Source organism: Mustela putorius, unplaced genomic scaffold, assembly GCF_011764305.1.
Source record: "Mustela putorius furo isolate JIRA1106 unplaced genomic scaffold, ASM1176430v1.1 tig00001472_pilon_pilon_pilon, whole genome shotgun sequence".
Lineage (NCBI taxonomy): Eukaryota > Metazoa > Chordata > Mammalia > Carnivora > Mustelidae > Mustela > Mustela putorius.
Window position 1 is genome coordinate 1 of NW_025421756.1, and position 63,323 is coordinate 63,323.

Here is a 63,323-nt window from a genome sequence, read left to right on the forward strand (position 1 = left end):
ATTCCTCCCTTCTCCCTTTCCCCTTTCCTCTCTCTCCTTCCTCTTCCTCTCTCCTGGTGCCCTTTCCCAATGCCCACTTCATCCCTTTTCCTTTCTTACATGCCTGTCTTCTAGATTTTCTTCTTTCCTCCCAATTACTCTTCTCTGCCTGAACCTCCTCTTGGTCCCTCTGTCCCGCCTCTGCTCCTCCTCCCTTCCTGGCCCCTGTTCAGCTCCATCCCACTGCAGGCAGAGCTGGACTAACACGCCACCTGCTAGCTCAGCCACCCTCCAGAGAAGTCACTCTTCAGTGGCCACCTTCCTGACCCCTGGTCCTTTCTCCACTTGTTCAGCTATTGCTCTGAAGTCTGAGGAGGACAGAGCAGGGCTGCAGCAGAATCAGGCCAGAGGAGAACCAAACCATGTGTCCACACTGTCCCCAGCACTGCTGCCCAAGAGTCTCAACAGGTTAGATTAGGATTTAGGGGCTTCTTTCAGAACCGAGTGAAAAAAGCCATAGGTACAAAAGAAAGTAGGGGCCCATCAACAAAAATAATAATCACAAATGAAACTACGTTAACTTGAAGTCTCCCGTCAACGAATTCCTCCTTGAATCTGTCACTCGAAAGCCACCCAAAAGATCTCCACTCTCTGGGTCTGGGTTGCCTGGGAATGGCCGCGAGGCTTCTGAACCCCCTTCCTCTTTCATCCATCCAAAGACCGTCCTTTGAGGTGGTCTTACACTTCTCTGCGAAACTGTCATGGGCCCCGTTAGGCCTCGGTGCGGGACGACTGAGGGTGATTCAGTGACTGAGGGCCCGCTTACAGGAGCTTGTGGCTTGGATGCAGTCCTCAGGTCCCATGGTCTGGGTGAGATCTGGGTCCTTAATTGGAGAAATGGAGGAGGACAGATGAGATTTCATCCGATAATTTTGAGTTGGAAAATTCTGGAAGGGATTAGTAGCCTTTGGGGAGCATGTTGAAGCATTTTGGGGCGCATGAGAGGACACACTTTGGGTGGCAAGAGAGATGGACCTGTTAAGTGCGTAGAGCCTGCATTTCCCCCAAAACCTTGCTTATCGTCCTTATCTCTGGTACCAAAGGAAGAAGGACAGAACGTGACCTTATTTGGAAACTAGAGTCCTACCGATGCAAATCACATTACAAGATGGTCGTTGAGTGCGCCTAATCTCCTGTAACTGACCTCCTTATGGTAAAGGTAAAATCTGGACATCAAGGAAATTGCCACCACCACTGTCAGTGGTGGCAGTGCGTCGAACTTCTATACCCCGACAGTAGTGGAAAACAGACACATGCCCCGAACTGGTATCCAGAATTACATCCGTTTTTCAGGGATTCGAACTCCGTTTGAATAAAGCAACACACTCTTTTGAGGTCCTTCTCCTTCTGGGCTAACACTACACCATTGTGTTTTCCCTGGGCCTCTTTGATGATTACTAGGAGGATTATTAGGACATGCTTGTGAATCATTGTGCATTCTTGGTTGATGGTGTTCGGGCCCTCATTCCGCCCTATTCCTCTTCCGGCTGGATGTCATTGATTTTGGAAGTGTACACGACAGGGCTTACCTATTGGGGAAACTGCCTCTCACCTACGCATTCCAGTGATATGTTATACCCTACCTATCCTTCCTCTCTTTGATCCATAATCTGTTAAATATTTCGAGGGTGACCAGAGAGAGACCTGCCCACGTGTCCTTACCAGCTTTTTTAAAGTCAGTGAATTGTTAAAAAGCGGGGGTTAGGCATGGGTCAAAAGAGCTTCTTCCGGCTAACGTCACGTATGACATAGGGAAGCAGAGGGTCCAGCAGTATACCCTTCCATCTGCAAATTCCGCTAAAGATCCCAGTTACGGACCTAGTGCCCAGCCTGGGTCTGTTTTCCAACTACTGTCAGGGTTCTAGGAAGTTCAACAAAGCCACATGCCCACACCCAACATGACAGTAAAGATGGAGCGGATCTCTCTGTCCAGAGTTTCCCCTATTACATAAGGAGCGTCAAGTCTACAGGAGATTAGAGGCCCAAGACTATTACCGACCTCATTGTAAGGTGGATGCATCTGTAAGGACTCTAGTTTCCTAAATCAAGGAAAATCCGAAATTCTGGTGTACACCAGAGATAAGGACAGAAGCAAGGTTTCTGGGGGTAATACTGCAATGGTCGGCACTTAACAGTCCACTCTCTTGCCCCCCAAATTTTTGTGTCCTTCTTCATGGCGGCACAAAATGCCTTCACCCAATGCCCCCCAAATGCACTAATCAATTCCAGAATCTAACTCAAATCTGAAATCATCATCGTGTCCTCCTCCACTCAAAAACCCAGATCTCACCCAGACCATGGTGGGACCTGAGGACTGCATCCAGAAGCCACAATCTCCTGGTAAAGCTGCCCAGGGGTTCAGTTTCCAAAAAATCCCATAGGCCCTGACAATCACCCTCATTAGTCCCAGCAGCAGAGGGCCTACAGTTCCCAGAGACAGTTTCTCATATGGAAGTTGTGAAGACCACCTCAGAGGACGTTCTTTGGGAGTGAATGAAGAGGGAAGGGGGTCAGAGCCTCCTGCCATTCCCAAGGGCACCCAGAAACCCAGAGAGTGTGGGGCCTTGGGTGCTTCTCTAGTGGACCGATTCAAGGCAATTCTTCGAATTTGGGACTTCAGAGTTTAACTTAGTTTTCATTTGTGATTATTATTTTTGTGTGGGGGCCATAGCTTTTCTTTGAACCTATGGCTGTTTTTCACTCCACGGCCCGGAAAAGCCACCCTAATCCTAATGAAAGAAGCCCCTATTCTCGCAATCGCTAATCCTAAACCCTGTTTGAGGACTCTTCGGAGCAGCAGTGCTGGGGGACGTGTGGACACACATGGTTTGGTTTCTCCTCTGGCCTGATTCTGCTGCAGCCCTGCTCTGTCCTCCTCAGACTTCAGAGCAATAGCTGAACAAGTGGAGAAAGACCAGGGGTCAGGAAGGTGGCCACTGAAGAGTGACTTCTCTGGAGGGTGGCTGAGCTAGCAGGTGAGCGTGTTAGTCCAGCTCTGCCTGCAGTCGGGATGGAGCTGAACAGGGGCCAGGGATGTCATGGAAGGGGAGGAGGAGCAGAGAGCGGGGACAGAGGGACCCAAAGAGAGGTTCAGACGAAGGGAAGTATTGGGAGGAAAGAGAAGAAAATCTAGAAGACAGGCATGTAAGAAAGGAAAAGGGATGAAGTGGGCATTGGGAAAGGGCACCACCACGATGGAAGGAGAGAGGGGAAAGGGAAAAGGAAAGGGAGGAAGGAAGAGAGGAAAGGGAAAGGGAGAAGGGAGGAATCAGCATGCCAGGGCTCCCCTGCATCTGAAGACGAGGTGGCTAGTCAAACAGGGTGCTCACTCTGGTCCCAGTTTCTGCTCCCAGTGCTACTGGGCTTTGCAAGGAAGGCAAGGCTGTCCCCCTGGGGACCCACTGGAGGCCCACTGGAGCCCACAGGAGGGTGGGAGAGGTAAGATGCCACCAGGTCCTGTCCTGAGCTGCTCCCAGCCACCAGCCTCACCACATGGTGCAAGAGGGACCACCAGAACAAAAGGAAGGACACAGGCCCGCATGTCTGCCGGTGGCCCTGGGCACTTAGCTCATCACAGTGAACCACACCGCCTCCTCCACCCAGGCTTCCAAGCCTCCTTCTTCGTTCCTGGCTTTCATGTCTGTACGAACATGAGTCCAGATCTAATTCATCTCCGACAGACAATTCTGACTCACCCTGTGTCAGATTTTTATTAGTGGCTGTGATAGAGTAAGACAGCAATGCTCCAACAAACGGACTATTTCCTCCCACGTGACCTCAACAGTCTTATACATTTTCTTAGCGAAGAAAAATCTTGTCTCCTTCCATTAAGCCATAACGTGGTCTAATAGTATACATGTGCCTTCGTTAGATGCGAAGCGATACAGAGGTCCTTTTTTTTTTTTAATTTTACAAGGTAAAGTCAGGGAACACATCTAACTTGACGAATACATCTCTAAAATGTCAATCCAGGCAAAGCTTTTTCTGCCTACAGTTTGAAGCCTACGTTGGTGACATTTTTTAAAACGCTTTCAGTCCCTCAGTGAGGCTCTTAGAAGCTAGCCAGGGCTTACTACCTGCCAGCCAGGCACTGTGTCAGGTGTTGGAGCTAAACGGACGGAGAGCTTGGAGGGCTGGCTGGGGAGGGACATCCGTGGACACAACCACAGCTAGAAAACGGAGACCATTGCTAGAAAAGAGAGAGCAGGCTGCATGGAGAGTGTGTACCATGGGGCTTGTGAGCTCACGGAATAAGTGGGAGTACCTGGAGTGGGGAGACGGGGGAGAGGAAGAGGGTCTTCCCATCAATGGGAATCACCTGTGCTTGGAGGCAGGCGCCCATGAGGGGTCTCCACAGGAAGAGGGAGGCAGCGTGGTTGAAGGGCAGAGAGACAGGGCAGAACAGTTGGAGGGTAGGAAGAGAGGGATGGGGGAGGATTATGGATGCCTTTGGAGGACTGAGAATTTGTTAGAAGATCAGTGCAGATTTCTATGGAGACAAATGCCAGGAACTGATAGGTCTTTGAAAGGTCACTCTGGCTGCCTGTTTTGGCAAAGGGGTTGGTAAAAGGCACGTGCAGGTGTGAACACACTAGGTGGGAGGTGAGTGCAGGAAATCAGGGTGATGGGGAGCATGGGAACTTGGTCCGGGGTATTATAAGGGAAAATAGCCTTTAACGAGTTCCACAAATTGGCACCAGCTGTGGCTTCATTACAGCGCTGGAAGGGGTAGGTGGGTGTGTCCTGGAGGTTATAGAAATTACATGAGAAAGGGAAGTCATTTTTAGATCTTTTTTCCAACTAGAGGAACTCTCACCTCATTGATAGAATTCCAGAGTGGGAACGGATGGACATTGAGGACATCTTTGAAATGTCTGAATATGTTCTTCGACATCTTTGCGAGTGACGAGGAGACCTTGACCTTAGGAGCCCTCGGCCCTCTTTGTAGCCAAAAAGATTTTCACCTACAGATTTTTGGGTTCTCCCTTTTTTAAGAGACCAAGGAGACAGTTCCGTGTCCCAAAGGACACCTCCTACCATTTTACCCTCTCATCATACCTCACGTGCTGGGATCTCCATGACCCTCTGTTCCAGGTTGTGAGTATCCACTTTGGCCGGGCTGGTCTTGCCAGAGAAAAAAACACACCACAGGAAATCTAGAGCCTGTAGTGCTATTAATAACATCATCTAAGAGTGTATTTGCTGCCCTTCATGGCCTCTTCCCACCATGACTCACTGAAGCTTTTTACACGTTGATCCATTAAGCTATAGTTCCCAAAGCCCATCTTCTCTAGTGCCATTAATTTCTGGGGGGACCAGGCAAACCTTAAACTTGTCGTCCCCCTTAATTGGATCCCTGTGCGCCCCACAATCTATTTGAAATGCCCTTCACCGTGATCCTTGAATGAGATCTGAGACCACTGCTCGGTACCATAACACTTCTTGGCACCTTGTCTGTTAGGTTCTTGGAAGAGGGAGGTGGCTATGGAAAAGGTGAGTGGGGATGGGAGTGGGAGGATTTCTCCCTTCACTTCCCTTTTGTTTTTTCAAATAATGGGTTTTTGAGGGGGAGGGAAAGGTTAACCAGACAATTATTTTCCATCTCCATCTCTCCATCGATAAAATGTTTACCACTCCCCACTGGAAGAAGTTAGATCTTTCTTTTGAAATCTCCAGGAAAATCTCCCAAACCCAGCCCACCACCATGTGGATTCAGCCATCTTCTGATTCACCTCCAGATTGTCTCCTCCTAACTGCTCAAGCCACAGGTTAAGGGCAAAATGCTCAATGCCCAAGCAATTAAGTGGGGGGGGGGGGGGGAACACGTTTTATCTAAGCAATTGCATGCAGCTCTGTATCTGCGTACAGGGGGTCTCTCTACCAAGCCTTTCCAACCTCAGCAAAACAAGAAAAAGCCCCAGCGATCTGGGGTATATATCTGTTCATCATTCCTGTGTTCAAACACTCATGGCGGATCCCCACCAAGACAGTGGGAGAGCAAGGCCGGGAGAGAAATCCTGGAAGCTGAAGTGTGAGGAGGATTTCAATTCAAGTCAGAGATGAAAGAAACGTCTGGACTCGGTCCTCAGGTACACGCAGTATTCTGAACTGAGGCTAGAACCAGAGACCATTCTAATGAAAGGCCTCTACAGGTGGGCTCTCACAGGTGGGCTCCCACTCGGTTTCCTGTATATTCGTTCATGAAATAGCTCTGCGGGTGCAACATGCAGAACAAAACCATTTAATAAAAGTGAAAATGAGGAGAGGAAAGGGACTCCAGAAGGCATGTGAATAGGAGAGAGAGAAGAGCCAGGGCGGAAAAACCGAGAATCCCTCTCTGCGCTCCTTGGCTGCCAGGGAGGTCTGAGGGACTAGTTTTCCACCTGGGATCCCAAGTCCAGAACAAAAAGCGGCAGGGCCACCGCGCAGGCCGAGGGAAGGGGGGGTCCTCAGACAGGCGCGCGTGGGGGTGACCCAACGATGGGGCGGCTAGAGCGCGCCCGCTGGCGGGGGGGGGGCACCTGGGCTTGGCGCCGTCCCCGGCCTGACCCGTGGGGACCCGGTGCGGCGCGGCCGTCCGGGGTGGTCCCGGTGCGCCCGGGTGCGGTCGCGGGGAGGCTGGGCCCCGACACGCCCTGCGCGAGCTCTCGGCCCCGCGCTTCCCGCTCCAGGTGAGGGCGTGGCGCGGGTGTCACTTTACTGCGCGCAGAGGGTCGTCCGGAGAAGGCCATGGGGGGCGGGGAGGGCAGCCGGCCGCTGGAGCGGGACGGCGCGGCCTCGGGGGCTGGGCTGGAGCGCGGGAGCGCACAGGCTGCGAGTTGGGGGGGGGGGGTCCTGCAGTCCCGGACGGGGCCGCAGAAGAAACAAACAGCACCGCCAGCGCTCGCCGCCCCCCCTCCTCCGGCAGCCCCTCCACCTCCTCCCCAGACTCTCCGACGCGACCTCAGTAGCTCACTTCCGCGTGTGGGCAATAGCAAAGCCCTTTCTCTGCGCCGCCCTGCCCCCCTCCCTCCTGAGGAGCGGGCCCCGGCCGGGGCGCGGGGCGAAAGCCGGGGGGGGGGGGGGGGGGGGGGCGGGGGGGGGGCTTGCGAGCGTCGCCAGCGCCGGCGCTGGGCGGCCTTCTCCTAGCCTGGCTCCCGCCAGCGGGTAGCCCGCGACGCGGGGGCTGGCTAGGACAAGATCATCATGCTCCTAAACCCCAGCTGCACTCTCGGGTCAGTCTTGCTTGGAGTTCCGATGTATTTGAGGGCCCTAAAGCCAGGAACGGTGGGTGCTAAGTCCCCAGCGAACAGGCGGCCCAGCAAAACATGCCGGTTCTGCGAATTGCCTGCCTGCTACGGCGATGTCGGTGTTTGAGCATGGTTCGGCAGGAGGTCGCGATTCATCATCCAAGGGGCAGGGGTCTGCGCATGGCAATGATTGCACCGTGCGGAGGAATACTTGCCGCCCTGGAGTATTGCAACCTGATATTTTTTTGGGTAATTGGGGTGGGGTTTTGTTGTTTGTTTTTTGGTCATTGGTTATGACATGACCGCAAGGGTAGAGTGCCTCCACAAAGGGAGTGAAAGAGGACGCCTGCTGTATACGCATACGGCCATTCTAGAAAAAATAGCTTGGGGTTCTTCATCTGAAAATGCGTCATTGGGCCTTGCACTACGGGTTTAACCGGTTTATAGAAAATGTGGGATCATGCACGCAAGTTACTAAGGTTAGGCATAGTTTGAAATCGTTTACCAGAGATTAAATATTTAAAATAGTTATAATTTTAACTAAAGTCTAACTATCATCAATCAATACTAAGTCGGGGGGGAACTACTACAACGAAGGTCAAACAGGCAATTTAAATGTCAAATAGCAACATATCTTTACTTCAGGGGGTTTTAAATAATCCGTGATCGGGTCGCTGTCTTGGCACATATGACAAACGAAATGCAAGATAAGATAGGGAGTGGTTTTTGTTAAAAGATCAGATAATAATAGCTTTTATTACTATAACGGTTATCACACAGACAAATATTATCCTAAAGGGAGTCGCGACCTCATAGCTAAAAAAACTATAAAACCCAGCTTTGAAAAATGCAGAATGCAGAAAGCAGCAAACGTTTACAGTACCCTCTTGGTGACCAGAGAGCGTGCTTTGTGCCCCTGCATCATCTCTTAAATTCTCGTGGTTGCTGATTGAGGCCCATGGCGCTCAGATAAAGTTAGTGTCTTATTCTCTGGAATAGGCCAATTGAAGAAATACCAGGGGGGGCCAGAGACGAAGCTGTCTCTGCTGGGTGTCTGGAAGAAAGTAAACCTTTTAGATGAAGCTTTCTGGGGGAATTTGTTAGTGGGAGGATACACTATACTCTTCGGTGGCTGTCTCTCTAGATAGGAAGGGAAGGAAATTTTTTTTTAAAAGATTTTGATTATTTATTTGAACAGACAGCAGATCACAAGTAGGCAGAGAGCAGGCAAAGAGAAAGAGGTGGAGGGCAGCTCCCCACTGAGCAGAGAGCCAGACCATGGGGCTCAATCCCAGGACCCTAGGATCATAACCTGAGCTGAACCACAGAGGCTTTACTCAAGCAGAATGAGCCACTCGGGTGCCCCAGTTGCAAGTGGAGAATTTTTGTTTAAGATTATTTCTCTCTTTGAATCTATTTTGAAGGTTTGGTTTGTGGTTCTTTCTGACTTCGTCATGAAGGATAGAATTATTTCTGAGGTTGGTTGTCAGGAACCCGCATAATCAATCGAGCTATTACTTGTTTAGACAAAAATAAATAAATAAATAAATAAATAAATAGAAAGCTCAAGTGTTGGTACAATAACAGGCTATTTATGCTTTCAAAACCCCGAACTATAATTCATGTCATGTCGTTGGTCATTCTTTAATATCAGATCTCAAACAAGGAGAGAGGGTGGATTAAGAAATGCACGATTTCATGGGGGGTATAATTTTTTTTACAAGGAAGATTGACTTATACCAACCTACCTTTGTCATTCCCTTTTAATTCAATTTTCCCTGTACCTCCTTTATCTATGAATTAGTAACGGTTAACCCATCATTATGTGTATTGTTTGGCACGTGCTTTGTGAAACCATAAAGTGTACGGCTAAATCAATGGGAGTGGCTTTTCGTTTTTGTGGCAGTTTAACGAAAAAAACTAATTTTTTGTAATTTACTTTTTTCATATTATTTTCAGCATAACAGTGATTCATTCGGTTTTTGCACCACACCCAGTGGCGTCCCATTGACAAGCAGGTGCCAGCTCGGGAGGGGGAGGGCTAATACCCACCACCTGGTAACCCAACCTCCACAAACCCCGCGCCCCTTCAAAAACCCTGCACATTGTTTTTCAGAGTCCATAGTTCCCTCATTGGTTCACCTCCCCTTCCAATTTCCCCAACCTCCCTTCTCCTCTCTAACTCCCATGATCCACGAAAAAACTAATTTAAAAACATTCATCCACCAGAGTACCCAAAAGGGCTCCCATTGATAATTTCTATCTGTCCGTTAACATTATGTCATTCTGCTTTCGCTCTATTGCTGTCCAAACAATGTTTTAAAACATTCTTTAAAAATGGGCCCTTTTTAACAAGATTTTTAGCAAAAGATTTTATTTATTCATTTGTCAGAAAGATTTAGCACAAGCAGCGGGGGAGAGGCAGGCAAGAGTGGGAAGCAGGCTCCTGGTAATGCAAGAAGCCTGATGGGGGCACATTGATCCCAGGACTGCGTGGATTATGACCTGAGCTGGAGGTAGACAATTAACCAACTGAGCCATCCATGTGTCCCTGAAATGGGCATTTTTGACATTTCCTGATTAGCACCTAACACACTCATGAATCTCAGACTCATGATATATGGGGCTAGTGGAACTTGACAATCATGGAGTTCAAGCATGCTGGAATTTGACTCATGGGACTCTGTCACTGTGAATTTGGGTGTGGCTTACTAAACTTGCTACATATAAACCCAAGCATGTTAAGAATTTCGCAGGATTGTGACAGTTCAGTGGTATAATGTATGACATAAAAATACCTAAACCAGTGTCTCTCACAAAGTATCTGGTACAAATAGAACCTTAGCTCCCTTCCTCCTTCCTTCCTTCTGTCCTTGGAATTCCGTCCTTGGGGAGAAGTTCCTACTGCCCTTTGTTACAAGAAAATGAACGATATTTACTACACTGGTTGGCTGCATAGCATGGATCAATACATTGAGTAGAGATATAGTATTACACATACTTCTTGAACTGCACCATTGACCCCCCCCAAGCACCAAATAAAATGTCATGCTCTGGGTATTAAACCAAAGGGAGAGGTCCCCAACTTTCAGGAGTTATGGACAGGAGAGAGATGCAAATACGGTGTGTCCAGTGGTAGAAACCAGCGGTTAACTAATGTTTACACCAGGAAGAGAATGTGTGTGGAAGAAAGGCACTGATGATGTATAAAGCCCATTTGGCCGTGGACTGGTGCTGTGATGGTGACTGGACTACCCTCAGGCTGACAATTTGCCATGAATGCTTCCAGGCAAAAATTGAGATGATATTTATTAGTGACAATATGGCTATAAGAGGTTAAGGGAAGAAATAAAACCAAAAACCAAAAACCAAAACACACACTACACACAAAACTGTTGGTCTTTGTGTCTTTTCACAAATAATGACAGTTATCAAGAAATTTTATCTTTTTAAATGGGGGAAAACAGCAAACTGAAAATGTTTTATTTCATTTGATTCATCACAGAATATGGTGTTTTTTTGTTCATTTCACACCATATTTTGTTAAGTTTTTATTTAAATTAATGCAATCTGAGATAAAATGTTAATATTCCTGAGGGTATGGACATCGTATACAAATGAACCCACCTAAGTGGGCTTCTGGATAGGGTCTGATCTATTTATAAAATTAGCTGGAGCTAAGTGGTTTGTTCCAGAACAAGACAACACCTCCTCCGCTGCATTTGCTTGCTGCAGCCTAAGTTCACTTGTCTCCTTAAATTTTGTCCACAGTGTGTTAAAGCAGTCATAGGGGACCTGGGTGGTTTTTGCTGTCTGCCTTCTCAACAATGCCCCAGTTTTTCTCCTGGAGAATCAACGTTCCCGCTTTCAGTCCCATGCAGTAGGTGGCGGCCAACTTCACCCTGGCTCCTGACTCTAGCAGTTGGCATGTTCACCCACTAATGGCCTTTGAGAACATCACTGAGTGAGCCGTGAGTTTAGTCGATGCACGAGACCTTTGCTGGGTCGGTGAGGAGGTGGGTCTCTGAATAACTAGCCCGAGATCCACTTGTGTGTGGTGGAAACAAATGAGCAGAGTGATGTGTTGGCCAGGGTGCCCATCCTAAAGAGCCCTGAATGCCAGACAAAAGCATTTGAGACTATTTTTTTCAGGCAAGAGGAAGCTAGTTTTGAAAAGCAGCACATGAAAATTGGTGTGTTTTTGGAGGAGGATTAGTCGGGCAGCTGTGTGTGTGTAGGACAGGGTGGAGGGAGGAGAGAACGCAATCCCTGAGTGCATTTAATCTTTATGATGCACTGTAATTTATTATGAAGTTTGAATTTGCATCCTCATCATCCAAACGTGAGGGAAACTCCTGTCCAAAACTGTAAATGTTTTTTTTGGTTGCCTTTTTTTTTTTAAGAGATTGTATTTATGTATATGCCACAGAGAGAGATCACGAGCAGGCAGAGAGGCAGGCAGAAAAAGAGAGAGAGAGAAGCAGGCTCCCGGCTGAGCAGAGAGACTGATTGCAGAAAGGGCTCAAATCCCAGGACCCTGAGATCATGACCTGAGCCAAAGGCAGAGGCTTAAACCCACTGAGCCACCCCATGCCCCTGGTTGCCTTTTTAAGCATTCCTTGTCTCACATGAAGTGATTACAAATTTGCAGATGGGCATTAAAATGATGTATTCCAAAATGTTAACAGAGGAATTAAAAAACTTATTAAGTAAAATATTATCATTTTTGTTGATTTGAAGCCTATTTGACAAGGGGACAATAGCATTCTGGTGCATATATGTAAACATGAATAATTATTTTTTAAAAAAATCTTTATTTATTTTTTTTGACAGAGATCACAAGTAGGCAGAGACAGGCAGAAAGAGGGGAGGGGGAAGCAGGTTCCCCACTGAGCAGATAACCTGATGTGGGGGCTTGATCCCAGAACCCTGGGATCATGACCTGAGTCGAAGGCAGAGACCCACTGAGCCACCCAGGTGCCCCTGGACTTGCTATATTAAAACCTGAACCCCAACTATCTAAAGTCAGCCCAGAGGATTTTGATTTTTTGTTCTTCTTCTGCTGTTAGAAGAGAATAGAGAAGAAAACCCGGTGTTTCAGTGACAAAGCAAAAGCTTATATGGTAAGCACCCCACAGTTTAGTTTCCTGTGTTGTGTACCCCCAGAATGTGGAACACAGGCTCAGGTTGCTGACTTGGATATCTACAACAGGTCATCCATCATTAAATAAGTTTATTTTAACAACCTGTCCTTTAGAATTTATTCTGAGCTTAGACAATAAGGTAGGCTTAGATCCAAGTGAGTCAACTGAGAAACTATTAGAACATAAGTGAGTTCATTTTGGAGGAGAGAGAAAGCTCAACAAATGGAACCCCAACAGCTTTCTTATAGACCAGCAATAACCAAGGGGGGAGGAGAAACAATCCCATTTATAGTAGCCAATAAAGGGGCTCCTGGGTGGCTCAAGTGGGTTAGGCCTCTGTCTTCAGCTCAGGTCATGGTCCTCAGGGTCATGGTCTCCGGGCCCTGGGATGAGCCCTGCATCAGGCTCTCTGCTCAGCGGGGAGCCTGCTTCTCCCTCTCCCTCTTTCTCTGCCTATTTGTGATTTCTCTCTCCATTAAATAAATAAGATTTATTAAAAAAAATTATACAGTAGCAAATAAAGCTATAAATTTACTGGAGATAAATTCAATAACATTGTTTAAAAATTGCAAGAACTGAGATGCCTGGGTGGTGCAGTTTGGTAAGCGCCTGACTCTTGGTTTTTGGCACCAGTCGTGATCTTGGGGGCGTGAGATTGACCCCCACAAAGGGCTCTGTGCTCAGCATGGAGTCTGCTTGGGACTCCCTTTCTCCCTCTGCCTCTGCCTTTAAAATAATAAGTAAATCTTAAAAAAAAAAAATTGCATGAACTACAGAGCTTTCCTGAAAGCCATAAAAAGGAAATCTGACTAAAGAGAAAGCTATACCAGGTTAATGGGCAAGAAGCATCAATACTGGGGCCCCCGGGGTGGCTCAGTATATTAAGCATCTGCCTTTGGCTCAGGTCATGATCCCAGTGCCCTGAGATCTAGCCCGGGAGCAGGCACCTGGCTCAGTCTGCTTCTCCCTCTCCCTCTTACCCCCCCAACCCCCAGCTCATGCTCTCTCTCTCTCAAACAAATAAATAAAAATCTTAAAAAAAGAGGCTTCAATATTATAAAGACCACTCATGATTCCCTAATGAATCTATCGAGTTAATAAAACACAATCAAGCTAATAAGATTTTCTTAGAACATGAAACTGCTTGCAAATGTATATGAGAGGGTGAATAAAAAAATTTTGAGGAAGAATAACAAAAAAGGGGGGATTTGCCCTACAAGATACCAAGATATTATAAAGCAACAGTAAATAAAACAGTTGGTGTAAAAAAAAAGATTAATGGGAGCAGAAAAAAATTTCAAGCACAGACTTGTATCTTTTGGGAATTTGCTGTATGACAGATATTTAAATGGTGAGGGGCACCTGGGTGGTTCAGCTGGTTAAGGGACCAACTCTTGGTTTCCTCAGGTCATGACCTCATGGATCTGTTGTGGTAAGCCCCACCTCAGGCTCTTTGCTCAGCAAGGATTCTGCCTGGGTTTCTCTCTTTTTCTGCTCCTTGTCCCACTCACATGCATGCAGGTGCACGCTCTCTCTCTCTCTCTCAAATAAATAAATCTTTTTTTTTTAAAAAAAGTGGTGAGAAGATGGATAGTCCAAAAATAGTATTGGAATATTTTGGATTGAGATGAACAATGCAATTTTATATCCCTACCCTCACCTTATACACAAAAGTAAGTTTCAAACAGATTAAATATCTAACTGTAAAGCATTTAATTTTAAAATTACTAAGAAAGACTAAAATTACTAAGAAGGAGAGAATGTCTTAATAACCTCAGGAGCAGGTACAGCTTTCTTTTTTTAAAAAAATATTTATTTATTTATTTATTTATTTATTTATTTGAGAGAGAGAGAAATAAGGGTGGGTGGGGAGAGGGAGAGAGAGTCTAACCAGACTCTGTACAGAAAGGATCTTTGTTGTTGAGCCCAACGTTGGGGCTGGATCTCTTGATCCTGAGACAAAACCAAGAGTCAGTTGCTTAACTGACTGAGCCACCCTGGTGCCCCAGAAAGGCTTTCTTAAGGCCAAAAAAATAAGCAGACATAAAGTCCAACTGAATATAAATTCAAATTCTGCACCAGAAAACAATTAAAAATTATAAAATAGGGGATGTTTCTAGGAAAAAGTTTCTATGGCTGGGGTTGAAGAGGTTGCTGCCTGTTTTCTCTTCAAGGATTTTGATGGATTCCTGTCTCACACTGAGGTCTTTCATCCATTAACTGAGGGGTTTCTGGGGAGCTGGGAGGGGAGAGACAGGGGTGGCTGGGTTATGGATACTGGGTAGGGTATGTGCTGTGGTGAGTGATGTGAATCATATAAGACTAAGGATTCACAGACCTGTACCCCTGAAACAAATAATACGTTACATGTTAATGAAAAAGAAAACAAAAACAAAAACAAAACATTTAAAAAAAATTTATACAATAAGGGCAAACTTAGAGAAATTAACTATGTAATATTCTATTTTATAACTAAGTAAAATATAAAATAAAATTTAAATATAAAATATATTTCTTTTCAAAAAATTTTTTAAAAGATTTTATTTATTTATTTGACACAGAGAGAGAGAGAGAGAGTTCGCAAGCAGGCAGACAGGCAAGCAGAGAGAGAGGGGGGGAGCAGCCTCCCTGCTGAGCAGAGAGCCCAATGCGGGGCTGGATCCCAGGAACCTGAGATCATGACCTGGGCCAAAGGCAGAGGCTTAACCCACTGAACCACCCAGGTTCCCCTAAAATATTTATATTTCTAATTATAAAATAGAATAGTATATAATATATATTTATGTATATAAAATAAAAGGCGAGGATCAAAAGTTTTCAGCATTCATTTAAACAAATTAAAGTATGTTAAAAAATAATATAAGGTTAGATAAAAACTAAGTAGAAAATTCCTAGGAGAAACCAATTGACCAATAAAAATATGATAAGGTGCTCAACCTTGTAAAAATAAGAGAAATACTGGGGCACCTGAGTGGCTCAGTGGATTAAAACCTCTGCCTTTGGCTCAGGTCATGTTCCCAGGGTCCTGGAATTGAGCCCCACATCGGGCTCTCTGCTCAGCGGGGAGCCTGGTTCCCTTCCTCTCTCTGCCTGCCTCTCTGCCTACTTGTGATCTCTGTCAAATAAATAAATAAAATCTTTAAAAACAAACAAACAAACAAACAAATATAAATAAATAAAATCTTTTTAAAAAGTAAGAGAAATACAAATTAAAGTATTAGTGAGCTAGCAGACTGGCAAAACGTTAAAAGCTTGCCAATATCAAATATGGGCAAAATTGCAAAGAAACAGGTCTTCTTACAGTGTGGGAATGTAAAGTGATAATGGTCACATTGGAGAACATTGGCCTAAAATTGCTAAATTTGCTAAAATTGACCTAAGATATCCATTACATGTGATACAAGGAGGAGCGCATAAGAATGTTGTTTGCAGCATTGTTTGTAACAGCAAGTATTAGAAACAACGTACATGGTAACCAATAGGAGGATGAATAAATATATAATATAATCATGCAAGATAGTATTTTACAGAAGTTATCAAAAATAAGCTAAAAATTTTATAAATGAAAAAAACAAGTTGTACAGTGATATGAGGGGTAGACACAAGCCAATCTATATTCTCTATAACTACATGTACGATTTTTTTAAAAAATGGATGTATGTCAACTTTGCCTTATGACCAAGGTAGAGTAACAGGAAGCAGATTTACCCTTTTACCTGAAATAAGAACAAAAACCCCAAGTAAAATATATGAAACAAGTTTTTTTAAGGCACTACACAACAGAAAAAAAAAATGTCAATGATTTCTAAGAGCCAGGATATAAGCAAGATGATTCTTATAATTGTCCCAGCTTACTGTCTTAAGGGAATTTCCCAGTTGCAGTGCAGAGAATGGGAATGCAGACAAATCCCTATGACACCCTAATGTGAAGAGATGAAGCTAGAAGTCACAGGACAGAATGCTACAGAGACTTCACAGAAGGTTCCTCAGAGATCCATGGAATGTCCCTCTTGACTACTCAGCATAACATTTACTGATGGAGGCATTCATGTTGGAAATGACCCAGAGTTGGAGAAAGGATGATTAGAGGACGATGTCAGACAGTTAGAGGGGACAATGAGTGGTGCTCACTCAGAGCCATGAATAGTGCTTAGTCCTACCAACAGGACTAGAAAAACCTTCTATTTCATAGGAATTTGGCAGAGAATTCACACAAGAGTCTTTGCCTCAGTAGTAGAGAAGAATTAGGAGAATAATTATCCCTGGACTGATGGAGTGCTGCCCCATTTCCACCCAACAAATCTTAAAAGCAAGACCCAAAAGGATCAAACTCTTTTCAAGTAACTTAGCTGCATCCTGAAAAACTCAATAAAGACAAATATAAAATATAGAAATACAAAAATATCCAATACCCAACAAGGGACATGCACAGACTATGACATAAACATGAACGTAATAATTGATTTTGTTTATCCATTTTACACAATTAACTGGTGGTTAGCATATTTAAAATAGATATGAGACTTTTCCTATCTGAGATTATATACCAACCATTCCTTTGTGTCACACTGTTTTGATCTCTTTTAAAAGGCAAATAGTTCCATGCTATTGTCAATTATTTTTATCCAATCAGGTTTTCTTTGGGGGGACTGGGGAGCATTAGGAAGAGAGGAAATAATGAAGAGGAACAAGGAAGTGCACCGAGAGGGAAGGCAGAGGGCACCAAAGGCAAACACAAGTACAGAGTACCTGTGCATGAGCCATCTCAAACCAACATCTGTTCCAGCAGTTTCAGGGGAAGAAACGTGTACTTTTTTTTTTTTTAATTGAAAAGCCAATTTTATTTCTATGATAGACAAAACATTATACATAACAGGATAATATAAGGCAAAAGCTGCCTTTTGAGAGTTTTGGTGACATTTATGTGTCTGAAACGTGTACTTTTCTATCACTAAGTTACAGTTGACACAATTAGCATGGAGAAAAATTTAATTCAGTTGAAACAGAAGGGGAAACTTAAGTTGCACATTGTAGAATATAATTTCTCATAGATTAACAGAATTTAATTGACCTTCCTTTTGTGATTATTAAGAACTCGCATTTTAGAAATGCATATCACCAGCATTTCCATACAAACTTTCTCAGTTTCAGGACTCCTTACTTCTTCTTCCTCTTCTTCTTTTTTTTTTTTTTTAAAGATTTTATTTATTTATTTGACAGACAGAACACAACTAGGCAGAGAGACAAGCAGAAGAGAGAGAGAGAAACAGGCTCACCGCTGAGCAGAGAGTCTGACTTGCAGCTCAATCCCAGGACCCTGGGATCATGGCCTGATCCGAAGGCAGCGGCTTAACTGACTGAGCCGCCCAGGAGCCCCAAGGACTCCTTACTATTCAGTTGAGAGAATGGGGTGTCATTTAACTTGTTTCAACAGGCAACTCCTTATGATACTCAGACATTTTCCACTTCAATCAGTGCAAAGACTTGGAAGTGTTGAAAGAGGACTACTAATCCTCATGTGTCTCTCCCCCCCAACCTCCTTTCCCAACCAAAAGATCCAATCAGTCATGAATATTATAGTCATTTTCTTAATCGATTTTGGGATTAGGGGTTTATAGATGTGACCTTGGATATAAAAAGAAAATAATCCAAAGAAGAATAATTTCAAGTGCATGAAGATAATCATTTCAGCTGAAGTATAACTAAGAAATAAAGGAAGAGTAGATGCACCTTCGTGTTCAATAATAGAGTGGCTGAATTATGATACCTTAATGATGATCACAAAAGTATACTGATACAACAATAAAATCATTATTTTGCTTTCAAATACTTAAAGCTTTATAATGGCCAGCATGGAGGCTAAAAGTCATCCCCACTCCTCCCTGACAACAAGTAAAAAGCTCAACAAACCGGAAAGTCAACAGCCCTCCTTAGATCCATCAGGGAAGTGGGGTCACAGGGCAAAGCACTGCCTTCAAACATTGGAGAAATCAACAGGCCCGTATAGAAGATTACAATCTACCAGAACAGAAAGCCACACACAGAAACCTTCACTAGAATTCGTAGGAAGGCAGGAAAACCTGGACTGTAATTGTTCAGTTGCTGAAGGCTCAGTGTGGATTTCTGAGAAATAAAAACTCCAGGGGGTGGGGGATGGGGAACCACACATTTTTTAGGAATTTTACCTCATGAGTTTGACCAGGTTCTCACAGTGACTATCAGTAGCAAGAAGTGAATTGGAATCATTTTGAAATACTCAGAGCATTCTGTTATTAAAAAAAACACTTCCCTCTCAGAGGAACTATTCTACCAGAGTCTAAACTACTGGTGTTTTATCACAGCCTAACCAACCCAGAGGAAGGAAATGTCCAACCTCAGCTGGCTCTCACTTTCCACATGGGGGAAAAGAAAGACCCAAGTCCAACCTACTCTAGCAATTTTGTCTCATCTCGGGGCAAAAGTGGACTGAGAAGCATTTGTGAGGTTCACAGTCCAGAGACACAGACTCACCAGAAGACTGAAACCAAATAATAGGACTACAGAATGCTTCCTCACCCCCAACACTCACCATCACATTACTAAAGGCTGGCGTATGAGAGGCCTATGTGCCACAGTTCCTTTTACCTGGTACATCATGTCTGGCTATCAAGAAAAAGTTACAAGGCATACTAAAAAGGCAACACAATTTGAAGAAACAGCAATGGCAAGGTTGTTGGAATTATCAACCAGAGAACTGAAAACTCTGATCAATATGGTATGGGCTCTAATGGATACAGTAGACATCAGGCAAGAGTGGATTGACAACTTAAGTAGGAAGAAGTAAATTCTCAAAAGAAAAATTTTTTAAATGCTAGGGGAAAAAAAAAATCACTGTAGCAGAAATAAAGAATGCCTCTGATGGGCTCATCAGCATATGGGATATGGATGAGGAGAAAAATTCAGAGCTTCAGGATAAGACAGTAGAAAATTCCAAAATGGAAGAAAAAAGGTAAAGAAGATAGAAAAAAAGAAACTAGAACAAAATATTCTGGAAGTGAGATGTAGCTACAAAATTTTTTTAACATACATGTAATGGGAATATCAGAAGAAGAGGGAAAGAAAAAAAAGAAATATTTGAAGTGATAATGATTGAGAATTTTCCTAAATTAGTATCAGAGACCAAACCACAGATCCAGGACTCTCAGAGAACACCAAGCAGGATAAATGACAAAAACCAAAACCAAGCAAGACAAACAAAAAAAACTATACTAAAGCATAATATATTCAAACTTCAGAAAAGCAATGATAAAGGAACAATAAGCCAGAGAATAAAAAAACACCTTACTATAGAGGAATAAAGGTAAGAATTACATCCAACTTCTGCTCAAGAACCAGGCAAACGAGAAGACAGTGAAGTGAAATATTTAGTGTTGAGAGGGGAAAAAAATGCCAACCTAGAATTCTGCACCCTGAAAACTTAACCTCCGAAAGTGAAAGAAAAGTAAATATTTTCTCAATTTAACAAAAATTGAGGGAATTAATTGCCAGTGGACCTGCCTTACAAGAAATGTTAAAAGAAGTTCTTTAGAAGGAAAAAATAGAGGTCAAAAACTCAGACCTCCATAAAGAAAGGAAGACCATCAGGGAAGCAATACATCAAGGTAAAATAAAAGCTTTTATTTTTCTTACTTTTAGTTGATCTAATAATAATTTGTTCAAAATAATAATAGCAACAATGTACTTAATTATGTGTGTTTATATACATATATATGTATAGTATGCTTATTGTATAAGTGAAATGAGCAATGATACCAGGGATATACGGGCAGAATTAGGATTACTTATGTTATTATAAGGTACTTGCACTACTTGCACTATTTGAAAATGGCTTGTATTATTATATTGCACAAGTCTAGGACAGCCACTAAAAAAGTTTTTTTTTTTTTTTTTTTAAAGTAATATAACTGATATGCTACAAAAGAAAATAAAATGGAATCCCATAAAATGCTCAATTGAAACTACAAAAGGTAAAAATAAAAAAAAAAAAGAATAACACTAAAAAAGGTGGGGCACCTGGGTGGCTCAGTTGGTTAAGCATCTGCCTTTGGCTCAGGTCATGATCCCAGGGTCCTGGGATCAAGACCCACATCAGGCTCCTTGCTGAGCAGGGAACCTGCTTCTCCCTCTGCCTGCTCTGCTTGCTGCTGCTCCCCCTGCTTGTGCTCTCTCTCTGACAAATAAATAAATAAAATATTTTTTTTAAAAAACTACAAAAGGGAGAGGAAGATAAAAACAGGAACAAAGAACAAAGGCACTAAATGGAAAATAGTAACAACTATGGTAGGTATCAATCCAAAAATATCAATAATCACTTTAAATGTTAATTGTCTAAATATACCAACTAAAAGAGATTATTAGAGTGGATCAAAATACAAGATCTAACTATATTTTATCTATAAGAAACTTATTTTAGGGGTGCCTAGGTAGCTCAGTCGGTTAAGTATCTGCCTTCAGTTCAGGTCATGATCTTGGGGTAATGGAAATTGAGACCTGCATCAGGCTCCCTGCTCAGTGGGTGGTCTGCTTTTCCTTCTCCCTCAGCTCCTCCCCCCATTCATCTCTCTCTCAAATAAAATAGAAATCTTAAAAAAAAGACACTTATTTTAAATATAAAGACACTTATAGAAATTAAAAGTAAAGGGATGGAGAGATAATATACCATGTTAACACTAATATTGGGCTCTCTGCTTGGCAGGATAGCTTCCTCCTTAATTTCTGACAGAGCAGATCTCTCTGTCAAAGGAAGCAAAGAAAGTTTTTAGAGATAAAGAGGGGCATTACATAATCAGAGATAAAAGGGGCATTACATAATAATAAAGCAGTTTTTCCAAGAAGACTTAACAACTCTTAAAATATATGTGTCTAACAACAGATGTCAAAATGCCTGAGGCAAAAACTACTAGAACTACAGGGAGAAATAGATGAATTCATTATTACAGCTGAAGAATTCAACACCCTCTTCAGAAATCGGAGGATCTGGGTGCCTGGATGGTTCAGTTGGTTAAGTAACTGCCTTTGGCTCAGGGCATGATCCTGGAGTCCCAGGATAGAGTCCAAGGATCGAGTCCCATATGGGGCTCCCTGCTCAGTAGGGAGTCTGCTTCTCCCTCTGACATCTCCATTCTCCTTCTTTCTCTCAAATAAATAAATATAAATAAAATCAGAAAAAAAAAAAAAAAAAGAAATGGGCAGAGCCAGTGGAAAACCAGTAAGGACATAGTTGAACACCATTAGTCAAGTGGACCTAGTCAACATTTATCAACTATCTCATTCAAAGACAACAGAATACACATTCTGGATAAAGAACATATACAAAAAAATCCCCCATAATTAACATTACACTTAATGGTGAGAAACTATAAGTTGTCCTGCTAGATTAGGAACAAGACAAGAGTGTCCCTTCTCAATACCATATTGGAGGTCTTAGGTAATGCAATAAGACAATAAAAGGAAATAAAAATTATACTGATTGGGAAGGATGAAATAAAACTGTCTTTGTTTGTAAATGACATGATCATTTATGTAGGGAACAAAACTGTCAAAAAATTCCTGGAAACAATAAGCAATTATTGCAAAGTTCCAGTATACAATGTTAATATACAAAAGTCAATCACTCTCCTGTATACTAGCAATGAAAAAATGGAATTTGAAATTTAAAACACAATACCATTTACATTAGCACCCCTAAAATGAAATGTTTAGTTATAAATCTAACAAAATATTTATAACATCTATATGAGGAAAATTATAAAACCCAAAGGTAATATGTCAGAACAGCTAAATAAATGAAGAGATATTCCATGTTTATGGATAGGAAGACTCAATATTGTCACAATGTCAGTTATTCTCACCTTGATCTATAGACTCAACAAAATCCCAATAAAAGTTCCAAAAAGTCATTTTGTGGATATCAACAAACTGATTCTATATTTCATGTAGACATGTCAAAGACTCAGAAAAACCAACACAATACTGAAGAAGAGCAAAGTCTTACTGATAAAAATCAACTTCAGGACTTACTACAAAGCTACAGCAATCAAGACAGTATGATTGGCAAAAAATAGACAAGTAGATCAATGAAACAGAATAAACAGCCCATAAATATACCTACATAAATATAGTCATATAGTCAACTGATCTTTGACAAAGAAGCAAAAATATTCTTTTCAACAAATGGTGCTGGAACAACTGGATAACCACATATATTTAAAAAGAAAAATCTAGGGGCACCTTGGTGGCTTGGTGGGTTAAGCCTCTGCCTTCAGCTCAGGTCATGATCTCAAGGTCCTGGGATCGAGCATCAGGCTCTCTGCTCGGCAGGGAGTCTGCCTCCCCCTCTCTCTCTGTCTGCCTCCGCCTACTTGTGATCTCTCTCTCTCTCTGTCAAATAAATAAATAGAATCTTAAAAAAAGTAATCTAGACAGAGCCCTTACACCCTTCAAAATTAACTCAAAATGGATCATAGTCCTAAATATAAATCCAATTATAAAACAGATGACAACATTGGGAGAAAACCTAAATGACCTTGGATATGACAAAGATTTTTTTTTGTTTCTTTTAGATATACACCAAAGGCACACTCCATGAAAGAAAAATATCAATAAGCTGGGCTTCGTTAAAACTGAAGGCTTCTGCTTCACAAAAGAGATTGTCAAGAAGGTAAAAAAGATAAGCCACACACTGGGAGAAAAAAAATTTGCAAAAGACATACCTGATAGTGGACTGTTATTAAAAAATATATACGAGATTGGGGAGGAGTCAAGATGGTGGAGAAGTAGCAGGCTGAGACTACTTCAGCTGGCAGGAGATGAGCTAGATAGCTTATCTAAAGATTGTAAACACCTACAAATCCAATGAGAGATCCAAGAGAAGAAGAACAGCAATTCTAGAAAAACAGAAAATCAACCACTTTCTGAAAGGTAGGACTGGCAGAGAAGTGAATCCAAAGCGACGGGAAGATTGACCACGGGGGGAGGGGGCCAGCTCCCGGCAAGCGCGGGTGGAGCAACGGAGCACAAAATCAGGACTTTTAAAAGTCTGTTCCGCTGGGGGGACATCGCTCCAGAGGCTAAAACCGGGGTGAAGCCCACGCGGGGTCAGCATGGCCTCAGGTCCCGCAGGGTCACAGAAGGATCGGGGGGAGTCTGAGTGTCACAGAGCTTGCAGGTATTAGAACAGGGGGAAGCCGGCTACAGAGACAGAGCCGAGGAGTGAGCTCTCAGCTCGGTGTTACCTTGAACCGGTCGCAGGCTGGGTGAGCTCGGAGTGCAGCCGGAGGCCAGGGAAACAGGAGTAATTGGGGCGCTGTTCTCTGAGGGTGCACTGAGGAGTGGGGCCCCGGGCTCTCAGCTCCTCCAGGCAGGGGACCAAGAGGCCGCCATTTTCATTCCTGACCTCTGGAACTGTACGGAAAGCGCTCAGGGAACAAAAGCTCCCGAAAGCAAACCCAAGCGGATTACTCAGAAGGCCGGTGCCTGGCAAGGTGGTGCAATTCCGCCTGGGGCAAAGACACTTGCAAATCACTACAACAGGCCCCCCTCCCCCAGAATATCAACAAGAAATCCAGCCACGACCAAGTTCACCTACCAAGGAGTGCAGTTTCAATACCAAGGAGAGCAGCGGAATTCCAGAAGAGGAGAAAGCAAAGCACGAAATTCTTGGCTTTCTGCCATGATTCTTTAGTCTTGAAGTTAATTTAATTTTTTTATTCTTTTTTTTCAATTTTTTTTTTCCCCTCTGCTAATTTTTTTAAATCTTTTACCCTTTTCTTTTTTAACGTTTTTTTAACTAGTTTATCTAATATATATATATATATTATATTTTTCTTTTTTATAATTTTTCTTCATTCGTTTTTCTTTTTTTAATTGTTTTTTCTTTTCTTTTCTGAACCTCTTTTTTACCCACTTTCTCCCCGCTCATGATTTGGCATCTCTTCTGATTTGGTTAAAGTATATTTTCCTGGGGTTGTTGCCACCCTTTTATTATTTTACTTGCTTCTTCATAAACGCCCTTTTTTTTTAATATTTTTATTTATTTATTTGAGAGAGAGTGAGAGAGCATGAGCGAGGAGAAGGTCAGAGAGGGAGAAGAAGACTCCCCGTGGAGCTGGGGAGCCCGATGTGGGACTCGATCGATCCTGGGACTCTGGGATCATGACCTGAGCCGAAGGAAGTTGCCCCAACCAACTGAGTCACCCAGGCGTCCCTCCTTCATATACTACTTATCTAGACAAAATGACAAGGTGGAAAAATTCACCACAAAAAAAAAGAACAAAGAGGCAGTACCAAAGGCTAGGGACCTAATCAATACAGACATTGGTAATATGTCAGATCTAGAGTTCAGAATGACGATTCTCAAGGTTCTAGCCGGGCTTGAAAAAAGGCATGGAAGATATTAAGGAAACCCTCTCGGGAGATATAAAAGCCCTTTCTGGAGAAATAAAAGAACTAAAATCTAACCAAGTTGAAATCAAAAAAAAGCTATTAATGAGGTGCAATCAAAAATGGAGGCTCTCACTGCTAGGATAAATGAGGCAGAAGAAAGAAAGATTATTAGCGATATAGAGGACCAAATGACAGAGAATAAAGAAGCTGAGCAAAAGAGGGACAAACAGCTACTGGACCACAAGGGGAGAATTCGAGAGATAAGTGACACCGTAAGACGAAACAACATTAGAATAATTAGGATTCCAGAAGTAGAAGAAAGAGAGAGGAGAGCAGAAGGTATATTGGAGAGAATTATTGGAGAGAATTTCCCCAATATGGCAAATGGAACAAGCATCAAAATCCAGGAGGTGCAGAGAACCCACCTCAAAATCAATAAGAATAGGCCCACAACCCATCACCTAATAGTAAAATTTACAAGTCATAGTGACAAAGAGGACAAAAATCCTGAAAGCAGCCCAGGAAAAGTAGTCTGTTACATACAATGGTAAAAATATTAGATTGGCAGCAGACTTACCGACAGAGACCTGGCAGGCCAGAAAGAGCTGGCATGATATATTCAGAGCACTAAACGAGTAAAACATGCAGCCAAGAATGCTATATCCAGCTAGGCTATCATTGAAAATAGAAGGAGAGATTAAAAGCTTCCAGGACAAACAAAAACTGAAAGAATTTGAAAACACCAAACCAGCTCTACAGGTAATATTGAAAGGGGTCCCCTAAGCAAAGAGAAAGCCTAAAAGTAGTAGCTCAGAAAGGAACAGAGACAATATACAGGAACAGTCACCTTACAGGCAATACAATAGCACTAAATTCATATCTCTCAATAGTTACCCTGAATGTTAATGGGCTAAATGCCCCAGTAAAAAGACACAGGGTATCAGAATGGATTAAAAAAAAAAAAAAAAAAAAAAAACAAAACTCATCTATATGTTGCCTACAGGAAACTCATTTTAAACCCAAAGACACCTCCAGATTTAAAGTGAGGGGGTGGAAAAGAATTTAGCCTGCTAATGGACATCAGAAGAAAGCAGGAGTGGCAATCCTTATATCAGATCAATTAGATTTTAATCCAAAGACTATAATAAGATATGAGGAAGGACACTATATCATACTCAAAGGATCTGTCCAACAAGAAGATCTAACAATTTTAAATATCTATGCCCCTAATGTGGGAGCAGCCAACTATATAAACCAATTAAAAACAAAATCAAGAAAAACACATCAACAATAATACAATAATAGTAGGGGACTTTAACACTCCCCTCACTGAAATGGGACAGATCATCCCAAGCAAAAGATCAACAAGGAAATAAAGGCCTTAAGCGACACACTGGACCAGATGGACATCACAGATATATTCAGAACATTGCATCCCAAAGCAACAATACACATTCTTCTCTAGTACACATGGAACATTGTCCAGAATAGATCACATCCTTGGTCCTAAATCAGGCCTCAACCGGTATCTAAAGATTGGGATCATTCCCTGCATATTTTCAGACCAGACTGCTCTGAAGCTAGAACTCGATCACAAGAGGAAATTTGGAAAGAACCCAAATACATGGAGACTAAACAGCATCTTTCTAAAGAATGAATCAGTCAACCAGGAAATTAAAGAAGAATTGAAAAACATTAATGGAAACAAATGATAATGAAAACACAACGGTTCAAAATCTGTGGGACATAACAAAGGCAGTCCTGAGAGGAAAATATATAGCAGTTCAAGCCTTTCTCATGAAACAATAAAGGTCTCAGGTACACAACCTAACCCCACACCTAAAGGAGCTGGAGATAGAACAAGAAATAAACCCTAATCCCAGCAGGAGAAGAGAAATCATAAAGATCAAGGCAGAAATCAATGAAATAAAAACCAAAAAAAAAAAAAAACCAATAGAACAAATCAACAAAACTAGAAGCTGATTCTTTGAAAGAATTAATAAGATTGACAAACCCCTGGCCAGACTTATCAAAAAGAAAAGAGAAAGGACCCAAATAAATAAAATCATGAATGAAAGAGCAGAGATCACAACTAACACCAAGGAAATACAGACAAGTATAAGAACATATTATGAGAAACTCTACACCAACAAATTTGACAATCTGGGAGAAATGGATGCATTCCTAGAGACATGTAAACTACCACAGCTGAACCAGGAAGAATTAGAATGCCTGAACAGACCCATAAACAGTAAGGAGATTGAAAGAGTCATCAAAAATCTCCATACAAACAAAAGCCCAGGGCCAGACAGCTTCCTGGGGGAATTCTACCAAACATTTAAAGAAATAATTCCTATTCTCCTAAAACTGTTCCCAAACAATAGAAATGGAAGGAAAACTTCCAAACTCATTTTATGTGGCCAGCATCACCTTGATCCCAAAGCCAGACAAGGATCCCATCAAAAAAGAGAACTACAGACCAATATCCTTGATGAACACAGATGCAAAAATTCTCACCAAAATACTAGCGAATAGGATTCAACAGTACATTAAAAGGATTATTCACCACGACCAAGTGGGATTTATTCCAGGGCTGCAAGATTGGTACAACATCTGCAAATCAATCAATGTCATACAACACATTAATAAAAGAAAGAACAAGAACCATATGATACTCTCAATAGATGCTGAAAAAGCATTTGGCAAAGTACAGCATCCCTTCCTGCTCAAAACTCTTCAAAGTGCTGGGATAGAAGGCACATATCATCAATATATCATCAATATCATCAAAGCCATTCATGAAAAACCCACTGCAAATATCATTCTCAATGGAAAAAAACTGAAAGCTTTTCTTCAGGAAAAGGAACACGGCAGGGATGTCCGTTATCACCTCTGCTATTCAACATAGTACTAGAAGTCCTAGCCTCAGCAATCAGACAACAAAAGGAAATTAAAGGCATCCAAATCGGCAAAGAAGAAGTCAAACTATCACTCTTTGTGGATGATATGATACTATATGTAAAAAAACCAAAAGACTCCACTCCAAAACTGCTAGAACTTGTACAGGAATTTAGTCAAGTATCAGGTTATAAAATCAATGCACAGAAATCAGTTGCATTTCTCTACACCAACAACAAGACAGAAGAAAGAGAAATTAAGGAATCAATCCCATTTACAATTGCACCCAAAACTATAAGATACCTAGGAATAAACCTAACCAAAAAGGCTAAGAATCTATACTCGGAAAACTATAACGTACTCATGAAGAAATTTAGGAAGACACAAAGAAATGGGAAAATGTTCCATGCTCCTGGATGGGAAGAATAAATATTGTGAAAATGTCTATGCTACCTAAAGCAATCTACACATTTAATGCAACTCCTACCAAAATACCATCCATTTTCTTCAAAGAAGTGGAACAAATAATCCTAAAATTTATACGGAACCAGAAAAGACATCGAATAGCCAAAGGAATATTGAAAAAGAAAGCCAAAGTAGGTGGCATCACAATTCCAGACTTCAAGCTCTATTACAAAGCTGTCATCATCAAGACAGCATGGTATTGGCACAAAAACAAACACATAGATCAATGGAACTGAATAGAGAGCCCAGAAATAGATCCTCAACTCTATGGTCAACTAATCTTCCACAGCCTCTTCAATAAATGGTGCTGGGAAAATTGGACAGCCACATGCAGAAAAATGAAATTGGACCATTTCCTTACACCACACACAAAAATAGACTCAAAATGCATGAAGGACCGCAATGTGAGAAAGGAATCCATCAAAATCCTTGAGGAGAACACAAGCAGCAACCTCTTCGACCTCAACCGCAGCAACATCTTCCTAGGAACAATGCCAAAGGAAAGGGAAGCAAGGGCAAAAATGAACTTTTGGGATTTCATCAAGATCAAAAGCTTTTGCACAGCAAAGGAAACAGTTAACAAAACCAAAAGACAACTGACAGAATGGGAGAAGATATTTGCAAATGACATATCAGATAAAGGGCTAGTGTCCAAAATTTATAAAGAACTTAGCAAAAACTCAACACCCAAAGAACAAATAATCCAATCAAGAAATGGGCAGAAGACTATGAACAGACATTTCTGCAAAGAAGACATCCAGATGGCCAACAGACACATGAAAAAGTGCTCCACATCACTCAGCATCAGGGAAATACAGATCAAAACCACAATGAGATATCACCTCACACCATTCAGAATTGCTAAAATGAACAAGTCAGGAAATGACAGATGCTGGCGAGGATGTGGAGAAAGGGGAACCCTCCTACACTGTTGGTGGGAATGCAAGCTGGTGCAAGCACTCTGGAAAACAGTATGGAGATTCCTCAAAATGTTGAAAATAGAACTGGCCTATGACCCAGGAATTGCACTACTGGGTATTTACCCCCAAAGATACAAACGTAGTGATCCGAAGGAGCACATGCACCCGAATGTTTATAGCAGCAATGTCTACAATAGCCAAACTATGGAAAGAACCTAGATGTCCATGAACAGATGAATGGATAAAGAAGATGTGGTATATATACAGAATGGAATACTATCATTTGCAGCCATCAAAAGAAATGAAATCTTGCCATTTTTTGCGACAACGTGGATGGAAGTAGAGGGTATCATGCTTAGCAAAATAAGTCAAGCGGAGAAAGACAACTATCATATGATCTCCCTGATATGAGGAAGTGGAGATGCAACATGGGGATTAAGGGGGTAGGAGAAGAATAAATGAAACGAGATGGGATTGGGAGGGAGACAAACCATAAGTGACTCTTAATCTCACAAAACAAACTGAGGGTTGCGGGGGGGGTGGAGGAGGGTTGGGAGAAGGTGGGTGGAGTTATGGACTTTGGGAAGGGTGTGTGCTATGGTGAGTGCTGTGAAGTGTGTAAACCTGGCGATTCATAGACCTTTACCCCTGGGGATAAAATATATATCTTTATAAAATAATAATAATATATATATATATATGATACTAAAACTCAAACATAAGAAAAAAATGAACGACATGATTGAAAAATTGGGAAGGGGGGGGGGAAGGACTGGAACAGACACCTCACTGAAGAAGATATAGAGATGGCAATAATGATATGAAAAGATGCTGAGATGATCCACAGCATGTATAATTAAGGAAGTGTAAATTAAAAGAAAGATGAGGGGAGGGGCGCCTGGGTGGTTCAGTGGGTTTAAGCTGCTGCCTTTGGCTCAGGTCATGATCTCAGGGTCCTTGGTTCGAATTCCATGTCGGGCTCTCTGCTCAGCAGGAGCCTGTTTCCCTTTCTCCCTCTCTCTGCCTGCCCCTCCGTCTTCTTGTGATCTCTCTCTGTCAAATAAATAAATAAAATAATTTTTATAAATAAATAAATAAAGCAATGATATATCACTACACATCTATTAGAATGGCTAAAATCCAAAATAGTGACAACATAAAATGCTTTTGACGATATGAAACAAGAGAAACTCTCATTCATTCTGGTGAGAGCACCAAAATGGTGCTACCACTTTGGAAGACAGTTGGGCAGTTTCTTACAAAACTAAACATATTCTTACCATATGATCCAGTAATCGTGCTCCTTGGTACTCAACCAAAAGAGCTGAAAACTTTGTGTACACAAAAACCTGCATATAAACCTGTGTTTATAACAGCTTTACCCATAAGTGCCAAGAGTTGGAAGTAACCAAGATGTCCTTCAGGAGGAGAATGGATAGATAAACTGTGGTCCATTGAGACAATGGGATATGATTCAGCGATAAAGAGAAAGGGCTATCAAGCAATGAAAAGACATGGAACAAACTTAAAATTCATCATAATAAGTGAAAGAAGTCGGGGCGCCTGGGTGGCTCAGTGGGTTAAGTCACTGCCTTTGACTCAGATCGTGATCTCAGGGTCCTGGGATCGAGCCCCGCATCGGGCTCTCTGCTCAGCGGGGAGCCTGCTTCCTCCTCTCTCTCTGCCTGCCTCTCTGCCTGCTTGTCATCTCTCTCTGTCAAATAAATAAATAAAATTTCTAAAAAAAAATTAAAAAAAATAAGTGAGAGAAGTCAATTTGAAAAAGCTTCATGTTGCAAGGTTCCAACTATATGACCTTCTAAAAAAAAGGCAGAACTATGCAAATAGATATAAAGGTCAGCGTTTTGTAGCATTTAGGAGACGAGGAGGATGAATAGGCAGAGCACAGAGGATTTTTAGAACATTTTGAAAATGTTCTGTATGATATGTATGATATTTTAGATATATATCACTACACAGTTGTCAAAATGCATAAGGTACTATACCAAGAGTGAACTCTATGAGAAAAGTTTTTTTTTTTTAAGATTTTATTTATTTATTTGACAGGCATCAAAGCAGGCAGAGAGGCAGGCGGGGAAAGCAGGGGTTGGGGGAAAGCAGGCTCCCTGCCAAGCAGAGAGTCTGGTCTGGGGCTCGATCCCAGGACCGTGAGATTATGACCTGAGCCGAAGGCAGAAGCCTTAACCCACTGAGCCACCCTGGTGCCCCACCAAGAGTGAACTCTAATGTAAACTGTGGACTTTGGGGTGATAGTGATGTGTCAGTGTAGGGTCAGTGAGGGTGACAAATTATCACCGTGCTACAGGATGTTGATAATGGGGAAGGCTGTGTGTATGTGGGGAAAGGGAATTTTACTTTGATCCCCAAACTACTCTAAAAAATGCAGTCTTTTTTTTAAAAAAACTTTATAATGCAATACAATACAAAACAAGATTGCATATCAAGACGGAAATAATGTTTAAAGGGAACGAAGAACTTCAGTAATGTGTACCTAAGGATTTTGATTGCACATTTGTAGGAAGTTCACATTGTCATTAGCAATTGTTTATCTGTGAAGTAGAAGTAACATAAATAGTGATGAAAACTCAAAAACGCAACATTAAAAATGCCATCTATGGGCTCTTAAAAAATGGAACAAAATTTGCTTGGCTTTTTAAGCGTTGTGGCGAATGAAGGGACAGAATTTAAATTCAGCTTTATGATTTTTAAAAGATTGGATAATATGTTTCTACAAAGAAGGCTCCTCTGAGTAACATAGAAATGAACATGGTAGCAGAAAGTGGAAAATAGGCTACATCTCTTGTGAGCTCACGTTCTCTGAAGCCCTGTCACTTAGTGGAGACAGTAACTATTCGATGAATAGCAAATAGTAGTCTTTCAGATTCCCGAGATTTTCACTAAGGATCGTGAATGGGTCTTTTTTTTTAAATATGTAAAGAATGTCTATAGTGCAAGTACCTGCAAATAACTGAGATTGTGGAGAGAATATTTTAATCAGCAGAGAAGGTCAAAATGACAAAGTTCCAGGATCAGAGTAAACATATGGGATTAAAAAATAAATAAATAAATAAAAGATTTTTTTTTAAAAGGACTTTTTTTTTTTTTAAAGGACTTTAAACAAAAGTCCTTTTTAAGAGACAGTTGGCTGTTTAAACCAAAAGTACAACTCACTGAGAGAATCACCACATTATTTATTTGGGTAGAAAGGACCTGGGGGCCCATTCTGCAGAGGAAAAAATAGAATCACTAACAGGCCTCATTCCTTGCACAGCCAGTGGCTAGAATCCCTGCCTCATGATACCCTGTGCTAGAATGCCGCTAGAACCATCTAGAACTATGTTAGTCTTTCTATGAAGCCACCAAGTGTGTTTGACCAGTTAAGAGCACAGTAACAATAAGTCATGTTAAGTTATAATGATTATCGATATCTTTAAAAGCCTTGTAAAGTTCCTTTTTGAGTAACCCTCACCCCACCCTTAGAGAAATTTATCTGTGGTTCACCTCTTTGAAATACCTCATTGTTGTTACACATTTGCCGTAGCCAAAAAAAAAAAAAAAAAAAAAAAAGAAAGAAAAAAAAAAAGCTTTTTATTAACAAAGTGTTCAGAAGAGGGCGCCACTGAAAATAATGAGAGTTTTCGCAGCCGGGACAATTTTGTTGCAGAAACAGCTGATAGCAATCAGGTCAGACAGAGCAAAGGGCTGGAGGGATTTTTAAAATTACAAAAACCAAACCAAATTAAACCAAAACAAAAATCAAAACCAATGGCCAAGATTTCAAGTTTGCTACTAAAGGTATGACATTCTCCTAAGACATGCGAGTGACTTGATCAATATATTTATATATTTATATTTGAAGAAGGAACTATTTGATGCACCAAATCCACGTTGATTAAAAATTACCAGGGCTCCTGGGTGGTCAGTGGTTTAGGCCTCTGCCTTCATCTCAGGTCATGATTTCAGGGTCCTGGGATGGAGCCCCACATCGGGCTCTCTGCTCAGCAGGGAGCCTGCTTCCCCCCTCTCTCTCTGCCTGCCTCTCTTCCTACTGGTGATCTGTCTGTCAAATGGGTAAATAAGATCTTTTTAAAAAAATTACTAGGTGTGAAATACATCGAGAGTCTGGGAAGGAAAATGATTTCACCTGATCTGACTAGGAAGTGGTTGAAGCCTGAATTAAGTGATATAAAAAGAGTAAAGACCTGGGAAATATATGGGGAAAAATCCCTAGAAAAACAGAAATAATAACTGGCTGCTATTTATTGATCCAGATCCTGCGGTAGGCAAAGAAGAGCTGGTTTTAGCCAGAGGATGATCTCCATTTGTCTTCATGATCCGGCATTTCCTGCAAGCCAGGCATGGGGCTCTGCACTAGAGCTGCAAATGCTAGGGGGACCTCACTGTCCCTTTTCTCTTCTCAGGGGGACAACGGGCATGTCCATGGTGCAGTGTGACAGGCTTTACCACATGGAGATAAAAGACTGCCAAGGGTAGGTTGGAGCTGGGAAAAGCCACTTAGGAACAGATTTTCAGGGGAGGTGATACACAAGGGCAAAGCAGAAGAATGAGGATGAGTGTGTCAAGTTTCAAAGTGCCAGGAGGCAGCACAGTGCATTTGGGAAACTACAGCAAGTTCATGACAACCGACAACTGATCTGGCAGCATCACCTGGGGATGGAGGCTGAGCCCCGGGGGTTAACATTGGGGGGTGAGATGGTTTGTATACTATGCCGAGGAGGTGAGGTACTACACTGTGAGGGCACAGGGAGCTACCGGAGGATTTAAAATATCAGAATCATAACCATAATAGAGTATTTAATTGCATCCTAGCTTTCATCAAGGGTAAGATGCACTATAGTTTATGTTCGACTAAGAAAGAGAAATGCTGTCAGTTAAACTAGGATATGTCATCAAGTGCAAGGTGAGTGCCACCTTAAGAGATATTAAAATTGGGGGGGGGGCAAATCTTAGAACAAGTAAATTGTGGTACTAGAATAATTAAGGAAGGTTGAACACTTGGATCAACAAAAAAAGTGATTATTGCTTACCATGTGCCCCAAACTATATTAAGTCTTAGAACAAGAGACGTTCTCATCTTGATGCCCCGTAGCTGTTAGACCCAAGGTACAGAGGGCAGTAGCCAACTACCAGCAGGCCCCAAGTGCCATGTGCAGACTCTAAGAGCAACTGCCTTTGAGAGAGGAAACGGTTGAGAGTGGCCTTTCTTTTTTTTTTTCTTTTTTTTAATTTTTAATTTTTTATAAACATATATTTTTATAAGAGTGGCCTTTCTGAGGTAAAGAATTACTAGCTGGGAAAGTAGGAAAATTGACACAGAATCGGAATTGATGCCACTACATGACAGAGTTGGTGAAACTTCCCTTCTCAGAGATCTTGAGGCTCCTCAGAAATGTATTTTTCATTTTTGGACAGAACATTCAGGATAAATATGATCTGTTCGAGTTCCTGGTTCTCTAATCAGGAATGTTTCTTAGGCTTCACGGGCACCAAGAAAAGGGTTTTGATAGTCCAGGGTAAATCCTGACAAAAGCAAAGCACAGTATCTATGGACAAACTAACCACTCAGAAGAGAACAACAGATAAAAAGGCCAGGCCGACCTGACCCTGCAGGATAGGTAAGGTTGGTCCGGCAACAGGGGTAGATGGGAAGTGCCCATCTCCTGCTAGAAGAGCTAGAGAAGACCCCTCCCGAGAGAGACCACCAGGAGAGGAGAGCAGTAGGTGCTGATGATGAAGTCCCAGAACCCAAGTCAGGTTCGGTGGGGTGAGGTTCGGAGCCGACGGCTAAGAAAGAATTCTTAAGACGTCTCTGGTGCAAAAAGGTTGTTTATTAAAGTAACGGGGACAGGACCCGTGGGCAGGCGTAGATGCAGCTGCCCCTGGTTGTGAGGGATGGCAGGTTATGTACCCTGCGGTTGAGGGGAAGGTGAGGGGAAGGAAGAGGGCCTACAAGGTGCCAGGATTGGTCCCAGGCCTACCTGAGGCCTTGCCCTTGCGGCTTGATCAATGTTGTCTTGAGACCAGCCATTAAGATTAAGATAGTTGGGAGAATTTTTGTGTTGGGATGTCACAATCCTGCTATCAATCGTCTTTGTTAGTGAGATTTAGGACATTTGTAAGCCAAGGGAGACTCCTGTCTAGCAGGATTGTGAGCTCTGTAAGTTAACTATTTGCTTATTGTTCATGGAAGTCAGGGCTGCCTGAGGGATGCTACACATAGGACTGAGGGGGAGCGGATGGAGAGTGGGGTGAGGGGGGTGGTTGCAAGGCGCCAGCTTTTTGCTTTGTCTTCAGCCAACCTCATGCTCCCTCATCACTGAGAGGCACTAAGGACTTTGCCTGTAGGACCTGGGCCTGAAGCTGGCACCAGGGAATTGCAAGGGAGTTGAGCAACCTTTAGCTCTTGAGAACTGGGCTGGAGGGAAAATTCCTTCAAGGAGAAGATATCCAAAACTTGTGTAGGGGCTGCAAGAAAAGCAGCTGGGACAGTGGTGAAACCTGGCATCTTACCGTAAGGAGTTCCCTGTTTGAAGCTTGACAGACCAGTGAGGAACCATGCCAGGCATTACACCTCCAGAATGACCTTGTTATTGTCCCCCATCAAAGGCAGTGAATCTTCTTTAGGAATGAGGAACCATGATGAATTTTTGGACTCATTAGCTCACACTCAGTGGGAGACAGCTTTTTTTTTGTTTTTTTTTTTTTTTCCTTAACAATATGTGTTTTAGTAATACAAAAGTAACCTGAACTTGTAGTGAAAGATTATTGATGTGAAGGACAGGATTCTAAAAAGAAAATAACATCTTAGTATATTTAATTTAAAACCATATGGACCATCGATTTTTAAGGGAAAGAGTTGATGAAGTTCTAGAACCTAGGTGAGGTTCAGTGGGCTGAGGTCCGGAGCCGATGACCAAGAAAGAATTCTTGAGACATATTTGCTGCAAAACGGTGGTTTATTGAGGCACGGGGACAGGACCTGTGAGCAGGAAGAGCTGCTGCCCCGGGGTTGTCAGAGATGGCAGGTTAAGTACACAGTGGTTGGGGGAGGGGTAAAGGAAAGGGAGGTTTCAACGGAGTTTTCATATGCTAAAGTGGAGTTGTCTTTTACCAAGCCATTAACATCACGATAGCTGGGAGATGCCTGTCTTGCAGGACTGTGATCTCTGCAAGTTAACTCTCTGTTTCTCGTTTATGGCGGTCAGGGGTGCCTGAGGAATGTTACACATATTACCGAGGGGAGCGGGGGTGGAGAGGGGGTGCAAGGTGCCAGCTTTTGCTTTGTCCTCAGTCAGCCTCCTGCTCCCTCATCAAGTTCCAAACCTTAGAGGGTGTTCGTGGGAGTGAGGGAGTGCGAGAGAGCGGGAGGGCCGGAAGGGCAGCGGGCCTAGGGGAAGGCGCCCAGCCTGCTCCTGCTCTTGTTTTGGAGATTCACGTGGTCCTGCCTAATTGGCCGCCATAGAGCCTGAGTTCCCAGGGAGGGCAGAAGCGTCCTTCACAGCTGTGGTTCCCGGGTTCTTCCAGCTGCCAGCCCCACCTTCCGCAGGAGGCTGGAGGCCCTGGGGGGACCACAACTCCCACAAGGCCCCACACTCCAACGGAGCCTGGCTGATAAAGGGGCGGGGTCTGCGTGGAGGGGTGGGACCATGATGCAGGGGCCTTGGGGCTCAGCGTCCCCAGGCGGCTTTCTGGAGCTTACGAGCTTTCTTATCGCTGGATTGGCATCTGGCAGCTGGACTCATTGGAGTCCTGGGGCGTCGCCTCGGACCGGCTCTCGATGGGTAGAGTGTAACGAAGTGTTAGCTTAGGAGGCGCAGTGCTAGGGACTGGGTAGCGCTGAAGCTGCTGGTTGTCCTGGGATTCCTGAGGAGGCTGTCTGAAAAAGTCACAGGTGCTGGTAGGGGAATCCTGGGGGAAAACTGGGGCCCAAACCAGCACTTTGAGCCTCTGAGCCAGAAGCCAACAATAACTGGGAAAAAGTCCAACTGTGCTGAGGTGCTTTACTTTTGGCTGAGAAGATAAGCAGGAAAGATAACAAAAATGGGATGTCTGTAGACCTCTACTGGAACTTTTAGGTCTGTCTTCTGTAATTCCTTACCTGTCACTCAGAGCTTTTTTCTTTTTCTTCCTTGGGTTGCCTTCTTAGAGAATTCCTTAGCTTGATATTCCATCTCTCTGGTTTGGTTTTAAGCAGTGCTCATTCTGCTATTCAACCCATCTCTTTGAAAGGTTTCTTTTTACTGCTGTTGCTATTTGTATTTCCAAGATACCGGCTAATTATTTTTATAACAGCCTGCTCTCATTTCATGATAAGATATTCTGGCTTATCCATATGATTAATTTAATTACATTGATGTTAATGTCTAACACTATTTTCCCCCCTTAGGTGCATATTCTCTCTTGAAAGAAAGGATAAAACATATTAAAGCTGTTTTTTTTTTTCCCGTGGCTTTGATTTTTCTGAAACGTTTGTGATTGTTGGTTTATGTCTCACTCATTTTTATGTACCTCGAGAGTCACTGCTTTGTACTCTCTTTGCAGGAGGGAGGTGCATGAAGAGGATGAACTGCAGGGTATTTTTTTTTCTTTTTAATGAAAATGGGTAGAATCAGGGTTTGTAACCTACTGGTCACCTGGGTACCCCACCCCATTCCTCCAGAGCCTCGTGATCATCGGGATTTTGCTTGTTTCTTTTACCCAAGCTCCCATACTGTCCAAGCTGGAAGCAAGCATCCCATTTTCTACTTCCTGGAAGTAGAAGCTTCCTGAAGCTTCGGTTCTAGTCTCTCAGCCAGTTCCCCTTTCATTTTCTTTCTTTTTCATTTTCTTTCTTTCCTTTTCATTCTGGGCTCCTCCCTCCAGGTTTGCACTGCCTTTCCTTATGTACAATGGGGATAGTAGGAAAGAGTGACTGAGGAGCCCTTCCAGTTTTTTAAAAAGATTTTATTTATTTATTTGACAGAGAGAGCACAAGTAGGCAGAGCTTCAGGCAAAGGGAGAGGTACAAGCAGGCTCTCTGCTGAGCAGAGAGACTGAAGATGGACTCGATCCCAGGATCCTGGGATCCTGACCTGAGCCGAAGGCAGCCACTCAACCGACTGAACAACCCAGTCACCCCCAAATATTTTTTAGTATCTTCTTTTCAGTACTTCAAGGGGAACCAAACATCTTCACCAGGACTCTCAAAGATGAATGAAAAACCAGTAATAATTTGCTACAAAAATGACAAACATCTGTTTTTTGTACTGCATCTAAACAACTAAATTTTAAAAATTAACATTATGGTAAACATAAGAATTTGCTGGATGTAATCCTTTGAAAGCTGGTGCTTGTATACTTTTATATCTCGGTCAGGCAAGGCACTATAGAATCATGGTGACCATCCATATTCTATACAAAAACTCTCAGTTCTATTAAGAACATGAAACAAGTGGTGCCTGAGTGGCTCAGTTGTTAAGTATCTGTCTTAGGCTCAGGTTATAATCCCATGGTCCTGGGATTGAGACCCACATCGGGCTCCCTGTTTGGTGGGAAGCCTGCTTCTCCCTCTCCCACTCTTTCTGCTTCTGTTCCCTCTCTTGCAGTGTCTCTATGTTAAATATATAAATAAAAATCTTTTTTAAAAAGGACATGAAAAGAAATTCTCCAGGGAGAGGGAAGAGAATAAAGTTCAAAATTAGAATAAGTTCAAATTTAAATTTGTACATCAGAAGCTCTTTCTAACTGCCTCTCTTACACATAATTCTACTAAAATAGCAAACCCAGTAGAGGACAAAATTGTTTGTTTCAAAATACATAGCCTTGGACTTTTGTGATGTCGATAGAAAATTACCCAGTTGCCTCCATTAATTGGTTAGAATTTTGAGAGGAAGCTTGTGTATAGAAATGGGGATTTCTAGCACCGAGGGGCCAACAAACTGGAGGACGCTAACACTGCCTGCAATCTAGCAGCAACTCTCTGAGGTCACACGCTGATTTTGGATGGTCGCCTTTTCCCTCGGGGAGGGTACGACTGTGTTCGACTGTTCAAAGTGAATGTGTGGGGGGAGGGACAAGATGGCGGTCGGGGGAGTAGGAGGAGGCGCCTTTTCAGCCTGTACCCCAAAGTGAGCTGATTACCTACCAAAGAACTCCGATCACCCATGAAATCAGCCTGAGATCAGAATTATACACGTCTGGATCTCTATAGGGGCAGAAGACACCAGTGGGCAGGTAAAGCGAAATGGGAACGGTGGTGGACTGATACCGGAAGATAATCAAAAGGGGGAGGGAGCCACCAGAGGCGACCGGTTGGAAAGTAATACCCCAATACAAGCGAGAGTGCCCTGTGTCTGGGGACCAGCGTTTAACATGGAGACTGGTTGAAAGCACTCCAAAAGAGCAAAGGATCGCGGGGGGAAATTGTGGGAATCGGGGCGGCTAGGGACAGGGGCTTAAGTCCCCCCCGGTCCCAGGACAGCCTCCCTGGCGCTGAGGCAGAGAGAGTGCGGCAGAGAAACCAGCTCTTGGTCCCTAAGCCACCAGCGCGCCCGAGAATGCGTGGGGTTCTAGTTCCTGTGAGGGGATGGGGAGCCACGCCGGTGGGCAGAACTCGCGAGCCCTACCACAAAGCTTGAGATACGCGCCCATGTCCCTCATGCTCCCCTGAGTTACAAAGGCCCGGCCGGCGCTCTTTGACCCGCGCCATTGTTTCAAAGCCTAAGCCGAGAGAGCCCCAAACTCTCCCGACAGAGGTGCGAAAAAGCCCAGCCTGGTGCTTACGGACCAGCACCCCATTCTCAGTGCCCGCCCGATATGCGCGCCCCCTCTGAAAGAGGTGCGCGCAAGCCAGGCACTCCCAGCCCGGGCCAGCGGCAAAATCTCAGTGTGGGATCACTGCTTGGAACCTCTCTGGCGATTGGGAGCTCCCAGACAGCTGCCACTGCCTTGGCTTTGGGTACAAGCAAAAGACCCTGCGCCCCCAGGGGTCTGCAACTTGGAACCTGTTCTGCCAGTGGCCAAGGGGGAACTTATTTAGGCTCTGCACCCAGACTGATGCTTCTCTCTGAGAGGGAGATCAGGGTGTGGTTTGTTTTCCTCTAAAACTACAAAAACCATCAAAGGCGGTCAAGGTGAGAGGGAAAAAAAAGTGAACAAGCATTAAAACCGCCAGAGAACAAAAGCCTGAAAAAAACCAGTTTCCTCAGAGCCCACCCCCTTGAGGGGGGTGGGAGGACTTAACTCAGGAAACATCATTGACTGACAACCCACGTGGCAGGCCCCTCCCCCAGAAAACAAACCAAGAAAGAAAAAATAAGAGGGAAAAAAAAAAAGGACTACAAGAGAACAACCACTACTTCATGGGAAAACTTGTATTGTTCACTTGTTCCCACTATTCCGGTTCATTTTTTTTTTTAACACATAGGTAATTTTTTTAACCTATTTACCATCACAGCGAGTTGTACAGTACATCAAATTCCATAATACCTTTCTAACCTGAATTTTTTGATACATACACCTATGTTTTTCTTTTGCATTTTTATTTTTTGAATTCCTTTTTTTAAATTTAGTTTAGTTTATTCCTTTTTATTTTTATCCTCTAATATTCATATAGAGTTAAACTTCAAAGTAATCCCCTTTCCCCAATCAATACTACCCCTATAGGTAAACCAATTTTTAATCCCCTTTATCTTAGGAAAGTTGAGTCCTTTAACAAAGATATCAAGATACATCCAGGAAGAATCAAAACAACCTTCCTCACACACACTGAGAATTTATGAGAACTCTCCCATCTTCTTCCACCAGTGTTTCTGTGTTTTTTGTGTTTGTCCTGATAGCACATAAATTTTACACTTGTGGTTCTTTTTGACGAGGTTCTTTCTTTATTTGCATATATATATATATATATATATATATATATATATATATATATATTTCTCTTGTCATATACTTGTATCGGTCTTTTTATCTCTTTTTGTTTGTCTACTTCATAAATCTTACCTTGGGGCCCATCTGGGCTGAAACTTCTTTTTTCATCTTCCCTTTCTTTTTCCTCTCTCTCTCTCTCTTTTTTTTTCTTCTTTTCTTTTTTTTTTTCTTTTGTCTCTCGTTTGGGTGGGAATCCTGATTGCTCAAAGTGAATGTGTATATTTGAAGAGAGGACCTCAAGACCTCTGGAAGTCTGCATGCCTCATTCACTGGGCAGGGGACTTCCTGCTTCAGGTATTTGCACAATAGACTCCAGTTAAAGTCCACCTTCAGCTACGAGTCAAAGCCATGATTGTTAAGAACACAGAATAGGGTCCTACGTATCATACACGATGTGACCAATAGGCATCAATGGTCACTCAAGGGTTCTGGTACATTGTTATCCTCCAGTAGATTATAGAGGTAAAAAACATCTGAAAGAAGGATGAATACCCAACTTTTGTAGCAACATGGATGGGACTGGAAGAGATTATGCTGAGTGAAATAATTCAAGCAGAGAGAGTCAATGATCATAGGGTTTCCCTTATTTGTGGAGCATAACAAATAGCATGGAGGACAAGGGGAGATGGAGAGGAGAAGGGAGTTGAGGGAAATTGGAAGGGGAGGTGAAACATGAGACTATGGACTCTGAAAAACAATCTAAGGATTTAGAAGGGGTGGGGGGGAGGTAGGGGGGACGAGGTGGTGGGTATTGGGGAGGGCATGTATTGCATGGAGCACTGGGTGTGATGCAAAAACAATGGATACTGTTACACTGAAAAGAAATAAAAAATAAAAAAAAAATTTAAAAAAATCTGAAAGTTTCCCAGGAAGCAGTGGGTTTTGTTTTGTTTTGTTTTGTTTTGTTTTTTAGAAAGAGGAGGAGGATGGGTCACTAGACTTTAAGAGGTCATGAATAAAGCAGGAGAGATAGGAACTGAATCATAAACTTTTGTCATTAGCTTGGCAGGAGTTGAGGTATAGGGTCCCAAGTCTGCATGGAGGTGGGTAGGTCACAGGGAGATAGTGAGGTTAGTACTTTGAAGGGGAGCTGGCATGTGGGCTTGGGTATCAAGAAATCACCAATGTAATTAAGTGGGATAACCATGTTTGTAGTGTGTGTGTGTGTGTGTGTGTGTGTGAATTCTTCATAGCTGGGGATACTGAGTTAGATGGTTATTGATCCCCTATCCAATTCCAACATTCCTAGTATTCATGACTTCTCTGGCTCAAATATTAGCAATGGCTATGGAGAGAAGGGTTAGACCCAAAAGCATGGAGCACAGTGTATAGAAAGTTTCTCCCAAGCCTGAAAGAAGGCTTTATCAGTATATTTTTGTCTACTCAGGCAGCTATACCAAACACAGGCTGGGGGGCTTAAATGACAGAAATATATTTTCTCACAGATCTGGAGGCCAGAAGTTCCAGATCAAGGTGCCAGCAAGGTTGGTCTCCAGTGAGCCTTTTCTTGTTGGTGTATAGATCACTGTCTTTTCAACTGTGCCCTCAGGTGACCTCTTCTCTGTGGGCCCCTAGATGGGAGGTAGGTGGAGTGCTTTCATGTGTTTCCCCCTTATGAGGACACCAGTCCTAGCAGATTAGGACTCCCGTGACCTCAGCCCAAGCCTTCAGTACCTCCTTCTAGGTAGGCCCTATCTCCAGATGCAGTCACACTGGAGATTAGGAATTCTATATATGACTTTTGTGGGGACACAATTCAGTCCATAACAATTAGTACAGGAGAAAAACCATGGAGAGAATTCTAGAGGAGTCACACGGTGATGTTTTAAGGTAAGTGGGTATAAAAGAGCACCTCTGAAGTCCAATAGGTCATTAGAGCTAGAGGCCGACAGGAAAGTCCCGTACGTGCCACAGTTTTGAGTTTGATGCAAGCGCAACTCTGAAGGGAAGATATTTGGGAGGCCTTAGCCAACCACTACTTCTAGCCAGGGGTGATTCTGGAGGGAATATCTCTCAGAGTGCTGCCTAGAATCAAGACTTTGGGGTTGGAAAAGTGCCACTCCCAAAGCTGGAGAAGGATGGGGCTGTAAGTTACTTGAAGAGTACTGTTCTGGGAGATAGGAGATCTGGGGTGTCCTCTTTGTTCTGCTGCTGACCAGATGTGAAAATGCAGGTTAACTCCCTAACCATCTCAGTTCTACCATGTGCTGCTGTCATGTGTCCCAAGCCCCAGAGTTAGTTTTATCCATAACCAGAAGCCGGTCTTTTAGTTCCCAATCTCTTAATCGGGCTGATCGTCATAATATATAGCGGACACGTGACAGCCACAGGGGAGAAGTAAGGGTTGTCTTCCCCTCAGGGAGAGTGGAAAGGCTCTAGGAGAGGGCATACCAGTAGGCCAAAGGCAGCCAGTGCCGGGGAGTGGAGCCACGGGGAAGAGTGTGCTGATGACAGCCTTGTGGAGGGAGGGCATAAAGAGCCACCACCATGACACTTGAGTTATATAGATCGAGCTTGGGGACAGAGAAGGGATCAGGGCACGGTAGAGCAGCAGCTGGCAAAGTGATTCCGTTGAGCTTAAGCTCATAGTGCCTTAGCGAATTAGAATGGGAAATACCTTGCTATTGTCTGTGACTCTGTGATTGTGTGAGTATGAGTAACAGAGGGGGACAAGAGAGAGAGGGAGAGAGAATACATTAAATTTTAAAGAAGGACAATAAGGGATGCCTGGGTAGCTTACTCAGTTAAGCATCTACCTTTGGTTCAGGTCTTGATCCCAGGGTCCTGGGATTGAATCCCATACCAGGCTCTATTGGGGGGCCTGCCTTCCCTCTGCCTGCTGCTCCCCTTGCTTGTGATCTCTCTCTTCCTCTGTAACAAATAATACTAAAAAATAAACAAGGGCGATAAGTTATGTTTACTTTTGTTTCTGATGCCAGACATAGGTTCAGAGGATTGAAGAGGGAGATCCAAGGAGCTAGCCTCTCAAGAGGAGTGAATACCTAGTCACTGGTAAGACCCCTGGTCCTGCAATACAATATGGCTCCTGTGATCTGGGTCCTGTTAAACGCCTCTCGCCATCCTTAACCCGATAGTTTGATTCTTCATTGCGTTCAGTGTGGGGAACTGGGAGAAGCTATGACACTTGGCGCTTTGTGGGGGAATTTTAGTAGTATAAATAGCAATAGTCATCAGTTCTGGAGCACTTCCATGAATCTGCTGCAGGCACTGTGCTGTGACCTGGGTTTAGAGCAGTGAGATAAACATAGAAATAGATGTGGGCTCTGTTTCCAAGAAGCTGAAACCCACTATTCTCCTTGTCCCCTTCCCATTCTGTCTTCTTCAGCCCTTGTGCAATCCCACCAAGCAGGAAGCTTGCTTCTCCCCCTCCTTCTGCTGCTCCCCCTGCTTGTGCTCTCATTCTCTCTCTCTATGTGTCAAGTAAATAAATCAAATGTTTTAAAAAATTATTTAAAAAGGAAAAACAACCATTTTGGTAGAGTGATTTTCTGAATGCAGTTATGGGCAGTGCTGGGTACTGAAGAAGATGCTCTGCTGACCAGAGGAGTGGAGAAATTACAGAACAAATTCCACAGGTCATTGAATATATCACTTTCATCACCCCACCCATAGCACTCATTAATCTCTATCCCAGCCAATCTGTTGGTTATAAAAATGAGCTTTCTCCAAACTGACAGGCAGTTCTCATTTTAGCAATGTAAATCATTCTGATCTTTATCACTAATGTGATCTAATCCTGTCTAGTAAAGAAAGCTTGAGAGTTCTATAGCTCTGTAAACATTTACAAAAAACAATGGACTCAACTCTAATTACTTTTTAACTAACTTGACTTGCCAAGGGAAGGAGAAAGTAAATATTAGAAATCCTACCACTAAGCTCAAGTTGCAAGTTATACCTGCCAAGATGTGGTTCAAAATATAAGTAGCCAGTCTCCTTAGAAGCCTTTTACCTTCTTATATCTGTTATGTTGGGTAAATGAGTAGTTACTAGAACAGTGATCGCAATTCAGCTTACCCTCAGAAGTATAAATAGATTACATGTTTATCCCGGTAACTGGACACTGATATAGAATTATTCACTGGCTGATTCCTAGATCAGAAACCACAAAAAAATTTTTCTTTTTTTACGGAAGTATGGCTGTTACAATAGTCTCTCACCTGTACCACATAGTGATTGACTTAACTACTCTATACGTTACAGCTCTAGATGTAACATTTTAATAAAACAATATCCTTGATGGTATCATGGAAATGTAAATGCATTGTGCACTCTTCTTAATGTGTATAATTACCTAAACATCATAGTAAGTGAAGGCCATTGTCAAGCTTCTGTCAGGAGAGTCCTTAACTAGAGGGATTTCCCATTGCTCTCAGGATGATAAGCTCTGAGTTACAGGTTCCATTAGTTGGCCACACACATTTGGAGCCTTGTGGACTTTCTGACAGCTGAGCAGCATATCTCTGTTTCAAGCATTGTGATCCCTGTTCTTACTGCAACAGTGACAGTTGTCACTTTTCCTGTGACCCCTGTCTTTAGGAAAGTGTCTGACTCAGAAATTCGAATCAGTACCCCCCAAAGGGATTTTCAGGAGAACCACCTCAAAGATGATCACCTGAGATACTGTCAAGAAAAAAAAAACTGAAATTCTAAGCAACATTCATAATAAGTCTTTTCATGTTGATAAGGAAAGATTTTCCCCTAAATACCAGATAGGCTCCATGAAAGTGAGATCTTTACCTGTTTTGTTCACCGTGTCACCAGTCCCTAGAAGAGAGCCTAAGACATCACTCAAGATTAGGTTGCTTTGAATGAATCAAATGAATTAATGAACTGTGGCCTTTGATAGTGAGGTAGGTTATGGTCCTTAGACAAGAGATGGGATTTGTGTTGGGATTTCAAGAATGAGAGGGGCCTAAGAGAAAATGGAGAAGCTAAATGTGAAAGTATGCAATTTACTGACTGGAGTAGATCTGAATACATTTCAAACATAATCAAACTATGGCTGTGGGTCTATATGGGTTTTCATAATTTTCCCTTGAAAATGTGAGGCATACAGATGTCATCTCCAGTGAATTCTCCTTGTCCATATACAGAATCACCAAAAAAAAAAAAAAAAAAAAGGCATTCTGACTGTCCTCAACCCATCCACTCCAGGATTGTAACTCTTTCTCTCTTTCTTCCCCATGTTCTTTCTGACATCATGGACTTTCAAGTTGACCTCTCCCATCTTGGGTCCCACTCTCATTAGCTGTAGAAGTCATGCGATGTTTGCGATGTGAGGGTGGCAATACTCTCTGACCTTTGGTTACAATATGTCTTTGAAAGCCAGTGTTTATTCTGCTTTTACAGCATTTCTCCATTTGAACTGGCCACCTTTTAAGTGGTCATTAGCCACATGTGGCTACTAGCCATGGGACTTGGACAGCAGAGGTGTGGAAAGTCCGCACATTCTTCCACTCAAAGGATATTGTGAGTTATGCTACATCTTTTTTTTTAAGTGTCTTTTTTAGGTATTTAAATTCAATTAACCATTAGATAGTACATCATTGGTTTCAGAGAATTTAGTAACTCATCAGTTGTGGATAACGCTTGGTGCTCATCACATCACGTGTCCTCTTTAATGCCTATCACCCAGTTACTCCATGTCTCCCACTCCCCTCCCCCCCAGCAACCCTCAGTTTGTTTCCTATAGTTAAAGGTGCCTCATGGTTTGTCTACCTTTCTGATGACTCCCATTCAGTTTTCCCTCTCTTCCCTCTGATCTTCTGTACTACATCTTAATCTCAACAGTAAAGTCAAGCAGTGGTAGTAATTCAGTCATGGAGTCATGCATATTCTAAATCTGATGAGATGGATTCCTATACTGCCTTTGTCTCTGCTAGAGCGCTTACATTTGTTATATTATTGCTGCTATGTTCATGTTTCTCGTTCACTGAATGTCTGATAAAAGAATTAGTAAAATGTATGACTGCAGAAAATACAATGGTCATGGATGATGAAGATTTTCTCCTTGACCAGACTTGAGTCAAGTTCCTCTGAGTCCTCTTTCTGTGAGCCTTGATCTCAGGCTCCACCCACTTAGCCCAGTTTTAGCAAGAAACCTGCTTAGTCAGTTTTTCAGCAATCTCCTATCCTACTCTTGATATCTGATCAAATTCCTTATCTCTCACCCCTGGTTTCTTACCACTCTTTTTTTTTTTTAAGATTTATTTATTTTGACAGAGAGAGAGCCTGAGCTGGGGGAGTAGCAGAGGGAGAGAGTGAACCAGACTCCCCACTGAGCAGCAAGCCCAATGCCAGGCTTGATCCTGGGATCAGATCATGACCTAAGCCAAAGCCAGAGAGTTAACCAACTGAGCCACCCAGGTGCTTCAGTATCTATAACGCTTAATATCTGATCAAATCCCTTATTCCCAGGGCACCTGGTCGGTGCAGTTGGTTGAACGTTTGACTCTTGGTTGTGCTCTGGTCATGATCTCTCAGTCCTGAGATTAAGCCTCACCTCAGGCTCTATGCTCAGTAAAGATTAAAATTAAAATTTTAATTAAAATTAAAATTTTAAAATTTTAATTTAAAATTACAATTAAATTAAATTAAAATTAATTTAATTTAATTTAAATTTAATTAAAATTAAAATTCTCTTTCCCTCTCCCTCTACCCCTATCCCTGCTCCCTCTCTCTAAAATTTATTAATAAGTCTTTTAAAAAATTCCTTATCCCCTACTCTCAATAGTTTATGACCCTAGCCTTCCTTCTACAATATTACTGTCCAGATGGTTTAGCCAGAATCCCTTCACCCTTACCCTTGATGTTCCATCTTAATTTTACATTCAGTCACCCCCACCATGCTCTTTAGCTATAAATCTCCATTTGTCTGAGCTGAGCCAGATTTCTCTCCCATACTATAAAATAAAATCCCATCATAGTAGCATCCCTTGAATAAAATCTTCCTTACTGTCTTTAATGGGTGTCACAAATTTTTTTTTCTTTAACAGTCAGGAGGGTGCTAATGGAGTACCATGAAAAAAGGCCTAACTTCCTATAATGGACATTTCCTGGGTTTTATCTGACAAATACTCTTTTTTCTCTTCTAAGAAATTTTCCAGTTCTCAGTATAACTGCCCACTGGCCCAGGGGTGGACAAGTGAGTCAGATGAGACCAAAATGAAAATTCTGTTGAGACACTGGACCTTGAGGATTCAAGCCAAGGACGAAAAAGTGTTGGTACTCCATTATTCTGATGGTCCATTAACTCTTGCTTTTTTGGTTCCTGTGTCTATCACAGCCCCTGCCTTTTTGAAGATAATGACCACTCATCTGAGTACACAGTTTGCAGAATCCCTTTGCAGTGGCCCATGCGGGCCAAGGTAGTAGAGCATAATAGATCTCTGTAAGTTTTTGAAAAATGTCTTTGTCCCTGTTGCCCATGGCCATTAAAAACAAAAGGTCGGGGGTAGGCGAATATTGGAAAAGGTGAAGTTATGGCTACTCACTGATTTTGTGATTGGTAGAGAGAAAGAAACACCTACATACAGGGCCAGTGGGTGAGTGGAGGAAACATCTTTGGCTCTAGGAGGAATGGGGGAAGGAGAAATATTAATAATCTTTGTCTTTGGAACTGCCCCTGAAGACTTCCCCACACAGGAAAATGACCTATTGTGACTCTCCTAAACTTCGGCAAGCCCCTTAAATTTAACTGACATCTAGATCTGATACTCCCTGCTGGATAACTCTGATCATTATTTGGTTGTTACTTATTTTATTTTAAAATTATTTTTAAAGAAAATTTTAATCTAAATACAATTAATTAACATATAATACTAGTTTCAGACATACAGGTTAGTGATTCATCAGTCTTTTATAACACCCAGTGCTCACTGTATCACATGCCTTCCTTAATGTCCATCACCCAGTTACCCCATCCACCAATCCCCCTCCCCTCCAAGAACCCTCAGTTTGTTTCCTGTGATTAAGAGTCTCTTCTGAGGGGTACCTGGCTGGCTTAGTGGGTTAAGGCCTCTGCCTTCAACTCAGGTTATGACCTCAGGGTCCTGGGATCGAGCCCCGCATCAGGCTCTCTGCTCTCTGGGGAGTCTGAGTCCTCCTCTCTCTCTCTTCCTGCCTCTCTGCCTACTTGTGATCTCTGTTTGTCAAATAAGTAACTAAAAATCTTTTTTTTTAAGTCTCTTCTGGTTTGTCTCCCTCTTTGACTTCATCTTGTTTTATTTTTTTCCTTTCCTCCCCTATGATTCTGTTTTATTTCTTAAACTCCACATATGATTGAGATCATATGATAATTGTCTTTCTCTGACTGACTTATTTCTCTTGGCATAATACCCTCTACTTTCATCCCTGTTGTTGAAAATAATTGCCATTTATTTTAACTCGACAGAGAAGGCCACTAGAAACAGCAGGCTCCTGTCCCTCCATGCAGAACATCTGTCAACAACTATGGACATCTTTTGCTCCCCCATTCCTATGAATGTTGCTCAGTTGTTACATGACATGGACAAATGCTGCTGGCTGGTGGCATGGACACACTGGACAAGCTTGGCCTTTGGTAAAACAAAGACTGGATTCAATTACTCAAACTGAAACAGGAATGCTTGGATGAACAAGCCTGCCAGGAAGTCCCACTGGAGGTACTCAACCTGTGCCCCTTCCCTCTTTGGACCAAGAACCTGAACTTGAGAGATGAATGGCTTATCCAAGGTTATGGCAAGGTTACACAGAGCTGAAACTAGACACAGGTGTACATGCTTATTGATCAAGGCTGGCTGTGAAATGGAATTGCCTCAAATCTTGATTCTTTTTGCCACTTCTTATTCTCTGACCCTGTTTTTCCATAGTTTAGGATGTAGGAATAATAAAAATATCAGCTAATGGGGTATCCTGACTTTTTGATGTTTTAGTTCTTGTCAGACATTTACCATAATGCTTAGCACATGGATATGTGTGTGCACACACATGCACATGCTTGACACTCAAAAGATTGTTCCCTGATATTAACTTTATCAGTGCACTTTGCATCCACCACCAATTGGCTGTTTTGTCACAAACTGATTAAAGCAGAACTGTCAAGTGAGGAACTTCAAAGCCAAAGCATTAAGTGCTTTGAAAAACCAACACCTGGGAGGGTTTGTCTCGGAATCTGTGATTAGAAGGCTGCAAAAAGAGACTTTGGGGACACAGTTCACCCCTTCATGAAGCAGCCATTCAGAACTTTCTCAGAAGGGCTAATGCCTAATCTTCCAAAGACCAGATACAGTACTTCTGTATCTCTGACTACAGTTTTTAGTTTAAAATCTAATTTATCTGATATGAGAATCACTACCCCAGCCTTCTTTTGAGGCCCATTGGCATTAATGATGCTTCTCCATCCCTTTACTTTTGTCTCGAAGTATCCGTAGGTTGAAAATGTGTCTCACTCAGACAATATATGGATGGGTCTTGTCATTTTATCCAATCTGCAACCCTGCGCCATTTTATGGATGCATTTAGGCCATTCACATTAAGAGTAATTATTGAGAGATACGTTTTTATTGACATTGTGTTGCCGGTGAAATCTTTGTTTCTATAGGTTTTCTCTATATATTTCTGTTCAATGATGTTCTTGGTTTTTTTCTCTTTTATAGAACACCTTTTAATATTTCGTGCAGTGCTGGCTTGGTGGTAACATATTCTTTTAAACCTTGCCTATCTAGGAAGCTTTTTATCTCTCCATCCATTTTGAATGTCAGTCTTGCTGGATAAAGTATTCTTGGCTGCATGTTCTTCTCATTTAGTTCCCTGAATACATCTTGCCAGCCTTTCTGGCTTGCCAGGTTTCTGTGGACAGGTCTGACGTTATTCCTTTTTTTAAAATTTTTTTTAAGATTTTATTTATTTATTTGACAGAGAGATCACAAATAGGCAGAGAGGCAGGCAGAGAGAGAGGTGGAAGCAGGCTCTCTGCCGAGCAGAGAACCTGATGCGGGGCTCGATCTCAGGACCCTGAGATCATTACCTGAGCCGAAGGCAGAGGCTTAACCCACTGAGCCACCCAGGAGCCCCAGGTCTGACGTTATTCTGATGGGCTTTCTTCTGTTCATAAGGAATCTTTTCTGCCTAGCTGCTTTCAAGAGCTCCTGTCTAATATTATGATTCATCAGTTTCACAATCAGGTGTCTTGAAGTCTTAGTAGATTCTATGAACTTGGGGGAAGAATCTTCTGCCTCTAGTACATGAACGCTGGTTCAATTCACCAGATAGAGAAATTTTCATGGAGAATTTGTTCAACTATATCTTCTATCCTTCTTTCTTTCTCCTTCCTCTCAGGGATTCCAATAATTCCTACATTTAAACGTTTCATGATGTCATTTATTTCCCTAATTCTGTTTTCATGGCTTCTAAGCTGTTTGTTCCAGGATTCCTCCTGATCCTTTTTCTCTATCTGTTTGTCCTCCAGATTACTAATTCCATCTTCTGCCTCAGTTACCTTAGCTTTTAGAGAATTTAGATTAGATTGGAACTCATTGAGAACATTGTGAACATCATCCCTGGTGGCTTTCACTTCTGCCCTAATCAATTCCATTTTGTTTTCAATGGCTTTCTCCAAGCTAGCTATTGTCTGGATAATGGTTAGCCTGAATTCCCTTTCCAACATACTGTTTATGTCCATATCCAATAGCTCTGATGGAGAGGGCCCAGTCTCTGAATTTTTCTTCTGTTGGGCATTCCTCCTCCTAGTCATTTTGGTGAGAGATGGCTGAATGGATGTGTAGCTGAATGTATCAACTGTGGTGCAGGCAAGGTGCACTCTAGAATGCTTCTGAGCAATTGAGCGTCCCCACCAAAAAGAAAGAAAAAAGAAAGAGAGAGAGAGAGAGAGAGAGAGAGAAAGAAAGAAAAATAAAAGAAAGAAAAAATAAAAGAAAAATAAAAGAGAAGGCCCAGCCTGAATGTAAACCAAATGTAAGGTTTATAAAGTATACAAACAAAAACAGACAAACAAAAAGACTGACAAAAGTAGAAGGGAAGAAAAAATAAATAAATAAAAATAACCCAGTGAAAATGAAGCCCAAGTATAAGATTTATATACTGTCAGAACAAAAAGAAATATACAGAAACACTGACAGAATAAAAAGATGGGAGGGTTGTCATACATTCTCAGTGTGGTTCAGGAAGGTTATTTTGATTCTTCCTGGATGTATCTTGGTATCTTTGTTAAAGGACGCAACTTTCCTGAGATAAGGGGGGATTAAAACTGGTTTACTTATCGGGTGGCACTGATTTGGGAAAAGGGGTTTCCTTGAAGCTTATCTCTATATGATTACTTAAAAAGTAAAATTACATTAAAAAATAAAAATATAGAAAAGCAAAGGAAAAACACAGGTATATGTATCAAAAAAGTTTAGGTTAAAATGTTATTATGGAATTCGATGTACTGAACATCTCATTGTGATGGTAAATAGTTTAAAAAGTAATATACATAAAAAAGAAAAGAACGAGAATAGTCAGAATGAATTAAAAATAAAAGTTGTATCTATGAAGTAGTGGTGGTTGTCCTCTTGTTTTTGTTTGTTTGTTTTAGCTGGCTTTCTGGGGGAGGGGCCTTCCACGTGCTTTTTCAGGGAGTCTTGCTCACGTTGAGTCCTCCTACCCCCATCAAGGGGTTGGTCTCTGAGGAAACTGGTTTTTCAGGCGTTTTTCCTCTGGAGGTTTTTTTGTTTGTTTTTTCTTCCCTTGGTGGCTTTTGGCGGTTCTTTGGAGGTTTAGAGGAAAGCAAACAGTACCCAGACCTCCATCTCAGAGAGAAGCCTCAGTCTGTTCCCCTCTGTGTGCTCCATGGGCTTAAGTGCCTGTCCCTAATGGCCCAATTCCACCAATTTCCCCCTAAGATCTTTTGCTCTTTTTGAGTGTTTTCAAGCAGACTCCAAGTTAATGCTGGTCCCCAACCACAGGGCACTCTTGTACTGGGGTATTACTTTTCAATGGGTCACTTCTGGTGGCTCTCTCCCCCTTTTGTTTATCTTCTGATATCAGTTTGATGTCCCACTCCACTTTACCTGCCCACTGGCATCTTCTGCCCTGATAGGGATCCAGAAGTGTATAATTCTAATCTCAGGCTGATTTCATGGGTAATCAGTTCTTTGGTAGGTAATCAGCTCACTTTATGGGACCCATTGAAACAGTGCTTCCTATTTGTCCATCTTATCTCCTCCCCACTCTCCATTCATTCTTAATGTCTCTCTTGCCAGATAAAGGATTCTTGGCTGCATAGTGTTCTTATTTAGTATCCTAAATATGTCTTGCCAGAGGTTTCTATCTTCCCAGGTGTGTGTGGATTGGTGTGACATTATTCTGATGTTCCTCCATCTTTATGGAAGGAATCTCTTCCCCCTAACTGCCCTTAAAATGGTTTCCTTGGTTCTAAAATTTTCAAGTTTTATTATTACATGCCTGGGCATTGGTCAGTTCCCCTTGATTTTGGAAGGGGTCCTGTCTTCCTCTAGGAACTCAGTGCTTATTTCATTCCTTAGATTAGGGAAATTCTTGGCTACAACTTGCTCAAATATATCTTCTAGTCCTCTCTCTCTCTACAGCCCCTCAGAGATGCTAACAATTCTGACACTGGAATGTTTCATGGCATCATTTATTTCTCTAATTCTGTTTTCATGGATTTTAAGCTTTTGTTGCAGGTCACCTCCTGCTACCTATTTTCTATCAGTTTGTCTTCAAGATCGCTAATTTGTTATTCTCACTCATTTGCCCTATCTGGTAGAGTATCTAGATTAGATTGAATAGCACGATAGCAGTTTTAAATTCTGCCAGATTAGCCGTCACTTCTGCCCTTAATGTGTATTTGTTTCCATTAGAAGTTTTCTCCAGCCTGACTGTTGTCTTCATAAATGTTACCCTGAAGTCTGTTTCTGATATTTTGCTTATATCCATATCCATTAGATCTGCAGGAGATGCTATTGTCTCTGGGTTTTTTTTTTTTTTGGGGGGGGTGTTCCTCCTCCTAGACATTCTATGGAGTTGTGGTTGAGGAGATGTACAGCCAAAGGCATCTACCACAATACCTCCAAAGTGCACCCTGGGAAGGTTTGTAACAATCTAATGTCACCACCAAAAAACAAACAAAATAAAAAACAAAAACAAAACGCACAAAAACCAACAAAAATGAAACCTAAGCAAACAAACAAAGACTGACAAAAAAAAAAAAAAAGAAAAACAAACCCAAGATAAAAGACTGACAAAAAACAAAAACAAACCCAAAATAAAAGTGGGGGGGGTGATGGGAAGTTGGCTATAATATCTCAATATTGGTGAGGAATTGTATTTCAGTTCTTCCTGGGTGTATTTTGTTCTCTTTTCTGGAGAACTCTACTTCCAAAGATACATAGAAATTAAAACCATATATATATATATATATATATATATATATATATGTATACACATATATAATAAATTAAATTAATCAAATTAAATAATTAAAATAAATTAGATATGTTAATTTAATAAATTTTAATTTACACACACATATATATAAAGGTAATATTGAATAGAGGAAAGAGGACTACACTGAAGCTTCTATCTTTATATATAAGAAGGAAAAAAGTGTATGTATAAATAAAAAAGTATATGTACAAAAAGTGTATGTATGAATAATTTATTAAATTATAATAAATTTTAACTTACACACACACACATATATATAAAGATAGTATTGAATAGGGGAAAGAAGGAATACATTGAAGCTTATATCTCTATATATAAAAAAGAAAAAGAAAAAGCTATATGTATGAATAAGTTCAAGTTAAGTTATTGTGGAATATGTTGTACTAAACATCTAGTTGAAATGATAAGTTGGTTAAAAAAAAAGACAAGAAGCATGAGAAAGAATTAAAAAAGAGAGAGAGAAAAGTTGTATCTAAGAAATATACAGACCATGAGGCAACACCAGGAGGTTAATATACTGTTTTCCCCTGGTATTGAGGTTTCGCAATTTTATGGGGACCCTGTTGTTCTTTTGTTCTTTTAGTTTGTCTTCTGAGGGAGATGCCTGCTGCATTGTTTTTCAGGTAATTCTGTCTCAATGCAGTTGTCCTACCCCCATCCAGGGCCCAGGCTCCAAATGGCTTTTCACACCTTTTTGCAGGGGCAGAGCCAACTAAACTGTCCATACCATGACCCCCTCAGAGAGAAGCTATAGTCTGCTCCCCTCTGAATCCTCCAGAGCACACAGATGCCCTCTCCATAAGGACCACTGAAAACCACAGCCTCCCACAGATGGTGTGTGCCCCCAGCAATTGTCTCAATGCTCAACCCAGGCCCCTGTTTTTCTCTGTATCACCGTGCCACCTAAACTGTAAGCAATCTTGGTCCAGGCAAGCCTGGGCCCTGGCAGCTGCTGTTCCCAGGAACATAGACTCCAGTCCCCACTGGGTCCTCTCAGGTGTGGGCAAGTGGTGGCTGTGGTCAATCCCAAGACCATGACCTTAGGTCCATGCCTATGGCCTCCCAGTCCCAGCATTTTCCCCTTATGCCCCTTTGTAATGTTTGCATGCTCTTATCAGTCCCTTCCCATCTCACAGATACCAGTCTCCAAGCTATCTCTGGTCTCCAAGCACAGGGAGTTTTTCACTGGAGTATTACTTTCCAGTGGCTAACTTCTGTTGGCTCTCTCCCACTTCTGTTTATCCTCTGATATCTATCTGGAAAATCCAAAATATGTCCTTTGTACCTCTAAATTGATTATCCCCTGCCCCCATAGAGATCCAGACATGTATAATCTTACATCTCGGGCTGATTTCATGAGTGTTCAGAATGGCTTGGTAGATTTCTAGCTAAATTCAGGGGACTTCTCCACCATCTTGGTGGCACAGAAAAACTAGGTTTTAAAGCAAAGACTGTAACTAGGGATGAGGAAAGGTACTACCTAATAATAAAGGGGTCTATCCAACAAGATCTAACAGTTTTAAATCTTTATGTCTGCAACTTGGGAACAACCAAATGTATAAGTCAATTAATAATAAGCACAAAGAAACTCATCGATAGTAATACAATAATGGTAGGGGACATTAACACCATACTCACAGCAATGAACAGATCCTCTAAGCAGGAAATCAACAAGGAAAGAAGGGCTTTGAATGACAAACTGGACTAAATGGACTTGACAGATATATTCAGAATATTTCATCCTAAAGCAACAGAATACACATTCTTTTCAAGTACACATGGAACATTATCCAGAATAGTTTAAATACTGGGTCACAAATCAGACCTCAAGTGCTACAAAAAGACTAAAATCATTCCATACATATTTTGAGACACAATGTTGTGAAACTTGTGGTCAAGCAGAAGAGTAATTTTGGAGATTGGAGATTGAGGAACATCCTACTAGAGAAAGGGATAACAAGGAAATTAAAGAAGAAATTAAAAAAAACAAATGAAAATGAAAACACAACGTCCAAAACATTTAGGATATAGCAAAAGTGGTCATAAGAGGGAAGTATGTAACAATACAGACCTAACTCAGGAAGCAGTAAAAAAAAAGTCTCAAATACAAAGTCTAATCTAACGCTTAAAGGAGCTAGGAAAAGAAGAGCAAATGAAGCCTAATCTCAGCAGAAGAAGGGAAAAAATAAAGATTAGATCAGAAATAAATTATATAGAAACAAAAAAAAGTAGAATAGATCAATGAAACTAGGTGCTTGTTCTTTGAAAGAAATACTAAAATTGATAAATCCCTAGCCAGACTTATTAAACAGAAAAGAGAAAGGAACAAATAAATCAAATCACAAATTAGAGAGCAGAGATCACAACCAATACCAAAGGAATACAATTAGAACATTATGAAAAATTACATGTCAACAAATTGGGCAATCTGGACAAAACTTATAAATTCCTAGACACATATAACTGCCAAAACTGAAACAGTGAGAAATAGAAATTTGAACAGACCCATAACCAACAAAGAAATTGAATCAGTAATAATAATAAAAAAATCTCCCAACAAACAAGAGTCCAGCACCAGATGGCTTCCCAGGGGAATGCTATCAAACATTTAAAGAAGAATTAATATCTGCTCTTCTCAAACTATTCCAACAAGAAAGAAAGAAAGAAAGAGTAAAAGAAATAGAAGGAAATATTCCAAACTCATTCAATGAAGCCAGAATTACCTTGATTCCAAAACCAAAGAATCCACTAAAAAGGAGAATTACAGGAGGAGGGGCAAGATGGCAGAGACATAGGAGACCCTGTTTCAACCAGTCACCTAAATGGAGCTAAATATCTACCAGAGCACTCTTAACACCCAGGAAATCATCCTGAGATGTAAGATTATATACTTCTGGATCTCTATGGGGGCAGAAGACATCAGTGGAGAAGTAAAGCAGAGTGGGAATATTCGGACTGGTATTGGGGGATAAATAGAAGGGGAAGGGAGCCACCAGAAGTGACCCATTGGAAACAGACACATAGACCAGTGGAACAGAGTAGAGATCCCAGATATGGACCCTCAACTCTATGGTCAAATAATCTTTGACAAAACAGAAAAAAAAAATACAGTGGATAAAAGACAGTCTCTTCAATAAATGGTGCTGGGAACACTGGACAGCTATATGTAGAAGAATGAAACTTGACCATTCTCTTACACTGTACACAAAGATAAACTCAATATGGATAAAAGACCTCAACGTGAGACAGGAATCCATCAGAATCCTAGAGAAGAACATAGGCAGTAATCTCTTCCATATCAGCCACAGCAACTTCTTTTGTGATATGTCTCCAAAGACAAAGGAAACAAAAGTGAAAATGAACTTTTGGGACTTCATCAAAATCAAAAGCTTCTACACATCCAAGGAAACAGTCAAGAAAACAAAGAGGCAACCCATGGAATGGGATAAGATATTTGCAAATGACAGTACAGACAAAAGGTTGATATCCAGGTTCTATAATGAACTCCTCAAACTCAACACACGCAAAACAGACAATCATATCAAAAGATGGGCAGAAGATATGGCCAGGCACTTCTCCAATAAAGACATACAAATGGCTATCAGTCACAGGAAAAAATGTTCATCATCACTAGCCATTAGGGAGATTCAAATTAAAACTACATTGAGATATCACCTTTCACCAGTTAGAATGGCCAAAATTAGCAAGACAGGAAACAACATGTGTTGGAGAGGATGTGGAAAAAGGGGAACCCTCTTACACTGTTGGTGGGAATGCAAGTTGGTGTAGCCTCTTTGGAGAACAGTGTGGAGATTCCTCAAGAAATTAAAAATAGAACTTCCCTATGACCCTGCCATGGCACTCCTGGGTATTTACCCCAAAGATACAGATGTAGTGAAAAGAAGGGCCATCTGTACCCCAATGTTTATAGCAGCAATGGCCACGGTCGCCAAACTGTGGAAAGAACCAAGATGCCCTAAAATGGACGAATGGATAAGGAAGATGTGGTCCATATACACTATGGAGTAGTATGCCTCCATCAGAAAGGATGAATACCCAACTTTTGTAGCAACATGGACGGGACTGGAAGAGATTATGCTGAGTGAAAAAGTCAAGCAGAGAGAGTCAGTTATCATATAGTCTCACTTATTTGTGGAGCATAACAAATAGCATGGAGGACATGGAGAGTTAGAGAGAAGAGAGTTGGGGGAAATTGGAAGGGGAGGTGAACCATGAGAGACTATGGACTCTGAAAAACAATCTGAGGGTTTTGAAGGGGCGGGGGATGGGAGGTTGGGGTACCAGGTGGTGGGTATTATAGAGGGCAAAGATTGCATGGAGCATTGGGTGTGTTGCAAAAATAATGAATACTGTTATGCTGAAAATAAAAAAATAAATTAAAAAAAAAAAGTAATACACCAATGTGAAAGTGCCCTGTGATTGGGGACCAGCATTAACTTACAGTCTGGTTTAAAAGCACTCAAAAAGAGTAAAAGATCTTAAGGGGCAACTGGTGTAATTGGGAGGTCATGGGCATGGGCATAAGCCCACAGACCCAGGACAGCCACTGACAGTGACTGCCCAACAAAAGAGAGTACAGTGGAGCCTCTGTGGACCCTGAGCTCACAGCATTTTATTGGTTACATCACCACTTGGTTGGGCGCACTCCTGCCCTGCAATGAGAGTCTGATGTGGGCACCAGCTGATATTCTTTAGGAACCTGGCCTTCTGTCACCAGTGAGGGTCTGGTCACTCCCAGCCTATGCCTGGGAGAACCCTGCACAATCTCAGGTTGGGTTAACCTTCAACAACCTTTGTGACAGCATGCTCTGAGCACACCCTGCATAGGCCTGGACCCCAGACAGCAATCCCAGAAAAGTTAGCCACTGGGAGTGGGCTCCCTGGACAAATATCACTCATAGTTTTAGTGGTATGGGGGTGCAGAGACAAATGGGGGCATCAGGTGACCACTGAGAGAGTGGCTAGGGGTGCACACCACCAGTGGGAGGTTGTGCTGTTTACCAGAGTTTGCAGAGGGAGAGTCTGTGTGTTCTGGATCACCCAGAGGGGAGCAGACTGAGGCTTCTCTCTGATATGGACGTCTGGGTGCAGTTTGCTTTAAACTAAACCTCTGAAAAGCCACAAAAAAGCTGCCAAAGAACAATAAACCTCCAGAGAACAAAAGCCTGAAAAACCGGTTTCCACAGAGCCCAGCAACTTGATGGGGGCAGGACAACTCAACCCTGTAAGATTGATTGAAAAACAATAAGGAAGGACCCTCCCCCAGAAGGCAAACCAAAAGAACAAGAGGACAACCACCACGGGGTACCCATAAAACTGTAAAACCCCAACATCAGAGGAAAACAATGTATTAAGCTCACTGTATTGCCTTAAAACCTGTATATTTCATAGATACAAGTTTAAAAAAAATTTGTTCTCATGATTCTTATTCTTTTAATTTTTAAAAAATTTTAAACATACTTACAATTACAACTAGAGGTTTAATACAACATATTCCATAATAAATTTTAACTTGAACTTTTTACATACATAAACCTGTGTTTTCCTTTTTCTTTTCTTTTTTCTCCTTTTTAAATATACATATAGACATAAGCTTCATGGTAATCCTTTTTTCCTATTCAGTATTACCCCTATATATAAACCACTTTTAGTTTCCCTGTCTCTCTGGAAAGTTGATTCCTGTAACAAAGATATCAAGATACACCCAGGAAGAACCAAAATAACCTTCCTCACCTAAATTGAGTATTTATAACCATCCTCCTATCTTTTTCTCTGTCAGTGTTTCTGTGTATATGTTTTTGTTCTGGTATTATATAAATCTTATTCTTGGAGGTAATTTTGGCTGGGTTCTTGTTTTTTTTCTCTTGTCACTTACTTTTGTTGGACTTTTGGTTTGTCCTTTTTTTTACCTTATAATCTCATTTTGGGGCTCATTTTGGCTGGGTTTTCTTGCTTTCTCTGTCTCTCTCTCTTTTCTTTTCTTTTTTTTTTTTTTTTTTTTTGGTGGAAATGCCAGTTGCTCCGAAATGTTCCAGCGTACACCTTGCCTAGATCATGGTTGCTATAGTCAGCTATACATCCCCTCAACTACCTCTCACCAAAATGGCCAGGAGGAGGAACACCAAACAGAATAAAAATTCAGAGACTGTGCCTTCTTCATCAGAACTAATGTATATGGACATAAACAGGATGTTGGAAAGGGAATTCAGGGTAGCAATTACCCAGGCAATGGCTAGGTTGGAGAAAACCATTAGTGACAACATAGAGTTTCAATGGGCAGAAGTGAGAGCCAACCTGGCAGAAGTTAAAAACGCTATCAATGGAAAGGAGAAGGGAGTTGAGGGAAATTGGAAGGGCATGTGAACCATGAGAGACTATAGACTCTGAGAAACAACCTGAGGGTTTTGAAGGGGCGGGGGTGGGAGGTTGGGGGAACCAGGTGGTGGGTATTAGGGAGGGCACGGATTGCATGGAGCACTGGGTGTGGTGCAAAAACAATGAATACTGTTATGCTGAAAAGAAATAAAAATTTAAAAAAATGGAGAGATGAAATTATACAGAAATGGAAATATGTTTACAATATATGATGAACTGAGAGAAATGTTGGAAAATACCATTAGTGAAACAAAACTTAATTTGGAAAAAAACGTATGTGTATATGCTGTAGAAGTGTCAGCCATTCAAACACTAGAATGTTAACACTGACATCTTTGGTAAATGAAGAGTGATACGCACAGATATCTTTAGTTATTAGCTCATATATTACAAAAATACAGAAGCCAACACAATATGTCAATAAATACATACATTTTGTAAAACCATCTTGAACAATTTGATACACTATCCACTGTGATGCTACAGAATAAGAATGAGTTTGATTCTCCTCTTCTTCTTGGTGAGAAAAAAAATCATACTTTTTTAATTAAGAAGGATTTCAAATGAAAACAGGAATGAAAAACTAATGTCACTTCTGTGACATCACAGAAGACTCCTTCCCTAAGATAATTTAGGCTTCTGAAAGATTTAGAATCAGAAATTTGATAGTGGTGATATTTGGCAATTGTTAAATTTAGAGTCATATTTACATACATCAATCTTATTAAAAAAGGAGACTATTATTATTTCTTCAAAGTTTGAGAAACTCAAGTTGCCTGGGTGGCTCAAATGGTTAAGCATCTGCCTTCTGCCTTCTACTATTTGTACTGTCTCTGTCTCTCTCTCAAATGAATAAATAAAAATCTTAAAAAAAAAAAAAGCTATCAGTGAGATCCAATCTAACCTAAATACTAATCTAATCTAAATCTAAACAGCTAGGGTAACTAAGGCAGAAGATAGAATTGGTGACCTAGAGGGCAAACTGATAGAGAAAAAGCATCAGGAGAAGGCATGGAACAAAGAGCTAAGAAGCCATGAAAACAGAATTGGGGAAAGAAATGACACCACGAAACGTTCCAACATCAAAATTATTGTGATCTCTGAGGGGATGGAGAAAGAGGAGACAAGAAGATATAGTTGAACAAATTCTGGATGAAAATTTTCCCAATCTGGGGAATGGAACCAGCGTTCATTTCCTAGAGGTAGAAAGAACACCCACCAAGATCAAGGAATCTAGAAAGACCTCTAGACACTTAACTGTGAAATTCACGAATCCTAATTTTAGACAAGAGCTTCTGAGGGCAGCTAGGGGGAAAAGATTCCTTATGTACAGAGGAAAGTCCATTAGGATAACATCTGACCTGTCCACAGAAACATGGCAAGCTAGAAACGACTCTCAACACATATTCAAGGCACTAAATGAAAAGGACATGCAGTCAAGAATACTTTATCTAGCAAGGTTGACATTCAAAATGGTTGGAGGAATAAAGAGCTTCCAATACTGGCAAGGTTTAAAAGAGTATGTGACCACCAACCCAGCATTACAAGAAATATTAATGGGGGTTTTATAAAAGAAGAAAGACCCAAGAGTGACATAGAACAGAAATTAACAGAGACAATCTATAGAAACAAGGACATTACAGGCAACATTATGTCAATAAAAATGCATCATTCAATAATCACACTCAAAGTGAATGGCATGAATGCTCTCATAAAATGGCATATGGTTGCAGATTGGATAAAACAAAAGGACCCGTCCATATGCTGTCTACAAGAGACACATTTGGAACTTAAAGATACATCCAGACTGAAAGTGAAGGGATGGAGAGGAATCTGTCATGCCAACAGACCTCAAAAGAAAGCTAGGTTAGCGATTCTCATATCAGATAAATTAGATTTTAAACTAAAGACTGTAGTCAGAGATACAGAAGGACACTACCTCATTCTTAAAGGGTCTATCCACCAAAAAGATCTAACAATTGTAAATATTTATGCCACAATATGGGAGCAGCCAACTACATAAGCCAGCTGTTAATCAAAATAGAGTCATATTGATATGAACACATTCATAGCAGGGGATCTTAACATGCCACTAGCAGTAATAGATTATCCAAACAGAAAATCAATAAAGAAACAAGAGCTTTGAATGACATATTGGGCCAGATGGACCTCATAGATATATACAGAACTTTCCCCCCACTAAAACAACAGAATACTCATTCTTCTCAAGTGCACATGGAACCTTCTCCAGAATAGACCACATACTGGGTCACAAATCTGTGCTCAACCAATACCAAAAGACTGAATTATTCCCTGCATATTCTCATACCAGAGCGCTTTGAAACTGGAACTCAACCAGAAGAAAATGTTTGGAAGGAATTCAAACACTTGGAAGC

The 63,323-nt window shown here is 41.7% G+C and overlaps 1 long non-coding RNA gene across 2 annotated transcripts; it reads left to right on the forward strand.

The window, feature by feature from the left end:
- The first annotated feature begins 39,315 nt into the window (after positions 1-39,315).
- LOC123394111 lies at positions 39,316-49,976 on the forward strand. Of its 2 annotated transcripts, XR_006608888.1 has the most exons (4): positions 39,331-39,372; positions 44,007-44,079; positions 46,438-46,557; positions 49,481-49,976. It is a non-coding gene; the product is annotated as an uncharacterized LOC123394111 (long non-coding RNA). The 2 variants fall into 2 exon arrangements; XR_006608887.1 differs by lacking the exon at positions 46,438-46,557 and having other exon boundaries at positions 39,316-39,372.
- The last annotated feature ends 13,347 nt before the right edge of the window (positions 49,977-63,323 follow it).